General features: G+C 41.4%; 3 protein-coding genes across 3 annotated transcripts; 2 read left to right on the top strand and 1 right to left on the bottom strand.

Annotated features, from left to right (window-relative positions):
- The first annotated feature begins 31,634 nt into the window (after nucleotides 1–31,634).
- Nucleotides 31,635–33,963, top strand: Pate1 (prostate and testis expressed 1). The gene is made up of 4 exons (XM_051196901.1): nucleotides 31,635–31,686; nucleotides 32,643–32,675; nucleotides 32,996–33,118; nucleotides 33,829–33,963. The coding sequence occupies exons 1-4, from the start codon at nucleotides 31,635–31,637 to the stop codon at nucleotides 33,960–33,962; spliced, it is 342 nt and encodes a 113-aa protein (XP_051052858.1). The 3' UTR covers nucleotide 33,963.
- Nucleotides 33,964–46,262: 12,299 nt separating this feature from the next.
- LOC127231358 (prostate and testis expressed protein 2) lies at nucleotides 46,263–47,690 on the bottom strand. The gene is made up of 4 exons (XM_051196900.1): nucleotides 47,639–47,690; nucleotides 47,454–47,489; nucleotides 46,714–46,842; nucleotides 46,263–46,399 (listed from the first exon to the last, which is right to left on the bottom strand). The coding sequence occupies exons 1-4, from the start codon at nucleotides 47,688–47,690 to the stop codon at nucleotides 46,263–46,265; spliced, it is 354 nt and encodes a 117-aa protein (XP_051052857.1).
- A 19,580-nt stretch (nucleotides 47,691–67,270) lies between these two features.
- On the top strand, nucleotides 67,271–69,267 carry Pate3 (prostate and testis expressed 3). The gene is made up of 3 exons (XM_051196899.1): nucleotides 67,271–67,319; nucleotides 68,639–68,761; nucleotides 69,143–69,267. Exons 1-3 carry the CDS (start codon nucleotides 67,271–67,273, stop codon nucleotides 69,265–69,267), a joined length of 297 nt encoding a protein of 98 aa, XP_051052856.1.
- The last annotated feature ends 2,822 nt before the right edge of the window (nucleotides 69,268–72,089 follow it).

Here is a 72,089-nt window from a genome sequence, read left to right as displayed (position 1 = left end):
TATACTCCATACATCTTCTTGGGCAGCCCAAGGTTGAATATTTGTACAGATATTCTGAAGAAAGTAAAGCAGTGACATAGATATGCAGGTTAAACCAATGAGATTAAGTGTAGCCAAGTTGTCCCTCCCTCCCCTTCGAGCTTGAAACTAAAGATTCTTCCACAGAAAGGCATTCTCTTTCCAAGATGTCTTATCCCCTCCCCCAGTACCACCATGCACTTATCACAGAAGAGATGTAACTGACTGAGCTGTTAGGTTAAGTCACTGACGGTAAGAAATGGTTAGGAGTTTGGAGACCACCTATTAAACCAAATGATATAGATGAGAACCTTGAACTTAGGATGGAAGAAACATGCCCAAGATCACCATCTAAGTCAATGTCAATGTTAATGGGTCAAGCCGATATGATTTGAGATGTAGTGCTCTTGTCCTCTCTAAGTCAGTCTCCCACCCTCCCCTCCCTGTGCCTTCACCTCACCTCCAGTGTTAAGTTGAAAATATACTTCTTTGGTTTGGCAGGCAAAGTCAGGATATCTGGGTTGACAGACCCCAGAGTTCTTTTTGCAGGTCTTGTTAAAATATTCGTTGCAAGAAGTGCATAGAGTATATTCTCCTACAGGGCATAGATAGTGTATCAGAATGATGGGGAAGGAGTTGCTACTAGGGGGAAGGTTGAGAGAGAAGATTGGGGGTCTAGTGGGGACAAGGAAAGAGGACATCTTACTTTAGTTACTTGCCAAGATCTGAACGTCAGGTGGGAGAAATGTGTTCCCCTGATGGTTTTTGTCACCCTCTCCACCAAACTCCCTCCTTATCACTTCCCTAGAACTAGATTCTGGTGGAGTTACTGGACAGCAAGAGCCCCGAAAACACTTCCTAGGTGGATTGTGCCCACCAGAGAATTCAGAGACCTGGATCCAATGCTGTCCTTGTAATCCCTGCCCTTTCCAATCACGACGCTCAGGACACCACACCAGACCCCAGAGCCCTGTTCCCTTTGCTTCTGTACCATGACACTCACCCATTGCATGAGACTCACACAAAACAAGGAGGACCCGTGGTAGCAAGAGAATCAGGAGCCAGTCCATGTGTTTGGGGTGAGGGAGAAGATGGGCAGTCCCTGTCCAGCAAGTGCTCAGAAGCTGTATTCTGGGCAGAGTATGAGATGGTGCTGAAGCTGAGACTTTCCCTTGGCTTTCCACTTGAGTGATGACCTGGGCTGTGAACAATGTGGTCCATTCATTGGTGCTGGTAGGCTCTGCCTCTGCAGAGTGGGTGTTCTGTTTCCTCCCCCAATTCAGCCAGTCTGGGAGTGTTGGCCAGGAAAATAACATTAGCAAGAGACAAGCCCATTTTGAAAGTGGAGAACAGGATAGCTTTACCTTACAGGCTTGCAAGTGCATGGTACACATGTAGTATAGTGGGTTCCCCAGCCCATTTGCATCACATAATATTAAGCTGAAGAAAGGGTTCTCCAGAGTAAGGACCAAGCTTACTTCAGAGTTTCTGTATGTTGGCAGGAGATTATGAATTTAGATACAGAAAACGGACTCAAGGTGACCCCATATCAGACAGAGCCACTCACAGGATAGGGAAGTTAAAGGTGCAAAGTGGAGACAATTCAGTTTTATTGGCAAACAGAAACAACAACAAAGTTGTATTAAGGAAACCATGACACTTATTCAAGGCATGTTTTCCTTTCTTAATCTTTCCCTCTCCTTTTCCCTCCCACCTCTCATCCAAAAAAATCTACTGTAGAATGACATGAATTGAAAACACCCACATACTAACTGTGGCACTTTGAACATGAATGGCCCCCATGAACTCATATTTTGAATGCTTGGTTTTCAGTTGCTAGAAATGTTTGAAAATGATTGGGAAGTACAGCTTAGTAATTACCCAGTTCATAGATGATAAACTAAGCTAGCCCATGAGAAAGTAGAACTTGGGCCACAACCCATCTGATTATTCTGCATATGCACTTTATAGTTACAGAGACCTCCTGATAAATGTGGGCAATGGTAGTAGCCAGTGGACTGACTGTCTCAGAGAAGATGGGATGAATTTACTACAGACAAGATCATGTAGACTACAATGAAGTAGGCTGATCTAAGATGCTGGCTTTTGAGAAAACACCTTCCTTCTGGGCTATAGATATACCTCAGTGGTTAAGAGCACTGGCTATTCTTCATATGACCTGGGTTTGATTCCCAGAACCTACATGGCAGGTCATACTGTCAGTAACTGCAATACCAGAGGATCTGGTGTCCTTTTCTAGCTTCTGTGTGCACCATATGCAAAACACCCATACAATCTCTATTTCCCATAAAAGAGCTGAGAGCTCTGGAAGGAACACCTTGAATGGTCCAGTGATGGGATAAAACTCATCAGGCATAACCCCTGAGTTCTAAGGACTGGAACAAGGATAAGAGTGTACAATGCAAAGGCCACTTGATAACAAAGGCCAAAGGGTATCATAATATTTTACTCATGTCAGGTATTGTGGCTCAGAAAGCAGAGGCAGGTGGATCTCTATGAGTTTGAGGCTGGTCTGGTCTACATAGTGAGTTCCACAAAATCCAGGGCTATGTAGAGAGACTGTTACCCCCCCCCCAAAAAAAAAAGACCAAGGGAGGTAATATGGTGGCCAAGTTAGGTATGAGGAAAGAGGCACCTGAGAAGGTATGACCCGAGGGTCATAAAGACTGTCAGAACCCCTGTTCTCATCTAACCAATTTTACAAGCTTCTAGGTTTTAAGTACCATTTGGGGGCTGGCACCACTTGGAGATGGACTGACCTTCAAAATAGTGTGTATTACCTGGTAGATCACAGACCTTCTAGCTGCCTTTCTTTATTTCCCAAAATATGGTCTCAACCCCTACAGTCTCTCCCTTTCCAAACAGCTTATAAGCAAGTCTGTTCTAACCAGGTAGCTCTCAGATTCTCTTCCTCCCTCTTGCAGCTTCAGCCTGCCCCCTACTGCCCAGACCCAAGACAACTTTGAATTACAACTACTTTTTTGAAAAATAATTAATTTTTTAAATTTTATTTTACATTCAAATCGGAATTCTCCTTCCCACCCCTCCTCCTGTTTCCCCTCACCACCACTCCCCAGGCCAACACCCCATCCACTCCTCCTTATAGGTAAGGGCTCTCATGAAGAGTCAGCAAAGTCTGGCACATTAAGTTGGAGCAGGACCAAACCCCTCTCGCATGGATTAAGGATGAATATAGTGTTCCACTGTCAGGAATGGGCTCCAACAAGATAGCTTATGTACCAGGGTTAGATCTAGTCATACTGCTAGGGACCCCTCAGCTAGACCAAGCTTCACAACTGTCTCCCACATACAGAGGGCCTAGTTTGGTCCCATGGAGTCTCCACAACTGTCAGTCTAGAGTTCATAGGTTTCCAGAAACTTGGTTCAACTGTTTCTGTAGATTTCTCCATCATAATCTTGACCTTCCTTGATCATATACTCCCTCCCTCCTCTCTTCAACTAGATTCTCAGACAAAGAAGACCCAAAGAGGGACATGGATGACCCTAAGAAGGGAAATTAGATGAGATCACCTGGGTAAACTTGGGGCATAGGAGTGGTAAATGAGAAAAGAAGGGGGATGAGAACATGAGGGAATGAGATGGTCAAGGGGGAGGGGCAGAGTAGAGGAGCAATGAAAGAGATAACTATTAAGAGAGCCACTATGGGGTTAGGGAGAAACCTGGTGCTAGGGTAATTCCCAAGAACCCACAAGGATGACCCCTAATAATAGTGAAAAGGGTGCCCTAACTGGCCTTTCCCTATAATCAGATTGGTAAATACCCCAACTATCATCGTAGAACCTTCATTCAATAATTAATGGAGCCAGATGCAGAGATCACCAAACACCAGGCCAAATTATAACTACTTTTGTCACTGCCTTGAGATTTGCAGCACTAAACTAGGTCTTCCTCAGTGTGTGCACACTCAGACAATACACACACACACACACACACACACACACACACACACACACAAGCCCTCGAACACCACATCCAATCTCCCTTCCAGGGCAGAATCTTCACATTATTCTCCAAAATCTAACCCAGAGAGTCTGCTTGGCCCTTCCTTCTACACACCTTCCCAAACACCAGATAAAGCTTGGGTCCCACATCTACTATACAGGCCTAGTATGGACAATCCTGTCTGCACCACAACCAACCTCTAGAATTCTGCTAGGATCTTCACCACTGGTCCCAACCCACAAGCCTCTCCTATGACAAATCTAACTTCTCCACACTTAGCTAGATCTATTCCTACACTCCAGACATGGACCAGGACACACATGTTGCACCAGCCCAATCTCCTCTGTTCAATAGACTTTATTCCACTAAGCTATTTCCAACTCCTACTTTCAACTGTCCTGAACATCTCTTCTTCTCTAGATTATTTTGTACATATCCGACAAAGAACAAACAAAAGAAGTCCAACTATCCAAATCTTATCACAAAAACACAAAAGAAATATGAAGGATCAAGCTATTTTCTCTCCTTAAAACCTAACAATCATATAGTAATTTTTGTCAATGAGAATTACCTGGAGAACCTTAGGACATGGAATGTAAAGGAAAAATCATAAAATTCATCAAAGAATTCAAGTACCTTAAAGAAGACATGAAGAAAAAGCTCGAGTAAATTAAGTAAAGGGGGCTTAAGGACAGTAAATGCCTGAGCAATACCCAAGAAAAGGCACACTAGGCTGAAGGAAATGATGATGACAACCCAGGACCAGAAAAGTAAATTAAGAGAAAGGAAAGTTGAAGATTATTCAAGCTGAAGTGAAGATGAAACTGAGAAACCCAGCAACCCAACCAGAAAACTCAAAGGAAAGCCTTTCAAATAGAATGACTGCAGCAGAAGACAAAATGTCAGGGAGGCGGGCAGAAATCGGCCACAAGGTGCCCAGCACCATGAGCCCTGGACACAAGGAGGGTAACCACAGCTCAGCCCCTGGGCACTCGCCCTGGACAGGAAGAAACCAACCACAAGCCTGTCCAGTGCCACAGGCACCAGTATGGTAATTGATAATATGATAAGAAAATAGGATAAAAGAGAGGGAGGGAGACAGAGAGAGAGAGAGAGAGAGATGGGGATACCCTCCTGTATGCTGTGAATACATAGTTCTCTTATTGGTTGATGAATAAAGCTGTTTCAACCAATGGAGTGGCAGGATGTAGCCAGGCAGGAAGTATAGGTGGGGCTCCCAGACTAGGAGAATTCTGGGAAAAGGAACACAGAAAGTGAGTCACCAGAGAGATGCCATGTAGTTACTGGGAAGGTAAGATGCCAAGACATTTTCCAATAAAATAAGGCCATATAGAGATACATAGATTAATAGTTATGGGTTAATAATTATGAGAGAGCTTATCAGGAAGAAGTCTAAGCCATCAGCCAAACATTTTATAATTAATATAAGCCTCAGTGTGTTTTTATTGGGTACTGAACATCTGTGGGACAAGGCAGGACAGAAACGTCCATCTTCCATCTACAGGAAGAATAGTTCATGTGCTAGGGAGACAGGCAGATCTGAACAGACAGTGAGCAACTGACTGACATGGATAGAATGCTTGCTGGGACCATGGTGATGTCCAGGCCTGAGCTGATGTCAACGGCCATGTCTGCATTGGTGTCTGTGTCTCCTATTAACACACTGAGGCCCCTAAAGATGCCTGGAGGTTAGGCCACCACCTGGGGCTATGTTGGTGTTCAAGAGTCACGAAGCTCCTGGATCCATGCCAGTCTGAGTGACCTGAACTGCCATTCAGAGCTGTGATGACATCCAGGCCTACTCTGCTGACAAGGACCACATCTGGGTCTGTGCTCCAACCACAATCAAGGTCTGTGTTGATATCCATGGCCTGTGTTGCTAACAAGAGCCACACAGACATGAGGGGTCTAGGTTGCCACTTAGGACCCTGCTAGTGTCTGTGGGCCATGCTGCTGCAGGGCCTACAGCTCTGAGCTGTCTGTACCATGTTGTCATCTGGGCCTGGTCCGCTACCAAGAGACATGCCAGAGTCCATGGCCCTGGGACAGCCTCCTGTTCCACTGGAGGTAGTGAGGATATGGCTGCAGAGTTGGCCCTCCCTCTTACTGACTGTAGCACTAGGGAGAACAGGCCTTCCCCCTCACCAAGTGCAGCACTTGGTAGAATGGACTCTGTGCCTCCCCTGGACAGCACAGTAGAGCTGACTCCATTGGTGGGGATGCAGGTGAGCCAGCCCTAAAGGTGTGAGAGTGGGAGAGGTAACCCCAGTATTTGTCTGCTATGTGGTGGTGTAGATGAGGAAAAGATGCCTCCTTGCCCCTTGCCCCTTGCCACCTACCTATATGTGGGAAAGCTGATTCCGGGATCACAAGAGTGGGAGAGCTGGCCTTGCCTCTAACCGGCTGTAGCACTCAGGAGAGTGGGCCTTGCACCTTGCCTGGGAAGTACCACAGACCTGACACTGTTGACAGGGATGCAGGTGATCCAGCCCCTCAAATGTTCATGGGAGATCTGGCCACACACCTTATCTACCATACAGTGGAGTGGACAAGGAAGAGAAGCCTCCCCTGTCTCCTGCCCATCTCTACCTGTGTGGGAGAGCTGGCCCTGAGGTCATGAGTGGGAAAGCTGGTCCTGCAGCACCCAGGAGAGCAGACCCTGCCCCTCACCTAGGCAGCACAATAGAGCTGACCCTGCTGGTAGGGGGCACATCTGGCCCTGGGGGTGTGAGAGCAGGAGCCCTAACCCCCTCCCCCATCTGCATGTGGTGGCATAGGTAAGGGGAAAATGCCCCCCATTGCCCCTTGCCACCTGTGGGAGTGCTGGCCTTGGGGGCATGAAAGTGGGAGAACCAGGCCCACTCCTTGCTGCCTGCTGCATTAAGTGAGCTATCCATGGCAGTGCTGGAGACCTTGCCTTGGTGGTGATGAGGCAAAGCTGGCAGGCTGACCAACATAGCTACTACTAAGACCCAGAATCAAGGGGTGCAAATTTGCCCACCCCAACATCCACTGATGGGAGACGTCATTCTGTAAATATATTTCTCTTATTGGTTAATGAATAAAGCACTGTTGGCCATAGGAAAGCAAGATAGGCAGGACCAGGAGACGAGGAGGAAAGAGGAAGTAGTAGGGAGGAGATCCAAGATGGAGGATAGAGGTAAGATAAGAACACGTGGAAGTATTTAGATTAATAGAAATGGGTTAACAATTGAGACAGAGCTAGCCAATAAGAAACTAGTAACTGGCCAACAGCTTCATATCAAATACTGCGTCTCTGTGTGTTATTTGGGACTGGCATGGTGGTGGGACCAGACCGGCCAGCAGGAAAAACCTTACTTGTAACAATCCACCTTATCTATGAACTGCTGAAGCATGTGAAACGTCCAGACCTGCAGATACAAAGCTGCAGCATTTCCATAACACAAGGCAACAGCAAGATATTCAAGAAGAGTCCCAGGGAGGGCCCAGTATTGATGGTGTAGCAGAAGCTGGAGACCTCGAGCCAGACTAATGACTTATGGTGATGAACACTTACAAGATGTATGGACTAAAGTGTATACTGTGTGACTCACTGTCACACTACAGCTTCCATGCTGAGACTTTTTGTGTCTTTGCTTTGTGTTTTTCTTTGTGTTTTGGGAGAGGGGGTTGCAGAGGCAGGGGATGGGTACAAAAGGACAGGGAGGTGAATGGTATCAGGATGCATGATGTGAAGTCCACAAAGAATCAATAAAAAGTTTTTTTAATATATACAAAACAATGAAAGGGCAAGAGAAAAAACACACAAGTCACATGTAAAGGAAAGCCCATCAGAATAACTGCTGACTTCTCAATGGAAACTGTGAAAGTTAAAAGAATCAGGCTTATTCATTCCAAGTCTTAAAAGAGCATGATAGCCAAGCTAAACTAATATACCCAGCAAAACTACCCACCATACTTGAAGGAGAAAGAAGAACTTTCTGTTGTAAAAATAGCCTAAAGACATGTATACCCCAGCCAGCTGCTTCACATCCCTCTCCTGGATCTAGTCCCATAAGTGTAATACTCACCGGTCATCAAGGAAATTTCTCTTTACAACATATGGAGACCTTTACAGAAAGCTATAACAAATCAACATGCAGAGTTGTGGAGCCGGGTCCCAACAGACACATCTACAAAATGACTCCTGAACCTATTGGGAACATTGCAGAAGAGGGGAAGGAAAGACTGTAAAAAGCCACAGGAACATAAGTTTACTGTAAGACCATGTCTCTTACAACATCAGAAACTCCATCTATAAAATATTACCAATGTGACTGCCTAAACATAAACTGAACAGGACAACAATAGACATGGCTAAACTAGACAGGGAAAACTCATGAGGCCTCAACCCTACAAAAAGAACTACAGGTAAGCAAGGAATGTTGAAGCTGGAGAATAGTCTTCCCCAGGAAAAGCATACCAGTCAGTTATCCAACACCAAATGGCTAGCTCTAAAAGCATAAATACAAGTAACAGTACACAGACTGAGTGGGTTGTATGCATAGATAATCACAACAATGAAAAAAGAAGATGTGAATGTGAAACAGAACAAGGAAGGGTGTGTGAGAGGGTTCGGAGGGAGGAAACTGAAGGGGGAAATGATGTAATTATATGATAATCTTAAAAAAGAATTTAAAAGTAATTTTTTAAAATTATATCCAATGAACCAAATCTAAATAAAATACAGGAAGCAATATCTCAGGCCAACGAGAGGAATGAACATAGAAGAAAGAGAATAAAGGGGGGGATACAAAGGCATAATTACTAAAACACAAAGTACCATTGAGAGCACAAACAACACCAACAATCAACAACATGAAGACAAAATTAACACACACATTTCAAAAACTAAATATTAATGGCCTCAATTTTATTATCAAAATACAGAAGCTGAATAAATGGATCGAGAAACATAACCTCTGTCTCTCTCATCCAAAAGGAACACATTATAACTCTAAAGATAGGCACTGCATTAGAATAAGAGAATGGACAAAAGTATTCCAATCAAATGGAACCAGGAAGCTAGCAGGTATCACTATCTGAATGTCTGATAAATAGACTTCAAACTAAAACTAATCAGAAGAGATAAAGAGGGACACTTCAGTCTCCTCATAGAACAGTTAAACAAGAAACCACTACTAACTTAAGCATATATAATTCAAAGTCTGGTGGACCCAATTAAATAAAGAAATGTACTTCTGGATTTAAAGACAGAGATTAACATCATCCCTTAATAGATGATTCCAATATTCTGTTTCTCCAGTGGACAGGTCATCTGATCAACAACTTGTCAGAGAAGCTCATACATAAAATTAATTAATAGTTATCTATGGAATATTCCACACAAACACCAGTAGATACACATTTTCCTCAATCACACATGAGCTTCTCTCTAAAATATACACAAAACAAATCTTTACACATTCAAAAGATTAAATGACTCTGTGTATCCTGACTGCCATGAAATAAAACTTAAAATTGGCAACAAACAAATCCACAGTAAATATACAAACTCATGGAGATTAAATAGCTCATTATTTTTCATCTATTTATTTTACATCATGGCCACACACACCCACATCCTCCCCTCCCAGTCTCTGTCACCCATTCTCCCTCCTCCCTCCACAATATCCACCTATTATATCTCCATCCAGAAAAAGGCAGGTTTCCTATGAATATCAATAAAACATGGCATATCAAGTTGCAGGAAGACTAAGCACCTCCCCATGTGTTAAGGCTGGGCAAAGTCACCCAGTATGAGGAATAGGAGCCTAGAAGTCACTAAAAGAGTCAGAGACATTCCCTGTTCTTCACTATTAGAACTCCAATAAGAACACAATTGTAACATATATTCAGAGTTCCCAGGCCAGTCTGATGCAGGCTCTCTAGTTGTTGGTTCAATTTCTGTGAGCCCCTATGAGTCCAGGTTAATTGTGTGAACCTTCCCATGGTGTTCTTGACCCTTCTGGATCCTATACGCCTTTCTCCTCCTCCACAGGATTCCCAAATTCCACTTAATTAAACAGCTCATTATTGAATGACAAATGGGTCAGACAAAAAATGAAAAATTTTCTGAAAGTAAGTGAAAATGAAAAAAAAAAATACAATACAACAAAGTTCTGAGATACATTGAAAACAGTCCTATGACAGAAGTTTAAAGCTTGTAAGTCCCTACATTAGAAAAATTAAAAGAAAATAGTAAACAAATGAATTAATGAAAATTTGGAAGAACAAACTAAGCCTGAACCCATTTTACACCAAGAAATTATAAAAAAAAATCAGAGTAAAATTGATGAAATAAAAACAAAGACAACAATACAAAGAATCATTGATCTTAAGATCCTGTTTCTTTGAGAGGCTAAACAATAACAACAGACCCTTGGCCCAAATAATCAAAAGAAAAAAGAAAGGACACAAATTAACAGACTCAGAAATGTACTAATAATCATCAAGACACCAAAGAAATTCAGAATATTATAAGAGAACATTTTTGGAAACCTGTTCTAGAATAAGCTAGAAAACCTAAAAGCAATGGATGAATTTCTGCATTCAGTCAAAGTAGCAAAACTAAATCAAGAGGAAATCAACAACCTAGACATATCCAACAGGAAACTCAAATAATAAAAAGGCCTCTGGCTTTAAAAAGAATAAAAAATGAAAGTTCAGGGTCAGACAGATTCACAATAGAATTCTACCAGACTTTCATGGAACTGGAGCCAATAAAAAAATAGGAAAAAATAGAAACAGGAGTACTCCCAAACTCCTTCTACAAAGCCAGTATCACTCTATTTCAAAAACTAAGTAAATACAACAACAACAAGAGGAGACTACAGGTCACAACTCTAATAAACATAGGTTTAAAAATTCCTCAGTAAAACACAAACAGAATATAGACATATGTTGAAAAGATTATCCACTATCTGAATCTTCTTCGAATCCCCCAAGACAGCGCCCCTTACCAGCAGGAAGTAGTTTGGAAAGAACGACGCCCAAATTCCCAAATATTGTGTATAAATGTTTGTTTTCATTTAATTGGACTTTGTTATATAAAATTAAATAAAAAATACTCTATATGCATAAAAAAAAGATTATCCACTATGATCAAGTTGATTTAACCTCTGAAATTAGGGGGTCAACATATGCAAATGAATAAATGTAATAGACCATATAAATGTACTGAAAGAAAAAAATTACACAACTATCTCAATAAATGCAGAAAAAGCCTCTGACAAAATCCAACACATCTTCATGATAAAAGTCCTAGAGAATATAAGGCTAGAGGAACATATCTCAATATAATAAAAGCTACTCACAGCTGACATTATCCTAAATGAGGAAAAACTTGAAGCAACCACACTGGAACAAGGCAAGGATATCCACTATACCCACTCCTTTTCAATATTGTGCTTAAAACACTAGGTGGAGCAATAAGGCAAGAGAAGAAAATTGAGACACTACAAATAGGGGAAAAAATAAATAAAACTATCCCCATTTGCAGATGACATATTAAAAACTAGAAATTCCAAATATTCTACCAGAAAACTTCTGTAAATGATAAATTTAACAATATGGCAGGACTTTCACAAACCAATAGCTTTTTTACACACTGCCAACAAACATAGAAAGAGATCATGGGCACACTCCTATTCAGAATAGCCTCAAGAAATATAAACTATTTAGGAATAAATTCAACCAAGGAAGTGAAGGACCTCTACAATGAATAATTTAAACATCTGAAAAAGAGACAGAGAAAGACAATGAAAATGCATCCCATACTCATGGATTTGCAGAAATAATAATGTGGACATGACACTTACCAGAAGTTATCTACAGAGTCAATGCAAATCCAATCAAAATCTCCATCTCATTCTTCACAGAAATAAAAAAAAAATCTATCCTTAAATCCATATGGAACCAAAAAAGACCCTGGATGGCTAAAACAATCCTGAACAAAAAGAACAATACTGGAGAAATTAGCATTCCAGATCTCATACCATATGTTATAGAGCCACAGTAACAAAAACAATATGTTACTGGTACAAAAACAGACATGTAGACAAATAGAACAAAACTGAAGACCAAAATATAAATACTTACAAATTCTGCTATTTGATATTTAACAAGTATACCAAAAGCTGGAAAAACAAAACATTTCTAACAAATGGTACTAAGAAAATAGAATGTTCACATGCAGAAGAATGAAATTAGACCTGCATCTATCACCTTGAGAAAAATCTAACTCCAAATGGATCAAACACTTAATGTGAAAGCTGAAACCAGAAACTCTAAAACTGATAGAAGAAAACATAGGCAGCATCCTACACAATACAAATATAGGAAAGGACTTTCTGAATAGGACTCAATTTGTCCAAGAATTAAGGCCATCAATAAACAATGGAATTCATAAAATTAAAAAGCTCCTGTACAACTAAGGGGGAAACATCAACTAGGTGAAGAGGAGGCCAAAAAATGGAAAAGTTGTGCATCTGACAAATATCTAGAATATATGAAGAATACACACACAATTAAAATAAAAACAGCCTATTCCAAAAATGGACATGGAACTTGAACCGAGTTCTCAAAGGAAGAAAAACCTGGCTATGAAATAGCTCAGAAAATGTTCGTCGTTCCTAAAAATTAAAATAATTTTGTGATTTCATCTTGCCTGTCAGAATGGCAAAGATCAACGAAAGAACCAACAAGTGTTAGTGTGGATTTGGGGGAAGAACAACAACCCTCATTCCCTGCTGGTGGGATTTCATAGTGGTGTAGCCACTCTGTAAATCTGTGTGGAGAAGTCACTAAAAGCTAAAAATAAATCTACCTTGAGACCCAACTATTCCACTCCTTGGCATATGCCCAAACCCTACTTCACAGATACTTGTTCAGCCATTTTCATTGCCACTCTATTCACAATAACTATATTAAAACAACCTAAATACCCATCAACTGATGAATAGGTAATTAAAATGTATTAAATATACACTGTAGAATGCTATCCAGCTGTAAAGAAAAAAACTGAAAACATGAAATGTGCAGGTAAATAGATGGAGCTCCAAAAGATTATATCATTAGGTAACCCATACACAGAAAGACAAATGTTGCATGTGCTCTGTCGTCTGAGGCTCCTAACTCCATATCTTCAGATGTGAGTACATATACTGAAGTAACCACAGAAACCAGGAAAGTAAAAGAGGACCACGTTGCTAGAGGGATGGGGGGGAGCTTGAAGAGCAATAGGGAAATAGCAAAGCACAAGTGATCTGATTGAAGAAATATAAAAGGGGACATTCTAATTAGGGGAAGGGAGGGAGAAAATGCAAAAATGAGACAGAGTGATGGGGTTTGTCCTCTGTATGTTGTAACTATATGTTTCTCTTATTGGTTGATTAATAAAGCTGTTTCAGCTAATGGTTAGGCAGAATTTATATAGATAGGAAAGAATTCTTAATAAAGAGCCAAGGAGAAGGAAGACAGAGTGAGAGGGATGCCATGTAGCCTCCAGGGAGTCAAGAGACCTGGGCATCACTGGAAAGCCAAGGACACATGATGATACACAGATTAATAGAAATGGGTCAATAATTAAGAGAGAGATAGCCAGTAAGAAGCCTGAGTCATTGGCCAAACAATTATAAATATATATTAAGTCTCTAAGTGGTTATTTCTTAGCAGCTGTGTAGACCCAGTAGATGGGACCTAGTAGACGATCCAATGGGTGGATAAAAACTGGTCCAGTGGAACAAACAGGACAGAGAAAGTCACAGTCTACAGGAGAGGAGTAAATAACTATAAGGATGTCTGAAAAAGTAATAAGGAATCATATTGTTACCTACCTAAAAGCACCTATAATATTCATCAGTGCATGTATAAATATTCATATATAGTTTAAATAAAATTTTCCCATCTTGGCTGGCAATGCTCCCTTCAAAAGCCAAAGTACATGTAACAACACACACCAAAAACCCTCTTTAGAATTGCTTATCAAGATTGTACAAGAAACTCCAGCAACACTACAAGCTATTGCTATTGTCTTTGGTTGCCCCCAGAGGTAGAAGTCCCTATTGCTGAAAACAACATGTACTTCAGACACAGGAGCCAGTGCCGCTTGAACTGGAACTGACCTAAAAGGCTCCTCCAGGAGGACTAGCTCTCATGGTACCAAACAGCTACACAGAGGCTTCAAGGGAGAAAATCATGACTGGTCCTGGAAGCCTCACCAACTTCCCAGCTACTGAAGTAATAGATCAAGGAAGAGAATCTATGTCATAGATCAAGGAAGAGAATCTAAACCCACCATTTTACTAAACCAGCATAACCCCTAGCTACATTCTAAGTATTTGTCCTTACACCCACAGATGAGTGTAATACTCACCCCTTATCAAGGAACTTCTCTTTGCAACAGACAGACCATTACAGAAAACCCCAACTAATTAAATGCAGAGCTGAAGAGGCCAGCTCCAATTGATACATCTATCTAAACACAACTCCTGCATATGATGCTCAGGGATCATTGTGGAAGAGGCAACTGGAAGACTATAAAAGACTGACAATGAAGAGTGTTCTGTGAAATTGTGTCTCCTGGGAATTTCTGAAGCATCACCCATAAATTCTCACCAATATGACTGCCTCAATATGAGCTGAACAAGAACAATAGCAACAGGTATGCTAACATGGATAGGAAAATCTCATGAGGCCTCAGTCCTACACAAAGAACTACAGACATCCAAGGAATGTTGAAAGTAAGTGGGACACACACACACTCCTAAATATATAAGTGAAACCTGCTTGATCTGTATAATGTTACTTGTATATATGTTTTCAGAGCTGACTATTTGGTGTCGGAAAATCAACTGACGTGCTTCTCCTTAGAAGACTATTTCTCCCACTCACTCTCAGAGATCCAAACTATATATAAACCAAATCACATATTTTAAAGCCAGAGTAGTGGCACTAAGTGACAAGAGGTGGGATAGGAAACAGAATAGCAAACAGATGGAAAACAGAGTGGTCAAAACTAAATTCACAACAATGAAAAATAAAATTGGTGTTTCCATTAGACTTAGAATGTTACTATCTTGACTATTGCATTAATTTTAGCACTATAGAGACCTGAGTGCTTGATGGCAGGCAACCCAATTGTAACAGAAATAAGCCAAACAGGAAGAACAACTTTGGAACTGCATTAGACCATTCTATGGGACGGAGAGAAAGAGAGATGTATGTTACAAGAAGCTCACTGTCTAGGGCTGGGAGCATAGCATAGTGATGAGGAATCCATCTAACACAGACCTTGAGTTTGAACCCAGCTCTGAGCAAACTAGTTTTACTTTTAGGTAGTGTGTCTGAACATATTTGCTCAGGTAGTTTTTTAGCCTAAGAGTAAAGGCTTTCCTTTACTTGCATTCCTTGGGTGTTCATCCTTTGGATGCATGTTTTCAGTCTAGAGAAACAAGACATGTTTCGCTTTTCTTTGGTTTGACTGTATGTCCTGAATGTTCTCACAGCTTCTTTCTCCATCTCCACCGGCCTCTGAATGCTGCCAAGACTTGCAGTGCTTGCTTGTTTGAGTGACCTGGTCCCTATTCTTGCCTGATTAAGCATTTTACCTCTGATCTAGTGCCCATCTGGATTTTATCATCAAAGTATCCTCAGTTCAAGGATATTCTGATCCTAATAGTATGTGCTGCATCCCAGGCTGTTTCTGGAACAATGTCCCAAAGATCTACAAAGAAATATAATACAAGCTGGACAAGTTCTCTGAGGGTAAGTAACAGGAATAGGGTCAACAAGATAAACAGAGAAATAGATCATGATTGTTAACCACAAACTCAATCATATAAATGCATCATTTTTTAAAGTTGATTTTTAAATATCTTAAGAATTGCAAAAGTTACCAGGTGGTGGTGACACATGCTTTAAATCACAGCATTCAGAAGGCAGAGTCAGGAGGATCTCTTTGAGTTCAGGGCCAGCCTGATTTATACAGTGAGTTCCAGGACAGCCAAGGTTACATAAAGAAAGCTTGTTTCCAGAAGAAAAAAAAAAAAAGGAAGGAAGGAAGGAAGGAAGTGTCTGTGTTCCTTTCATGTAACTTTCCCAACAATGCCATCTTCAATCACCATGATACATTTTCTAAACCAAGAAACAGATATACAGTAGTGCTAAATGTAAACTAATTTATGTTTCATCAGTTGGACATATACTCATTCCGCATATATCATTGTGGAATTTGTGTAAAATTCTCCCAAAGCCAAATACATGCTGTCCATCTTCACAAGAACTCTGTGGTGTTATAGTCAGTCTTTCCACCCAGATCCAGAGCACTGGTGTGTTTGCCATTCACATAATTTTGTCATTCTGAGACTATTCCACAGGTAGAATTACACAATACATAATCAGTTTGGATCAAACTTTTCATTCAGTATGATACTCTTGGGGAATTTATTAATTGTTCATTCTCTTTTGTTGTTGAATAATCTGCCATTATACTACCCCTCATTTATTCATTCACCAGTGTTCTTCCCAGTTTAGAGGTGATACAGATGAAGTTCCTGCACACATTCTTTTGTAGAACTTTGCATGTAATACGTTTATGGGTTTTTTTCCTTCCTCTAGGGTGGGAATATTATATTACATGGAGTTAAAGAGGAGGGATCAAGAAGATTGAGTCCAGGGATGAATAGAGGAGAGCAAGAAAAGAGACACATCAATAGAGGGAGCCATTATAGGTTTAAGGAGAAATCTGGCACTAGGGAATTGTACAGAGATCCACAAGGATGACTCCAACTAGGAATCTAATGAATAGTGGAGAAGCTACCTTAAATGCCCTTCCCCTATAATGAGATTGATGACTTTCTTAAATGCCATCCTAGAGCCTTCATCCAGTAGCTGATGGGAGCAGAAGCAGAGACCCACAGCTAAGCACTGAGCTAAACTCACTGTAATCCAGTTGTAGAGAGGGAGGAGTGATGAGCAAAGGGGTCAAGACCATGCTGGGGAAACCCATAGAGATAGCTGTCCTGGGCAAGTGGAAACTCATTGACACCAGTCTAATATCTGGGAAACCAACATAGAACCAAACCAGGCCCCCTGAAAGTGGGTGTCAGCTGGGAGACCTGGGCAGTCTATGCAGCCTCTGATAGTGAAACCAGTGTTTATCACTAGTGCATGAAAGGACTTCAGGAGCCCATTCCCCATGGAGAGATACTCTCTTAGCCTAGATACATAGAGGAGGGCCTAGGCCCTGCCCCAAATGACTTGAAAGATTTTGATGATCCCTCATGGAAGGCCTCACCCTCCCTAGAGAGTGGATGAGGTATGTAATGGAGGGGTGTGGGCGTGGGAGGATGGAAAGAAGAGGGAACTTGGATTGATATGTAAAATGGGAGTATTTCTAATGTAAACAAAATTTACTTATTTATTTTAAAAAGGTAGACACAAAAAGAATTTGATTTTCTTCATACAAAATATTATACCTTGTCATTTAAACATCTCCAGTGACAAACAGATCAATGGTTACATGGAATAGAAGTACTAATCTGGACTATAGGTCCATAGGGGCTGGCCTATGGCCAAAGGACCCCCTGGTGCTGGGCCAGTCCTGAAGTCTGAGGCCAGCTTTGACCTAGGGTTCATGGACACTGATCCCAGCACTGAGAGTTTTGTTCTGGTACTGGAGATGGAATTCTCAGACCTGGGTTTGAGTCATAAGAGCTGGTTTCATTCAGTGTTTTGTTGGAGCATGTTTTCAGTGCACTTCTCTGTCTCCAGGAGATTCATCTCCCTCCCTTCCCCTCTACTCTCTGTCCTCTCTCTTCTTCCCTGCCCTCTCTATCTCTGCTATGTTGCCTCTGTGTGAGGGAGGTGAGGGTAGTAATGTGAAGTTGAACTCCAAGCCCTTTTCAATGTACTTGTTGTTATTTACTTCTGTGCTGCACCTACTGCTGTAATGTCCTACCTCAAATCTTTCCCTCTTTGGAAAACATCTTTGTGTGGCTACTCATGGCAGTTTGTGTGAAGGATGAGCACCCGTAACACCTGTCCTGACATTCTAGTGATATCTTTGACATTCATAATTATTAAAACTTTTTCTAATGTTTTTATTTCTTTGAGAATTTCATCCAATATATTTAAATCATATTCCTTGACCCTCCCCAAATTTCTTATTGATCTTCCATGACCTCCCTACATATCCAACTTCACATTCTTTCTCTTGTGTGAAAACAAAAATATGGAGTCCACTTTGTACTGGCCAACTATTCCTAACTATGGGACCTGCCCAAGAGTACTAATAACATACACAGTGTTATTTTAATGAAGAAAACTGAGTTTCCTTCTCCCAGCAGCTATCAATGGCAAACAGCTTGGATGGGGTGGGCCTCTTGCCCACTTCCCCTCTTCCATACTGGCTTGAGTTTGTGCAGGTCTTGTGTATTCTTGTTACAGTCTCCATGAGTTCATGTGTGGATCATACAGCATCACTAATTTTGTCGAAATTTATTTTCTTTTCCTATATTTTTTCCATAGTTTAAGAATGGGAACATACTACATAATTAATTGAGAAGACTTCTCTGCCTGTTTGTACTTCTGAGTTTTTGAAGCCTTGAGGCTTATTTTTCATTAAGGATCTGGAGGAATGCTCCAGTGGAACTGTCTAAACCTGTACTTTTCTTTGTAGACACTCTTTTGATTGCTAATTTGGTATAATTACTTATTGAAAAATCTATTCAAACTTGTGCTTATTCTTGAGTAAATTTGGCAATTTCATCTTTCAAGGAACATGTTTTTTCACCCAGATATCTAACTTGTTTGTGTATGACTATTGACCATATTCTTTTATTGTCCTTTCTGCTTCTGCAAGGTCAGAAATAATATGCCAGTTTTCATTCTCAAGGTTAGTAATTTTACATTTCTCTCCCTCTTTCTTTATCTTCATGAGCTGTGCTAGAAGTCTTTCAACACTGATTTATTCCAAGAACCAATATTTACTTCCATTGATTTCTCAGTGAAAATTTGTTCATTTTTAATTATGGGTACATATATGGGAGTGTGTGAAAATGTTGTGCCTTTGGAGGCCAGAAGAGTACATTGGGTCCCCTGAAGCTGTAGTTATAGAAGAGTGTGAGCCACCCAACCTGGGTTCTGTGAGAACAGTGTGTGCACTTAATCAGCAAGCCATCACGTCTCCACCCTAATGTTTTCCTATTTAATGTTTTGTTTATTTCAGTTCAGATCTCTACTCTTATCTTCTTATCTTTGGTTGGCCTGGGTTTCAGTTGTTTTTTGTTTTCTCTCTTCTTAAGGTAAAGCATAAGGTTATTTATCTGATGCATTTCCTCCTTGAACAAAAACATAAAGTTAAAGACTAAAAGAATCTAGAGCAATTCTAGTAAAGAATCTAATAAAGACACTGAAATTATGAAAATGAGACAAATAGAAATTTGCAACACAACTGCTAGCTGTTTGTGCTGAGATGTCTGGCTGTGGCCTCCCCTTTCTATTGAATTTACCGTGGAAAACAGTGGAAGAGCCCCTCATTTCTCCTTAGTTAAGACCACCTTTAGAAATTGTTCTCAGGTAACAGACAGGTTTGTTGATATATTCTATTGAAAAAATCAGATAGTTACACTTAATCCTTATGTTGTCATAGGAACAATAAATAGATTATTGGGGTTTTTATTCACCTTTGGGATCCAGACCTACCTCCCTAGTCACTTCACTGTCATTAATACCTTCCCCAGGTCTCAGCACAAGAGGAAGGAACTCTATGGAAGTGTAGAGATAATGGGCAATTCTGGGATTCCTGACAATCTGAGCACTGGCTAGTCTCATGACAGAAGAGAGTGCATGTGAATGCTCTCCAAAGACACGTGTGTGTGTGTGTGTGTGTGTGTGTGTGTGTGTGTGTGTGTGTGTTTTCTTGGAGTAATACATATTATATGCATATTTTCTACCCCCCATATCATCCATGAAGGTAGAAACAGTTTTGTTGGATGTTTTTTAGTTTGTGTGTTTGTTTTTGTTCTTTGTTTTTCTTTCCTTGTCACACAAAGTTATGCTCCTTGCTTACCTGAGGCAAAGAGATAGGCTGCTCCTATCTGACCACTACTTCAAACCCTGATGAAGAAGAAGTTGTTCTTTCCCCACTGGGTCACTGATAGATATCCTGTGGGTATTGGACAGATTCCAGCAAACTGAGGCATTACATTGGGACAATAATGGAGGTCTTTCTCTTCGTTCCATGATCTCTCAGGCAATCTCTCCACACTGAGAAAGCATTCCTCCAACTCTACCATTCACCACCAGCCTCACTGGCCTATCAACAAGGTCACTATGCGGAAATACTTCCACCACCAAAGAAAGAATGGGTTTGATTGCTTGTTTTGTATGCCTTATGAAGAATAAATTTATTTTTGTTGAGTATCTGTGTATGTACATGGTTTGTTTGTGTGTGTACACTCACACATGCTACAGCATGTAGTAGTCAGAGGACAACTTTGTGGGATCAGTTCTCTCCCCTCCTTCTGCTTCCACCTTTATATGTCCCAGGAATTGAACCCATGCCACAAGGCTCATAGGACAAGTCGCTTTACACACTAAGCCATCTCACCATCCTTAGATCTATTTAATAACAAATGAACAAACAACAAGAGCAATAAAAAAACAAACAAAAAAAGCAAACAACCATTCATCAATGAAAAATATAGTAAGTAAACACAATGAAATTTTATTCAACTGTAAGGAAAAACAGAATTATGAAATTTGCAGGTAAATAGTTGGAACTGGAAAAATTATCCTGAGCAAGGCAACTCAAGCCTGAAACTACATGCACTCTTTCATATGCAGAGCCTAGCTTCCAGTCTTCAGATGTGTGAGTTTAACTTAGAAAGCCTGGAGAAGGCAGGAAATGGGCCTGCACTTAGAAGCACATACTGCTTTTGAAGAGGACCTGAATTTGTTTCTCAGTACCCACATCCACTCAACACCCTCTGCTAACCTCCACAGACACCTACACACACACACACACACACACACACACACACACACACACACACACACACTCAAATACAAACATTTTTAAAGCAATCCAAGAAACTAGTAAAGGATCATTAGAGTGAAAGATGTTTCAAGGGAGGCAGAACCCCAGAACACAGGTGATACGAGGTCCAAGAGCAAGGAGCTCAGGCAAGAGGGGAATGTTAACCAGGTGTGAGATGAGAGAAATGAAGAAGGGGCACAAACAGGAAAGGATAGTTCATCAGAATGATGAGTGCATTGAGAAGCCATATGGAAACCTGATACTTTGCAAGAGAACTAAAACTTATGAGTTGAGAATATGATAATCCAGTGTGCACCCCTAGTCACTTAATATAGCCAATGGAATCATGATCTTATAGCAGCAGTAGATAGCTGTGATAGGCCTGCATAAGACTGCATCTGTCAACAACCAATCAAAGATGAGGGAATGGCCCATGTAGTCCTAGCCTTCAAAACTGAACTGTGGGTTTCTAATGGATTCTCCAATAGCCATTGTCTTCAAGTTCTGAGACCACCATGCTCCAGTGAATAGTTCCAAACCACTGAAAACACAAATGGCCCTGGCAGAATTGACTGCATCACAAATCAAAGCAAAAAGACATGAATATAGAAAAAGGGTTTGCAGAAAGGAGGATATGAGTAATAGGGGTTACAGGGGAGCAAGAGTGTAGTAAGGATGACAGTCATAAGAACACATTACAGCCTGGTGGTGGTGGCATGTTTCTTTATTTAATTCCAGTACTCAGGATGCAGAGGCAGGCAGATCTCTGTGAGTTCGAGGCTAGACTGGTCAACAAAGCAAGTTCCAGGACAGCCAGAACTGTTACACAGAGAAACACTGTCTCAAAAAACAGAAGAAGAAAGAAAAGAATACACTACATATATATGTATGAAAATACATACATATGCTTACCCCCACCCTTTGTCCTGCTATGCTGCTGTTCCAGGTGAGCATTGGGCCAGAGTCTGTGGAACTTACTGGGTCTGCTCTGATCACACCAGACCTACCTATCCACGTGGGACCACCTTGAGGCCCCACGTGCCTCATCTCTGCATCTCATCGCCTCAGGCACTCTACCAGAGGTTAGTTTGATACCAGTTCAGGCCAAAACAGAAGCCAGTGGTTTCCTACTTTACTCCATGCCTGCCCCCTTTTCTTTTGGGCTATCTGCTTACCTCTGTGCATACACACGTTAAACAGAAAATTGATCACTGTCTCAGCTGATCAACTCCAGGAACTGCAGGGCAAAGCTGTATGACTCCCTGAATTAGAGCACTCGTCCATGAAGTTAAGTTCATCCCCTCAAGCAACAGGTTCTTCTTAGAACAACAGAGCGATGATCAAGCCTGTCTAGTGAAGCAGTTTAAATTCACTTCCTATTTAAAAATAAAGCATGTCAGGACCACAAACAAAATGTCACCAATTGCTTCTACCAACATGGCTACATCTATTAAATCTCTTCTCTGTATTCCTTGATTACATTAGTGAACTTTAAAATCATCCTAAAAGTGATCAGACACATGCGCACACACACACACACACACACACACACACACACACACACACACACACTTAACCTAGTGGGGCTGTCAGAGCCAGGAATTTTGCTCAGAAACTTCAATTATACAGTATTTACTAAAAGGAATTTGGACTAATTTAAAACTTTCAATTATGTACTACCATGCAACAATATAAGAACATACGCACATGTAGATAATGCATATATACACACATAGCTAGGCATAGGGACACTTTTTTTCTTCTTATTGAAAATAGATCCTTTTCTCATACACTGTATCCTGATATAAGTTTTGTAGTTTCCCTCCCTCTACTCCTTCCAATTCCTCCCCACCTCATCTCATCTCCATATCCACTTTCTGTCTCTCATTAGAAAAGAGCAGGTTTCTAAGAGACAACAACCAAACATGACAAAATAAAATACAGTAAGATAAAGCAAAAGCCATCAGATCAAAGTTGCAAGGCAATCCAAGGAAAGGAGTCCAGAGGGCAGGCACAAGAATCAAAGACCCATTTGTCTTCACACTCAGGAATCCCATAAAAATACTATGTAAAAAATATATATGCACAGAGGATCTGGTGCAGACTTTGTGAGTTCACATGAGCCTTGACAGTTAATTCAGAGTGGCTTGTCTTCCGGGTGTCCTCGATCCCCTCTGTCTCTTGCACTCATCTGTCTCCTATCCCATAGGGTTCCCTGAGCTCCATGGAAAGGGATTAGATGGAAACATCCAATGTAAACTTTCTTTCCATGTAATGTCTGGCTGTGGGTCTCTGCATCTGCTCCCATCTGCTGCCAGAGGAAGCCGCTCTGATGATGACTGTGCTAAAGCATTAATTTTACATAGTCATTTTATTTATTTACTTTAGTTTTTTGAAACAGGATTTCTCTGGTAGCTTTGTAGACCAGGCCAGGCTGGCCTCAAACTCACAGAGATCTGCCTGCTTCTGCCTCCTAAGTGCTGGAATTAAAGGTGCAGGAAACCACTGTCTGACTATGTGGGGATATTTTAAACACAAAGATTTTTGCAGTTTTTACTTATCTATCATTTGCCAGTCTTTAGACTATTGATCTGATTTTCTTCACATCATTAAATAATCCTTACTCCAGAATCTGCACTTCCAAGGACAGAACTCTTAATACAAAGCAGAAATTTCAAATCTCAAATACACCATACCTAAGGTAATCACAAGACTCTAAGCAGGTTGAGAATGCAGCATTAGTTTTGTTCTTAAATTAGCTTCTTTTCTTTAGTTTAAAATTGGCCAAAGCAAGAATCTTGACAAAATGGTGTCTTAGAAGAGAACAAAAATAACTTAATGTCACTCTTCTGCCAGCCCTTGGCTAGATGTGAGTCTGGGCCCAATTCGGGCTGCCTCTCCCCTATACCCTCCCTGGGTTGGCCCCCCGATCCCCCGTTCCTGTGTCTTGTCCCAATCGAGAGCGCTCTTGGAGCTCTGATACATGCAAGCCTGCCCTGCCCCTACCCTATGCCCTACCCTGCCCATTGTCCTGCCTCTCTGGTTGAGCACTGGAACAGGGGGTGGAGCCAACAGTCCACACAACTTCAGGGAATTTCTGGGAGCAGTTCTGAACACAGGAGACCTGCCTATCCACTCAGGACCACACGTAATTTGCATCTGCCTGGTCTCTGAGCCCCACTGCTGGTCCTCTACTGGAGTCCCAGGTCCCTCCCAGAGATCCGCCTATCTCTGCTGGACCACTCTGAGTTCCTGCTGGCAGGATCCTTGACCCCAATAGCAGGGCCTCTACTAAAGAAGCCTCAGCTGGAGGGTACCAGGCCCAGGCTAGATCTGCCTATAGGCACAAGGAACATCCTGAGTCCCAGCCTTTGGGATCTTTGACCCCCATCGCCAGCCTTCTACTGGAGCCTGATTGCTGACACCATCCCCGGGTCCCTGCCTGTGGAGAGACCACCTAGAGCACTTGGACCACCCAGAGCTACAGATATCTAACGTCTGACCCACATAAGTACCATAGAGAGAGGGAGAGACCCCACCAACACCTACTGGAAGAAGCTATGGGAATATGGCAATACAAGAAAACACCTAACAACAGAAAGACAAGCATGACACCAACAGAATCTAGGGAATCTACACCAACTAAACTGGAACACAACAACAAAGCAGATGAGAAGGGAATGACTTAAAAATTCCCATCATAAAAATGATAGAGGCCCTCAAAGAAGATGTGAGAAAATCACTTAAAGAAATGGAAGAAAAAAAAAACAAAAAAGTGGAAGAAATGAACAAATTTCTTAAGGAAAGTAAAGAAAGTACAGAAAGCCAAGAAAAAACAATTAAGCAGGTGAAGGAAACGGTTCAAGACTTGAAAGCTGAAATAGAGAAAATAAAGGCAACACAAACCGAAGGAATTCTGGAAATAGAAAAACTGGGCAAAAGATTGGGAACTACAGATGCAAGCATAACCAACAGAATTCAAGAGATGGAAGAGAGAATCTCAGGTGCTGAAGATAAACTAGAGGAAATAGATTCATTGACCAAAGAAAATCATAAATCCAAAAAATCCTTAACACAAAATAACAAGGAAATGTGGGACACCGTGAAAAGGCCAAACCTAAGAATAATAGGCATAGAGGAAGGTGAGGAAGCCCAGCTCAAAGGTGCCGAAAACACATTCAACAAAATCATCGAGTAAAACTTTCCAAATCTGAAGAAGGACATGCCCATGAAAGTACAAGAAGCATACCGAACCCCAAATAGGCTGGACCAAAGAAAAAAAGACCCCTCAACATATAATAATCAAAACACCTTGCATACAGAATAAAGAAAGAACATTAAGAGCAACGAAGGAAAAAGGACAGGTAATATATAAGGGCAGACTTATCAAAATTACACCTGACTTCTCCATGGAAACCCTCAAGGCCAGAAGGTCCTGGATAGATAGATGTTCTACAAGTATTAAGAGAACACGGATGTCAGCCCAGGCTACTATACCCAGCAAAACTTTCAATCACTATACATGGAGAAAACAAGATATTTAATGACAAAACCAGATTTTTCCCAATATGTATGTACAAATCCAGCCCTACAAAAAGTTCTGGAAGGAAAACTCCAACCCAAGGAAGGTAACTACACCCACAAAGATGTAGGTAAAAGATAATCTAACTACACCAGAAACCAAGGGTAAAGCAGGACAAATATATTCACAATACCACTGCCAACAACAAATCTAAATCAAACAAGCATCAACAATCAATGGTCCTTACTCACCCTCAACATTAATGGTCTTAACTCACCTATAAAAAGACACAAGTTAACAGAATGGATACAAAGACAGAATCCATCCTTCTTCTGCATACAAGAAACATATCTAAGCTTCAAAGATAGACATTACCTCAGGGTAAAGGGTTAGGAAAAGATCTTCTAATCAAATGGACCCAAGAAGCAAGCAAGTGTTGCTATCCTAATATCTAACAAGTTAAACTTCAAACAAAAATCAGTCAAAATGAAGAAGGTCATTTCCTATTCATCACAGGAGAAGTCCACCAAGATGAAGTCTCAATTCTGAACATCTATGCCCCAAATACAAAGGAACCAACATTAATAAAAGAAACGCTACTAAAACTCAAAGCTCGCATAAAACCTCACACATTCATAGTGAGACTTCAAAATGCCATTCTCACCACTAATCTGGACTAGTAGACAGAAATTTAACAAAGAAACAAAAGAACTAACAGAAGTTATGTCCAAATTGGATGTAGCAGACATCTATAGAATATTCCATCCAAATACAAAAGAATATACCTTCTCAGCTTCACATGAAACCCTCTCTAAAATCGATGACATACTAGGTGACATAACAAACCTCAACAGGTCCCAAAGGGAAAAAAAATGGAATAGTCCCCTGTATCTTATCAGACCACCATGCTTTAAAGTTGAAATTCAACAACAACACAAATTGCAGGAACCCTACAAACTTGTGGAAACTGAACAATGTGTAATTGCACCATTCCTGGGTCAAGGAAGAATTAAAGAAAGAAATTAAAGATTTCCTAGAATTCCTTGAGAGTGAAGACACAACATACCCAATCTTACAGGACACTTTGAAAGCAGTGCTATGAGGAAAGTTCATTGTAATAAGTAATGATATGAAGAAAACAGAGGATAATCACATTACAGAATTAACAGCACAACTGAAAGCCTTACAACAAAAAGAAGCAAACTCATCCCAGAGGAGTAAACACCAGGAAATAATCAATTTGAGAGCTAAAATCAATAAAGTAGAAACCAGAAAAACAATACAAAAAAAATCAATTCAACAAAGAGTTGGTTTTTCAAGAAAATCACGAAGATGGACAAAACTTTATCAAAGCTAAACAAAAAAGCAGAGAGAGAACATGCAAATTAACAAAATCAGAAACGAAAAACGAGGATGTAACAACAGACACTGAAGAAATCCAGACATACTTTGAAAATCTGTACTCCACAAAATTCAAAGGAAATGGACAAATTTCTGGATAGCTATCACTTAACAAAATTAAATCAATAACATAAAAGGAATTTAAATAGACCTATAACTGCTAATGAAATAGAAGCAGTCATCAAAAGCCTCCCAACCAATAAATAATAAAATAAAAAGCCTAGGACAAGATGGCTTCAGTGCAGAATTCTACCAAAAACAGAAGGTTCATTACCAAACTCTTTCTACAAGGGAACAATTACCTTGGTACCCAAGCCACACAAAGACATACCCAAGAAAGAGATCTACAGACCAATACTCCTCATAAAAATTGATGCAAAAACCAAACACTCAATAAAAAGCTGGGAAGTCAAATCCAACAGCACATCAGATAAATCATCCACCATAATAAGTAGGCTTTATTCCAGGGATGCAGGGATGATTCAACATATGAAAATCTATCAATGTGATCCACCATATAAACAATCTGAAAAAGAAAAGCCACATGATCATCTCACTAGATGCTGACAAAGCCTTTGACAAAATCCAACACACTTTCATGATAAAGTTCTTGGAGAAATCAGGGATTACAGGAACATACCTAAACATAATAAAAGCAATATACAGTAAGCCAACAGCCAACATCAAACTGAATGGATAGAAGCTTAAGGCCATTCCTCTAAAATCTGGGCAAGACAAGACTTTCCACTCTCTCCATGTCTCCTCAATATTGTACTTCCAGTTCTAGCTAAAGCAATAAGACAACAAAAGGAGATGAAGGGTATACAAATTGGAAATGAAGAAGTCAAACTCTCATTATTTGCTGATGATATTATAGTTTACATAAATGACCTGAAAAACACTACTAGGGAACTCCTACAGCTGACAAACACCTTCAGAAAATTAGGAGGATACAAGATTAACTAAAAACAATATCAGTATCCCTACTATATACAGATAATAAAGGAGCTGAGAAAGAAATCAGAGAAACAACATCCTTTACAATAGCCACAAACAGCATAAAGTATATTGGGGTCATGCTTACCAAACAAATGAAAGACCTATAGAGCAAGAACTTAGTATCTTTAAAGAAAGAGATTAAAGATCATAACAGAAAATGGAAAGATTCCCCCATGCTCTTGGATAGGTAGGATAAACATAGTAAAAATGGCAATCTTGCCCAAAGCAACCTACAAATTCAATGCAATCCCTGTCAAAATCCCAGCACAATTTTCCATAGGTCTTGAAAGAAGAATACTCAACTTTATATGAAAAAAAAAACAAAAACAAAAACAAAAGACTCAGGATAGCCAAAACAACCCTGCATAATAAAGGAACTTCAGAAGGCATCACCATCCCCAACTTCAAGCTCTACTATAGAGCTGTAGTCCTGAAAACAGACAGGTAGACCAATGGAATTGAATTGAAAATCCTGATATTAACCCACACACCTACAAACACCTGATTTTGGGGGAAACAGCTAAAAGTATACATCTTCAACAAATGGTGCCGGCACAACTGGATGATGGTGTGTAGAAGGCTGCAGATAGACCCATGTCTATTGCCATGTACAAAACTTAAGTCCAAATGGATTAAAGACCTCAAAATAAATCTAGCCACACTGAACCTCTTAGAAGAGAAAGTGGGAGGTACCCTTGAACAAATTGGTACAGGAGACTGCTTCTTGAAAATAACACCAGTAGCACAGACACTGAGATCAACAATTAATAAATGGGACCTCCTTAAACTGAGAAGCTTCTGTAAGGCAAAGGACACAGTTGACAAGACCAAACAGCATCCCACAGACTGGAAAAATATCTTCACCAACCCCAGATCTGACCGAAGGCTGATCTCCAAAATATACAAAGAACTCAAGAAATTAGTCACCAAATAACCCTATTAAAATGTGGGGTACAAAACTGAAGAGAGTATTCTCAGTGGAGGAATACAAAATGGCTGAAAGACATTTAAGAAAGTGCTCAACATCCTTAGCTATCAGGGAAATGCAAATCAAAACAACTTTGAGATACCATCTTACTCGTGTCAGAATGGCTAAAATTAGAAACACCAATGACAGCTTATGCTGGAGAGGATGTGGAGAAAGTGGAACACTCCTCCACTGCTGGTGGGAGTGCAAACTTGTTCAGCCATTTTGGAGATCAATATGGTGGTTTCTCAGGAAAATGGGAATCAGTCCACCAAAGGACCCAGCAATCCCACTCTTAGGCATATACCCAAATGATCCACATCGATGCAACAAAGACATCTGTTTAACTATGCTCATAGCAGCCTTATTTGTAGTAGCAAGAACCTGGAAGCAACCTAGATGTCCCTCTATTGAAGAATGGATAAAGACTATGTGGCACATTTACACAATGGAATACTACTCAGCAGAAAAAAACAATGGAATCTTTAAATTTGCAGGCAAATTAATGGAACTTGAAGAAACCATCCTGAGTGGGATAACCCAGTCACAAAAAGAGAAACATGCTATCTACTCAGTTGTATATGGATTTTAGACATAGAACAAAGGATCACCAATCTATAATTCACACTGCCAGAGAAACTAGGATACAAGGAGGAACCTAAGAGATTCATACAAGGTCCCTCACAGAAGGGGAAAGGGACAAGATATCCTGAGCATATGGGGAGTGGTGGGGAGGCAGTGAGTGGAAAGGGAGTTAGAAGAAAGAGAAGGGGAGGAGAGAACATGTGGGACTATGAAGATTGAGTCAGGGGATGAATAAATGAGAGGAAAAAAAAAAGATACCATAATAGAGGGAGTCGTTATGTTTGAAGAGAAAACTGACACTACAGAAATGTGCAGAGACCTACAAGGATGACCCCCAACTAACAATCTGAGCAACAGTGGAGAGCAACCAGTTGCAGAGAGCGAGGAGTGTTAAGAAAATGGGGTCGAGATCAGGCTACAGAAACCCACAGAGACAGCTGGCCTGAACCCCCAGACTGATAGCTGGGAATCCAGCATTGGACCGACTCAGACCCCCTGAACATGGGTCTCAGAAGGATTGAGCAGTCTAAGGGACCTCTGACAGTGAAACCAGGATGTATCCCTGGTGCACAAAAGGACTTTGAGAGCACATTCCCCATGGAGGGATACTCCCTTAGCCTAGAGACAGGAAGGAGGGTTTAGTCCCTACTCCAAATGACTTGACATTTTGATGATCCCTCCTGGAAGGCATCGCCCTCCCTGTGGAGTCTGTAGGGGGGGAATGGGAGGAGGTTCAGGGAGGAATGCAAGGGAGGGAGAAGAAACTGGGATTGATATGTAAAATAAGAAAAATAATAAATATATAAAGAAAATACAATCATACATGCATACATACATACATACATAAATACACACATACATGCATACACATGTGTGTTTGCCAAAGAACAAATTTAATAAAAGATTCTAATTTGGCAAATCTGTTATTTTACTTATTTACTTCCTTTTTACATTTATTTATTTGTTCATCTAGGGAGAGAAAAGCATGAGTGAACCACTGCACATTTGTACTGGGAGACAGCTTGCAGGAGTCAGTTTTCTGTGCCCTCTATGTGAATTCTGAGGCTTAATCTTAGGTGGTCAGGCTTGACCCACTTTGTAGACCCTTGGATCCTTCTTTTAAATATGTATGAGATATGCCCAAAAAAACATATGGACACATTTGTTTCTTTCCTCAGTGTTAGCATTTATTGAATAACAAGAAATTCAGAAACTACATCTGGCTTTAGTTCACCAAGTGCTCTTAATTTCACTAGGTGTTGACAGTAACGTTTTCTTTTATTCTAATTTTAATCACTGACATTAACTATCAGAGCATACATTATCTCTGCCTTCCTCTCTCCCTGTCTTACTCCCTCACTCTCTTTCTCTCCCCCCCTCTCTCTTGTGTATATATGTGTGTTACCACCCTACCTCCTCCCTGCACCTTTCTCTCCCTCTCTCTCTCTCTCTCTCTCTCTCTCTCTCTCTCTCTCTCTCTCTCTCTCTCTCATGTGTATGTGTGTTACCTCCCTCCTTTCCTCTTCTTCCCCCTTCGTGTGTGTGTGCGTGCGTGTGTGCGTGTGTGCATGTGCGTGTGTGTGTGTGTGTGTGTGTGTGTGTGTGTGTGTGTGTAGCTACAAAAGGGTTAGAAGCTCTTAAGGGATTAAACAGGATGCACTGAAGACAGAGGCAAAGAGCTGAGGCATGCCAAAGGAAACATCTCTGTATGAGATCAGATAAGGAATTATACTGGCCAGGCATGGTAATACATGCATGTGCACTGAAGTGTTTAACACATGAACCCTACTTTAAGTCTTTACTAGGATAGAGGTGCTCTCAGGAAAACAGTCACCTGGTGTGTATTCGATTCCTGAGAGGTGGAAAAAAAATCAAGTCCAGGAGTTTCCTAGCCAGTCTCTTTCCCCCAAGTTACAAAGAAAAGAAATTAGGGTCACTGATTTTTCTAGGACCAGGGTATGCTTTTCAATGACTTCCTCAATGTCCCACCCCTAACTCCTACTAAAGAAGCCCAGCCTCACCAGTGTATAAATAGTGACACGTCCTGCCCTAACTTGAAACTTTCTGCTTCCAAAATGGGCAAGTCTCACTTAATGGGATTTCTCATTTTACTCTGCTATTTGAAGGGTGAGTCCTGAGAGTCACCAGTTGGTGAGAGAGGTCCAGGATCCAGGAATGGGTGAGAACTCCCATGAGGGAGGCCAGCCATGGCAACCCAGCAGAAAGAACAGCCCCTGTGTGCTGTGCCTTCTGCTCACCCTGAATCAGGTCACTGGGACCTTAACCAAAGCCCTTTTGCTCATAGGAGGAGGTAGATGATTTACTAACAGATTGGGAGATTCCTAGAAGCCGTGCAATGGGGGTTGGAAACGTATACTCTGCAGAGACTATGATTTTTATCTTTTTGTTTTTTCAACAGTTTCCTCTGCATCATTTACACATGAGCTTGACAAACGTGAGTAGAAATGGATGAGAAAATAAATAATAAGATGAAGTGAGAATACAGAATGAGTGGAGTGGGATGGGCTCTGGGGGCTCAAAGTAACCCTCAAATAGTCATTATTCCCACATTCAGCAGCCTCTTCTGGCAGGATACAGGCAGGATGGGAGCTGTCTTTAGGGCTAACAAAGAGCTGGAGTAGAAATTGACAAAGCTAGGAACAAAAACAAGGGACCCGAGAAGTGGAATGTGGGGTTTGCAGAAGCCAGGTGGTCCAATCTGGGTATCAGCCTCCTGAATTTCGGAAGCCTGTTCTGATTGTCCGATCCTAAGTAAAACTATCATGGAGCTTCAACTGAAGGAAGAAAATGAAATAAAATCATATGTATTTATCCCCTTCCTTCTGGTCTATGCTGCATCCCTTAGAGGTGGGAAGAAGATTCTGAAGGGACCTAAAATGACAAAGAGGATAAAAGAGAAAAGTGGTACACCATGGCAAAAGCACCTTCAGAATAATAGACAAGAACCACTCAAAACTGCAAGCTAGAAGGCAAAATGAGTTCAGGAGGGGGGTGGAGAGTGCAAGGGGAGGGCAAATCTCAGACAGAAGTACAGGCTGGTTCTCTTTATCTCACCTGAACAGCTGATAAAGTGCTCGTTCATGAAAATAACAATGGTGGTAAGTACAAAGGAACCCCAGCCTGACCATCTTGGCACTATGTTTCTTTTCCTCCTTCCTTTCCTGATTTGCCCCTGCCATCCTCCAAGGTGGAACTTTGGAGACCGTGAACTCCTGTCACCCTTTTGGTTTCACCGATTCTAATAGAGGCACATGCCCATGCTTTGATGGGGTTTGGGGTAGGGAACGTGCGGGCAAAGCCTTCCAGCTCTAAGCATGCTTCAAACTCGAACACTGGGAGGATGGGCTCGTTCCTGGTAGTGTCATCGCTCATTCGTTCCTGGTAGTGTCATCGCTCATGTCTGTCTCTCTTCAAGTTGTGGAAATTGTGCAGTGTAGGATGTGCCATCTCCAGTTCCCTGGGGAGAAGTGCTCTAGAGGAAGAGGGATATGTACTGCAACGGCAGAAGAAGCCTGTATGGTGGGAAAGATCTTCAAAAGTAAGTGGTGTGGGAAGGAAGGGAAGATGGGGATAAGCATTTCCGGTTACTATAGACAGCCTCTCTCCTGAGATAGATAGCAATGTGACGCCCATAATTCCCTGTGATAAAAGAGAAATGAAGGCAGCTGCTAAAGCAAAGGTTATACTCAAGGCGACAGTGGAGTGGGGGGGGTCGGGGGAAGGTGGTTGGGAAGCATGAAAGGGAGGGAGGGAGGGAAGGAGGGAGAGGGAACTGGGTTCGATGTAAAATAAAAAAATTAAAATTAAAAAAAGAAGAAGCCTGAAGACAACAGAGTGGGCAGGATGCAGGTGACGGGGTGGAAGCAATACTATCCGGAGAGCAGCTAGTTGGTAGTGAAAACAGCTCTGTTTACCTGCCCAAGGCTTCTTCAAAAATGGCACCAACTCTCCCACATGGTTTCCTGCTCTTAGTGATGCCCAAGCCTTGAGATTCTCAGTAGAAACCCCCAGGGTGGTCAACCCCTGGTGCACTTCTCCCATGACCTTCCTACCTCCAATAAAGTCTTAAAACTGTGCCACTATATCTTTTGTGTGGCCACCAGCTTCCAATGCCTTCCAACCCTTCATATCTGAATAATGGAGCATGACTACCACACGGTGATTTTGAGATGCCAGCGCAGGTTGGAGAGCAGCTGACTTACAGAAGCCTCTGCTGGGCTTGCTGATCTGTTCTTCCCTCTTCTGCAGGGGATGGTACCATGTGGTTAAACTTCATGGGCTGCCTAAAGAACTGTGCTAATGTGAAAAGCATAAAGTGGGGCTCCTATCTGGTGAACTTCAGGTGCTGCCGGGGCTATGACATGTGCAACGAAAGGTTTTAGAAGTCTCTGGTCCTTCTGTGCTCCAACGTCTGGGTGATGTGTCGACTTCTTCGTGAGGACTTCCCGAGGATAGCACTACACAGAAGGGTGGCAAACGTGTGACTCTGCCTGCTAATGTGTCAGGGGGGATGCACCCTTTTTCTAAAGTCCCTTCCTGTTTCAAAATCAATTAAAGGTGAATAAACAGAACTTTCTTACCAAGATCAGCATGTGCATGGTTTGTTAGCAAACCTCCTGGATAGCCAAGTACTAAGGACAAAAACAAAATTAAACTCAAAATATGGATCCTTCTTTCTTCTATTCTGTGGTAAAATTTTAAAATTTTTATTACCATGTAATGATTATATACAATAATTGGCTTTGTTGTGACATCCCCATGCATGTATATAATGTATTCTGATCATACTCACCCCAGTACTCTCTCTAGTCCTCCATTCCACTCATCACCTTCTCAACTAACCCCCCTTTTCACTTTCACGCCTTGTGTTTGTGCAGCTCAGTGAGGTTAATCAGTGTCTTAGTTAGGGTTTATTATTGCTGTGAAGAGACACCGTGACCATGACAACTCTAATAAAGAAAACATTTAATTGAGGGTGACTCGCTTACAGTTTCAGCCATTATCATCATGAAGAAGAGGATGGCAGCATACAGGCAGACATGGTGCTGTGAGTAAGAGTGCTGCATCCTTCAGGCAACAGAAGTTGACTGAATGTCACATTGAGGGAAGCTTGAGAAAAAAAAGACCTCAAAGCTCTTCCTCACAGCAACACACTTCCTCCATCAAGGCCATACCCACTCCAACAAAGTCACACCTCCTAATAGTGCCACTCCCTATTAGATTATGAGGGCCAATTACATTCAAACTACCACAACCAGGGTTGCTAAGAGGAGCATCATTGAAAGGTTATTTACAGGCATGAAGAAAAAAAATCTCTTCTTTTCCCAGCATCCACTAAGCTTATGAATCCTTGAGAAAGACTGGTCCTCATGTGCTTCTCCCCAGGTAAGCACAACTTCCATGAATTCAAAGTGCAATAATCATGTCATCCCCAGAAAACAGAATTCACAGTACTCCATTCCAACCTTGAGTGCTCCTATTCTTTCCAAATTCTCTGCGATGCTGGAGCCTTGGAAGTAGTGACATGGGCATCCCATTTGTGGTTCTATGGCAAGTTATGGACCTCAGCAGGTACCACTCCCACTGCAAAAAGCATGCAGCAGCACTGATCTATGAAGATACACAGTTAGGAAAGCTGACAGGTTTGCTAACCATGTCCTTTCATGTCCGTTTACCAGGTCAACCATTGTAGCTTCCTCATTAAGGCCTATAACTTTTCCCTTTGTGGCTGGATATTTTATTAGTTCTTTCTCTTGTTTTCTTCCCTGCCTCTTATCCCATTATTAAAGCATGGACCACTGGCTTCCTGAAACAGAATGTGCATGGTAAAAAAAAAAAAAATCAGTGATTGAACTTTCGCTGGATTTTGTTCATCGATGCTTCTTGCAGGCTGAGGGAAAGGTAAGGGCATAGAAAGGAACCTGTGCTTGAGATACAAAGAGGGGAAGCTCTTCTGCCTCTGTATTTCCAGCTATGGACCGAAGACACGGGATGGGACTGTGGGAGGAGTCTATGGGATTCTGCAGGTTCCTGGCACCAGCTTCCCTGGAGGACTCTTTACAGAAGGATCACAGGCAGGGAAGAGCTGCAGGGTGCCTCTAAGAAGCTCGAACCAGCAAGCATGAAGCCCAGTGCTGTAGACACTGAGAGCTATGAGGGCAAGGAAACTCTCTGGATCTGGCTTCATGAAGGGTCCAACCACTGCCATCTCTCATTACACTCAGGCTTTTCATGATAACATAATTCTAGCATACTGTGGGAAATGGGGTAAAACGAGTGTGTCATGGGATTGAAAGTGTTGTAGAATGGAACCTGAAAAGGGATTAAGCCCTACCATGAGAAAAAAAGAAAGTTACATTTCTTGGCATCATCTCTTTCTCTTCCCTTCCAAACTCTTCTTCAATCTGTTTGACATTTACTCAAATCATACCACATCCCAGGTATTGCTAGGCCCAGCCATGATCTCTGTCCTCATGAGGCTTTATCTAATAGAAGATTGGGACATGAATGAATAATAGTGATATAAGCAATCCCTGTGTGAGAGCCATTGGCATAAATACTTCATACTCGTCTCTTATTCCCTCTTCACAGAACCTGAGGAGCACACCACTGGTGACCTCCTTCAGTTCAGGCAGGAAAATGAAAGTGTCAATCATTCCCACAAAAATAAAAAAATAATAATAATTTAAACAACTTTGAAATAAAGAGCTGTTAGCCAGGCATTGAAGGAATAAATAAATAAATAAGCACAATGAGATGTTGATTTAACATATAGAAACTGTGTGAAGCCTCTAACACCCATGAACCTCTGAGAACACAGTGAGAAATTTGTCACCAGACTTTAGCAAATTAGAAGAGGGACCCTGATCCTCTGAAACTCAGACACCTGAAACTGGGTTACTCAGCTGTAGACACCTCAAAATCTCCAATGAAGCCAGATATGACATCTCAAGTCTTTAGTCTCAGCACTGTGGGGACTGAGGGGGAATTACCACAAGCTTGAGAGCAGTATGAGCTACATCTTGAGTTCCAGGACAGTTTGAGCTACACATAGAGTCAGATCCTGTTTAAAACAACAATAAAATAAATTCCAAGGAAGGTACCTATGAGAACAAAATGCATACTTCAAAGGAAGAAATGCAGTTAATTGGTGGTTTCTGGAAATGGGGTGGTAGTATGGCATAAAACAGAACCCTAGCAAGTTAGCATCATATAGCAGAATATAGAACAGTGTGCCTAAAGGTGAGAAATAACCATCTTTCCATTTTATTAAAAATAGATTCTTTTCTCATACAATATATCACAATAACAATTTTCCCTCCCTCTATTTCCCCCAGTCTCTCCCCACCTCCTCTCCCATCTGGATCCACTCCCTTTCTGTCTCTCATTTAAAAAGAACTTCTAAGGGCTCCTAAGAGATAATAACCAAACGTGACCAAATAAAATATGATAAAACAAAAATCACATCCAAGTTGGACAAGGCAAAGCAACAGAAGGAAAAGACTCCCAAGAGAAGGCACAAGAACCAGAGACCTACTTGTTCACACATTCAGAAGTCCCATACAAGTACTAAACAGAAAACTATAAATCATACACAGAGGACCCGGTGCAGACCGGTACAGGCTCCAATGTTGCTGCTTCAGTCTCCGTGAATTCATATGAGCTTTGCTCAGTGATTTTGAAGACCTTGTTCTCCTGATGTCCTCCATCCCTGTCTCCCCCACTCCTGCCTTCCTTCTCTTCCACAGGATTCCCTGACATCCCATTTAGAGCTGGGTGTTCTGAGGTGTCTCTATGCATAATGTCTGTCTGTGGGTCTCTGTATTTGTTCCCTGTGCTGCAGGAGGAATCAAAAGATGATAATTTAATAACAGTGCAGCCACCTTGCTGGCTATTCAGTATCTATACACTCCTGTCTATATGTATTTGGACTCTGTTAACAAGAAAGATAAATTTATGGCTTTGCCTAATAATGCTCATTTATCCTCCACATAAAAATGTTCTTACCCCTTGCCTAAATAAGAGGAGAGAGTCCCAAATTTGTCTTCATCTTGGAGTAATAGCCCAGATATTCATTTCTGCGCAATAGTAAATATTCCTCATCCCATTCAATTCCATCTGTCAACCAACAACAGTTCTTACATGGATCAATAAAGAGATGGAGAGAAGAGAGAGATTAAGAAACAAGAGAGGGGTGCACAGCTGCCCAGGGTTCGTTTGAACTGATGTGATATCTGTAATATTCAAGTCTTTGTTTTGTGTCCCCTCAAATAAAGCTTTCTGGATATTTTACCTGCTAAATGGATGGTATGGGTCTTCCTTCTTGACACATTCAAGTCTTCAGTCACTTTTCTATATTCAGTTCCAACATCATGACTTTTTTAAATAGTGCTTCTATAAGCCAGGCAACGCCATCCCCACCCCATGTGCTGCTACCACAATCCACTCTCCTATGGCATCTGCATTAATCTTTCTAGTCTGGAAGAAGACTTCCATTCTAATTGTTTTGATGGCATAAGGATCCCCAATTCTTCAGACCATGCACTTCAAATCCTCAGGAACATTTCTTCACTTGCCAAGAACAAGAGAATTTATTCTCATTTCTAAATCTTCATTCCTGGGCCTGTGTTTCCTGTCCAGGGAAAAGCAGAGCCATAGATTAACTAATCTTAGAACGTATGTTATATCCCATTAGATAGGAAATCACTGTGATGCTTGATTCCAAATCATAGCTTTTAGATTTTATTGGCACATGCCCCATCTCATCAGGCTAGCAGCTGGTAGTAATGAGCTACATGGGGAGATCAGTACTCTTCATGGCCATAAGACCACTCCTATCTCATCTTTGTAGTGAAATGGGTTCTTTGCTTGGAAAAAGTGCTGCGTGAGTTGTCTTGACGGAGAATGGGGCTTCTTGTTAGCCTACAATAATGACATTGGAAGTATCACTTTTACCAGGAACAGTTGTATCCAAAATGTGTGCTATTCCAGTACAAATAACTTTTGCCCAGGGTGGTCAGGTTTTACCTCCAGCCAGACTGCTAGTAAATGACCCTGAATTATCCTAAAGCTACAAATAAAACAAATAACCATTTGTTCCGTTAGTAATTTTTTTCTTCATTGTTGCCTTGCAGGGACATTTTTTTTTTATCAGAGTTTAATTCTTCAGTCATTGACAGAATATTTGTAAATTCCAATTCTCTCCTTATCAAATCAGTTAGCCATAAAAATCAACAAACTGAGGGACTGTGGACATGTACTGCAAGAGAGGAAGTAAAGAATGGAAGCTATATGAGTGTTCACGTCATGGACTGTGCATTGGCGACCCACTTGAGTCTGATAACCTATCAGTATTATCCGGTAAGAATTGTAACTTCACACACCCAGTAATATGGCTCAATGACTGGGAAAAGCCAGCTCATGATGGGCAGCTTTGGTATCATGCCTACCTAATAACCCACAGTTAGAGGAACTGAATCAGTAAGAGATTAAATTTTAGTTGCCAAAGCCGTAAATGTAGGAAACACCAGGTGCTTGATTCACATATGGGCAGTTCTAGAAAATTCTGTAGAAAATGGGAAAATGGTCATGCCCCAAAAAGCTAGAAAGAAATGCATTTGTAAACAGTATAGAAAATATAGGGAATAAAACAAAGGCAATGCAGAGTGGGTTATAGGAAAGCTCTTCATAAAGAAGTTACATTTGAACTTGGAACTGTGGGCTGGCCTGCTAAGTCAGGTTAAGGGGGAAGGGTGAGATGGAGTCATATATGGAACATGCTCCTCTCCTGGTGAGTGTGTGTGGAGGAGATGAACAGACTCCCTTTTAGGACATTCTAGAGTTCTGTCACTTGTTTCTGAATTCAGTGATTTTTTTTGTCCTAGCACTTAGGAAATTATTGTAGCCCTTGGGGTTTTAGGCAGTTCTGCCCTAGCTTGAAGGTTTAGCTTCCTGTTTGGGGGTGAAGTAAGCTTTTCTTCTCTGCAAAGGAGAACACTGGCAGATACCAGAGAGGGAATATACTTTCTGTCCCTCCCTCTCCAAGTCAGTCCTGGAGAAAGTCTGAAATTGAGTTACTCTGAATCAACCTACTCTTGACTACAGAGACTACTGCTGCACCCTTGAAATCACACATCTGAGCAAGCATGTTCTTCTAGCACAACTCTGAGACCCTTTCACTTTCTCATGCATTATTGCCCATTTCTTTGTTAAGGGTTTTGTTGGCGTGAAATTCTTCTACCCTGATCATAGTGTCCTGAGGAAGTGTTCTTTCTCCCTGGACCTGGATAAAAGCTTTTGGTTGTCCTTGGTGTTAACAAGATATGCTTTCTTTGCCCTTTCTTACACCCCTTCTCCTTGAGGCAGGGTCTCTCTATGTAGCCTACCTTGGCCTTGGACTTTTGGTCATACTGCCTCAGCCTCCAGAGTGCTAAAATTATGGGTGTGAGTCACCAGTCCAAGGTGTATGTTTTATCTTATTTATCTAATATGCAGAAACCTTCTGTTCTAAGGTCATGGCATGTGTTGCTTGAATAAGTGAGGCAGGCATGGCCTGGGGACATTAGAGAAAAGTCATTTAAATTCTGCTCTCGCCTTTCTCCCACACTTCACTGAGACTTTATTAGTTTGATACCTTTGATGAGAAACTTGGCATCATCCATACTAGATTTTTAATGCCAGGCTACAGAGGAATATTACAAGTCAAGATGTCCCTCATCAGCCACCCCTCACCCCCAGTAGTTGTAGATTATCTTTTAGGAAAAGTGAATTGCCACAGTGTGACTTCTCTTCAAGGGGTCAACATTATGACTATAATAAAGTCATTAGCTCTGTGTGTGGGGGGGTGTACATGTGTATGGGAGATGAATGCTTTGAGGAATAGATGTCCTGCTCTGTTATTCGCTGCTTTATTCATTCATACAGGGTCTATCACTGAACTTGGAGGTAGGCTGGTGGCCAGCAAACCCCAATGAGCATTCTATCTCTGTCCTTCTCTGGTAGAAATATAGTTGTATGAACAACCATAATTGGATTTTTACATAGGTTCTGAAGATTTTTAACTCTGTTCCTCATGCTTGCATAAATGCTCTTACATGAAGAATCATCTGTCCAGCTCTCATTAGTTGTTTCTTAAAGCCCTGAAATAACCTCCTTAAAGCTGACTACATTCCACTTTTTTAATTCACCAAGATTACTGGACTTGTTTAGCTGTGGTTGTCTGTTTCTGCTTCCATCAGCTACTAGATGAAGGCTCTAGGATGGCATATAAGGTAGTCGTCAATCTCATCACCATGGAAGAGCATTTAAGGTAGCCTCTCCACTATTGCTTAGATTGTTAGTTGGGTTCATTCCTGTAGATCTATGGGCATTTCCATAGTCCTTAAATCTATAATGGCTACCGCTATTATGGTATCTCTTTTCTTGTTCTCCTCTATTATTTCCCTGTCTCAATCTTCCTTTTCCTTCATGCCTGCCTCTCCCCACCTCTTCCCCCCTTCTCTTTCTTCTAACTCCCTCTCCCCTCCCTCCATGCTCCCAATTTGCTCAGATCTTGTTCCTTTCCCCTTCTCTGGGAGACCTTGTATGTCTCTCTTAGGGTCCTCCTTGTTACCTAGCTTTTCTGACAGTGTGAATTGTGGACTGGTAATCCTTTGCTCTATTACTAAAATCCATATATGAGTGAGTACATACCATGTTTGTCTTTTTGTGACTGGGTTACCTCACTCAGGATAGTTTCTTCTAGTTCTATCCATTTCCCTGCGAATTTCAGGATTCCATTGTGTGCTTTCACTGAGTAGTACTCCATTGTGTAAATGTACCACATTTTCTCCATCCATTCTTCAGTTGAGGGGCATCTAGATTGCTTCCAGGATTTGAACTCCTCAAATCCAGTTACAGAAAGGGAGGAGTGATGAGCAAAGGAATCAAGACCAGGCTGGAGAAACCCACAAAAACAGCTGACCTGAACACGGGGGAGCTCATGGACGCCAGTCTGATAGCTGGGCAACCAGCATAGGACCAACCCAGACCCCCTGAATGTGGGTGTTAATTAGGAGGACTGGGCTGTCTATGGAGCCTCTGGTAATGGATCAGTATTTATCTCTAGTATATGAATTGACTTTATGAGCCCATCCCACATAGAGGAATACTTTCTCAGCCTAGACACATGGTAGAGGGCTATGTAAAAGCTCCTTAATTTTATGCAGTCCCATTTAACAATTCTTAGGATCACTTCCTGTTCCATTACAGCTCTCTTCAGAAATTTCTTGTCTAAGCTTAAATCTTCAAGTGTTTTACCTGTGTTTTCTTGTAGCATTTTCAATGTTTCTGGCCTTAAAGTCAGTGTTTGATCCATTTTACACTGATTTATTTGCAGAGTGAGAAGTGTAGATATATTTTCATTTTCCTACATGTTAAAATCCAATTTTCACTGCACCATTGCAAAAGGAAGTTTCCTCATTGAGGAGTGAGGCCTACACTTACCTTTCCATATAAGGATATACATTTAGAATGTAGTTAGGAGTTGTGCTAGCTTAGTGAAGTGGTAGTATAGGTTCCCTCTCCAAGATCTATGACTTTACTAGCCCTGAGTAGTTGGCTAGATTTACCATACAAGGCATGATTTCATCCTTATTGAGCAAGTCTTAAGTCCAATTAGAGAGCTGTTGGTTACTGCTAAGGTATGTGTACCACTACTGAGCTCTTACACCTGGGTAAGACTATTGGTTGCTTCTCTCCTATTGAAGGTGAAGTGCATAGTGTCTTTGGCCACAGAGTCTTCCCTTCCACCTCCAGGGCAACTAAAGGCAATAGCAGTAGTTTATAGTGTTCCCAGATGCCTTGAGACTGTCATACCTCTTAGGACATCCTTTGTTTTCCATGACCTTTGACAGTGTTGAGGAATGTATTACTCATGATTCACTAAAGGAACAGAACTGATAGAATGAATATATACATATACTCAAATACACACACACACGGATGCACAAATCTAGTTTTTTAAAAGATTTATTTATTTCTTACGTGTACAATACTTGCCTGCATTTATGGCTGCATACCAGAAGAAGACACTAACTCTCATTATAGATGGTTGTGAGATACCATGAGGTTGCTGGGAATTGAACTCAGGAACTCTGGAAGAGCAGAGCCATCTCTCCAGCCCCAACTCTGGTTTCTTTATGCCTATTTTATATTACTAATACAGCTATAAAACTTGTTGTCTTTGCCTTTATTTTTTCCTATTTTTTTCCACATATTAAGCTTCTGAATGAGAGATTTGGAAGCATGTAAATTTTAATTTTGTTTTATATATATAGTAAATATACATGCATATTTAGATCAAATCCAACCCATTCCCTTGCCTCTATTATGCTTATCCCTTATCACTTTCTCCCCCAAACCTCATCCATCTTTCTTTTAGTTAATGCCCTCTGAATCTATTTAGTGCTACCTGAATACATGTGGATATGAAGTCATCTACTAGAATATTGATCACCTTTTGGGATTTGCATGCCTGAAGAAAACTCACTAACCCTCCCCTAGAAGCTATCAATTGACAATAGCCCCTCAGATTCAGCTGGGACATTGTGAGCCTCTGACACATCCATGCTGGACTTTGGCTGATTTGATCTTGTAACAGGTCTTGTGCATACATTCTCGATCTATGTGCATTTGTATACAACTCTGTTGTCATGTCCAGCAAATACTGTTTCCCTACAGAATCTACTCCCTCTGGCAATGACAATCTTTTGGGTCCCTCTTCTGTGATGGTCTCTCAGCCTTGGGGGAAGAGAGTGTGATAGAGATGTCCTAGACAGAGTTGGACAACCCAGTCTCTTATTCTCTGTGCATTGACAGATCATGGGTCTCAATATTAATTGACATCAACAAACAAAAAGAAACTTCTTTGACAAAAGTTGAGAATTACACAACCTATGGGTATAAAGGTAATAACTTAGGAGCAATTTTTTACTAGGTGCTTTTAGCAAAGTTAGTTGTATTATCCCTAGCAGCACAAAACAGTACTTGTTGGTAGTGTATTAATCAAGAGTTCCAAGGTCTTTGTTTTCTTTATTTGCAATTCTGGGATTATAAATGACAGTGGAATTATTTTATGTGCAGTGATAATTTATATTCCTCATTCCTCATTCGTGTAATTTTTTTAATTGTTCATTGTTTACTATTTAATTGTACAGTTAACCTTATAATAATTTATGTGAAAAAACTTTGGTATATTTAGAAGACAAACTATCAGGTAATATTTTCCCATTACATTCCTATGTTTTTTTTCCGGGGGGGGGATGGTTTTAATTTATCACATGTGGTCAAATCTATCGATCTTTTTTAACTGATATCTTAGTTAGAAAATCTTCCTCAGCTATTAGATTATGTAGACACTTAAAAATATTGATATCTAATAATGAGGACAGATAAGAATGAATTTTGGGATTATACAGGTCTTGGATTAAACTCTAGTTCTGCCATTAACTATTTGTAACAGATTGTATTTTCCAAAGATTAGTGTAACCATTATCTCCCATATCACAAGCTTTTCTAGAACGTTCTACCCTCTAATGGAGGCAGGGAAGCAGTGTAGTTCAGCAGACATGACTCCCAAGGCTGGGGGGGAGGTGATATAATCTCCAGCTTCTGGTTTTCTTCTGTCTTTGGTATTCCTCTGAGTCCTTGGTCATCAAGGAGAAGAGACAAGCCCCAGTGTTGACTTACAAAGTTTTGACACACCATTCAGGTGATCACGATGTTTACACTGTACCATGTGTTATACTGGACCTATAGGTTACACTGTACCATGGTTTCAATGTGAAATGGCCCTCAGAGGCTCAGATGTTTGAATATTTGGTCCCAGGCTGGTGACTAGGTTTTTGAGAGGCTGTGGAAACTGGGCCTAGCCTGGCACTCACTCCTGTTCCAATACAATCTGTGTTCCCTGAAGTCAGTTCAGGCTGAAGTCTCCTGTTACCAAGAACCCTATCATGCCTTCTGCGCTGTGAAACCTGAAACTGTGAACCAAAATAAATCTTTAGTGTCTTATGTTGCTTCAGTCAAGGATTTACTTGGTTACAGTAATGACAGCAGTCATGATTGAAAAATGTAATTTTGTGATACTTGTCTATTTCACCAGCCTGGTATCAAATTTCATATATATCAACTTGTTTACAGTATAGAAACTGTGAAAAGCATGTAAGGTTATATAGCTACACACATAAATGTAAGGTATTCAGAATTTGTCTAGATATATTAAAAACAAATAATGATAGACACAACAAATATTTTAAAATTCCAGGACACAAACTCAAACTCCCATTTACAGTGACTTTTCCAACTTATTTTGAAAAATTGTCTCCATGGTTTTAGGTTTGGTTTGGTTTAGTTTGGTGGTTCTCATTTGGTTTTGGTGGGGTTGTTTGTTTTGTTTGGAGTTTTTTGTTTTGTGGTTTTTTTCATATTTTTTATTTAATTTATTATTTTACATGTCGATCCCAGTTCCCTCTCCTTCCCTCCCTCCCTTCCTTTTACCCTCTCTGCCCCCTCACATACACCCTGATCACCCTCCCCCCATCCTCCCACCCCAATTCCACATGTAGGGCAATGCCATCAAGGTGGAGTCATGTAGATCTGACAGGTCATTTGAAGTAGGGACTAGGACGTCTCTCCTGTCTCTAAGTTAAGGCTGTATCCCTCCATGGGGGATGTGTTCGCAAGGTCCTTTTGTGCATCAGGGATACATCCTGGTTCCACTGTCTGAGGTCGCTTAGACTGCTCAGTCCTTCTGGTTTTATCCGTCCTGGCTATTATATGAGAAAGCTAACCAAGCATAAGCCTGCAGATAAGCTATCAAGCATTGTACCTCTATGGTTCCTATCTCCAGACTCCTGCCTTGCATTCCTGCCCTGACTTCCCTCCATGTTGGATTAAGATTTGGAAGTATAAGCCAGATAAACCCTTTACTGTGCTCATGGTTGGTTTGAGCCAGAATGTCTTATCCCAGCAACAGAAAAGGAACTAGAACATGGTACTTCAGGCTATTGCTACATATCCTGTTACCTTTAACTATAATAGAAACTCTTTCTCACTTTTTTCTTCCCATCAGAAGAAATCAAGTAGTCAATTTTGAGCAAGGCCCAATCCAATCACCTGGTTCAACCCAGAGCCTTGATAATACAAACCAGATCCACACACACTAAATTATTTCTACATCAATGATAATTTCCACAGGCTCCTAAAGTTTTGTGGTTCAACCTCTTTGTTTAACCTCCCAAATCCTTGAGTGAAAGTACTATGCCAGGAAGTCTCAGAGCTAGTCCAAAGAGAATCCCAATTCAGAAGACTTAGTACAGATCAGGACAGAGTATACACACAGATTTCTCTATGCAAAGTTGGGATATAGTTTTGCCCCAAGACTTTATTTTTTCATGTAGGAGATACCTAATTCTGAGACTACTCACAACAGGCAGAGTGCCCTGCCAGATGTGGGAAAAAGAATTTACAAAGGTTAGCTTGGCAACTCCCAGCCCAATTTCTCTTATGACTACTTTTCTTATCACTGCCAGATGACTTTCTTGTTTACCATTAGTTAGGAGAAGAAAGCAAATACAGATTTTGGGGGAAAGGGAGAATGTAGTAAGTTGAAGAATGATGTCAAATCCATAGGAAATTCAGAACTAGAGTCCCATTGGGAGGTTGCAATAGTTACTATGTTTGCAACAGATGAGCTCTGTTCTCTTTTCAAAACTCAGGAAGTTGATGTCCTCACAGTTGGTCATACATGACAGTCTCGAATAATGATACATGCTCTGCCCTGAAGAAGTGAAAGGGGGAAAGAATTTTAAAGACTATTTTCTCCTTCCATGTTTCTTGTAATAATTCCTCTTCAACCCATCATAGCCTTCCTCTATTCATTTTGCTAACCCAGAGAAGGCATTTTATTCCAGAACTGACCAGAGACATCAGTCCCTCCATCAGCCAGTGTTATCTTAGGGTAAGGTCCACCTTTCCAGCCCTGCACAAGACCACTCATCAACTCCACCACCCCACTCATCCTAAGCTCAAAGAACACCACTATTTAGAAGGGAAGGTGTGGTTAGCTGCCCAGCACTCTATTCCCCATATTACCTTTCCTTGTGAGTATGTAAAAGTTCTCAGCAGCACAGGATTGGCTATGTTTCAGTGTGCAGGAACTCATGACATCATAGCATAGCCCAAGATGGTATTTCTTACATTTATAACACATTGTTCCAAGATCTTTGAGATACAGAAAGAAGTACTTAGTGAATGTGGTCTCAAGAAAATTTCTGCAATTATTCTGCAATTAGAGCCTTCTCTGTGGGAAGTTAACTATTAATCCATTGGTTCTAACCTTCCCCAAATAAGACTCCTATAATAATCTTGTGAGAGAGAAATGTTATGTTTTACTTTGTTTGTTTGTTTTTCTTTTTAATTTTGCTTTGTTTGAGACAGGATCTCTCTATGGAACCCTGGCTGTCTTAAAACTCTTCATGTAGTCCAGACTGGCTTTGAACGTGGAGAACCACCTGCCTTTGTCTTGCAAGTACTGGGAATATGGGAGAAAAGCTTAAAGACACAAAACAAATGTATACCATTTAAGAAGGTCAAGGTTCCTGTAGAATTTACTCATAGAGTTCAAGTAATAAACATCTTGTATAGACTGAATATTTTGTCAGTAACAGATTTTGTAAAAAGGCTATTTTCATCTCCTTACTAATAGAAATCAATTAACTATGCCAGGAAGAGCCTGGACTCCGATGATTCCATAGTAAATTGAAGGGAGACTTACTCCTAAACATGTCACAAATGACTGTTTACCAAAGACTTTTCAGCAGCCATGGTCGTACCTTCATCATTTTCATGGTCATGTTCATGAAGGTCACCTATGAAGAAAAGGAAAGGCAGTCTCCCTTGTCACAATCTCACAGACCTCCACAGCCCCACAGCCAGTTTTCGAAACCCCTCCTTTTCTGGCATCTAGAAACTTCTTAAGTAACCATGAACTGTCTGTCTCCCCATCACCAGGACTTACCCCAATATGGGCAGAACAGAAAAACCATCTCCAGAAGAAGCAGAGCAAACATCTTGCAACTTTTGTCTTCAGCAGCTTACTGTGGAAGGTACGGGCTCTTTTCTCAATTGAGAGGAGAGGTTGACCTATCCTTAGGCTGTTAGTCTCAATTACATCTTAATTAATTTTCCAGGACAGACAGTACCTCTCAGTTTCTAGGATCAAGGCATCATGCCTGACTCCCTCAAGACACACTTCTAGATCCTAAAAGTGAAGTTGTGAACTCCATGAATCACCAAACCAGCTCCTGTTTCTGGGCTGCGGGTCTGGCAAATCTTGCAGTTATCTTTAGAGCTCCCTTTGTCCCATCCTTAAAGGACAGTGACAGCAAACCTCCTCCATTCTACCTGCTGACTTCCTGCAGCTGCATACATTTTTCTCTGTTTCCACTGACCTGGCCATGATCTAAGCCATCGTTATCTTGACCAGTTAACAGCTTTATTAGCACTAATGTAATATGTTTTAGGATAAAATAAGCTACTAACATATAAAATAACACATATTGAATTATTATACTTTTGATTATTTAATTGTATGACATGTTAATAAAGAACATTTTATCCCTCAAAAAATGAACTATGTATGTATATTTATACACTGATGTATGTATATTATAGGTAGTTTATAGTATGGTTCCTTATGACTTTTTAAACATCCTTGCTGTTATTTCACCCTCCTTCTTCTACAATATCTTCCCCCTTCAATATAGAGCCCTCCCCATTTTTTGTCCATTTCCCCAATCAGTGCCACCACATGGTAAGTTACCCCATCCTCCACAATCATCTCAATCCAACCATAACAGATGACACATTGGGCCCTCATGTGAAATTTCTTACAAACAACCCAAGGCTTGTATACTATCCACTGTATCTATGGATGAGATAGGCTATCACAGAAACAGAGTATCTGCCCATCTACTATATCTGTAAGTGGAAGACAATCAAAATGGATCTGTAAAATACATCCACACATTGGCACTTTAATAATTTTGTAGATATTCACAGGGAAAGTCATGTATTTGAGTGACTTCGGTTTTTTTTGGGGGGGAGGAAAGGGATAGTTTTCTAGACAATACTATAATACATTCTGAAAATGACACTTTTAATGCTACAAGGGTAGTCACAGGCTCCAGGGAATAGTTACCTTTGTTTGCATGTCATCTATGAATTGATACTTTGCTTCTGTGATTTTCCTACCAATTCTAAAGAGTCCCATAAGGTCACAGAATTGGCCATATCTTCACAGATGCTATAAGATTAATAACTTTCCTGTACAGTTTGGTTGTTTAATTTCCCTTTGCTTTTGTACACAGCATCCACATTCCAACCTTAACCCATTGGTTCAGCGTCTTAGTGAATGTCCTATTGCCTGTGGACATCCACTCTGATTCCTTGATGGCTCCTTCTTGATTTTCTCAATGCCCCCACCACTGGTTCTTTGTCTCCTGGCCAGTGTGTGTTCCTGGCAGAACACCAAAAAGCCCCACCTTTTCTAACAGGGAACCTAGAGAGTCAGAAAGAGGAAGGGGGAGGTAAGCAGAGAAGCTGTTGAGCACAGCTCTTGCCAACTGCTGCCACATGCCAGCCTTTCCTGGTTCTTGCTCATTCTCTCCAACATTTCTCTCTTAATAAAATAACTCCATCCCAGCAAAACACAGAAACTGGTATCTGAAATGCTGAGAAGCCTCAATAGTCTTCAAAAACTCTATTTTCTCATCAACTAAAAGCAAAACAGAAGCCAGTGGTTTCCTACTTTACTCCATGCCTGCCCCCTTTTCTTTTGGGCTATCTGCTTACCTCTGCACACACAAGTTAAAGAGAAAATTGATCACTGTCTCAGCTGATCAACTCCAGGAACTGCAGGGCAAAGCTGTATGACTCCCTGAATTAGAGCACTCGTCCATGAAGTTAAGTTCATCCCCTCAAGCAACAGGTTCTTCTTAGAACAACAGAGCGATGATCAAGCCTGTCTAGTGAAGCAGTTTAAATTCACTTCCTATTTAAAAATAAAGCATGTCAGGACCACAAACAAAATGTCATCATTTTTGCTTCTACCAACATGGCTACATCTATTAAATTTCTTCTCTGTATTCCTTGATTACATTAGTGAACTTTAAAATCATCCTAAAAGTGATCACACACATGCACACACACACACACACACACACACACACACACACACTTAACCTAGTGGGGCTGTCAGAGCCAGGATTTTGCTCAGAAACTTCAATTGTACAGTATTTACTAAAAGGAATTTGGACTAATTTAAAACTTTCAATTATGTACTACCATGCAACAATATAAGAACATACGCACATGTAGATAATGCATATATACACACATAGGTAAGCATAGGGACACTTTTTTTCTTTTTATTGAAATAGATCCTTTTCGAGTTTCCAGTGAGATCCCACTACCCTGCAAAACCTTCTCAAGTTCCAGCCCAGCCCTCGTCCTCTTCCACCGTCCTCTTCCACCGGCTATTGGCCAGAGGTGAATCTGGGCCCAACTAGGGCTGCCTGTCTCCTACAACCTCTTTTCCTCCCTCCCCCGCCTGAACTCCCTGGATTGGCCCCTGATCCTGCTGCTCCTGTCTCCGGTCCCCATCGAGAGCACCCTTGGAGCTCTGATATACCCCCACCAATCCCCACCTCCAGCCTACCCCCCCCCCCCGCCACCCTGTGCCCTACCCCACCTACGGTCCTGCCGCTCTGGTTGAGCACTGGGACAGAGGGTGGAGCCAACAGTCCATCCTACTTCAGAAATTTCTTGGAGCAACTCCGAACAAAGGAGACCTGACTATCCACGTGGGACCACCTGTAATTTCCACCCGCTTGGTCTCTGACCCCACCTCCAGCCCTCTGCTGGAGTCCCGGGCCCCTCCCAGAGATCCGCCTATCTCTGCGGGTCCACTCTGAGTTCCTGCAGGCAAGATCCTTGACCCCCAAATCCGGGCCCCTGCCACAGAACGAGGTCTCAGCTGGAGAACGCCAGTTTCCAATGAGATCCCACTAACCTGCAAAACCTTCTCAAGTTCAAGCTCAGCCCTTGTCCTCTTCTGCCGGCTATTGGCCAGAGATATTGGCCAGAGCTATTGGCCAGAGGACCACTGTGAGTACCTGCTGGCATCTTCTTCTGGATCCTCATCCTTGACCCCATCCCTGGATCCCTGTCTGCAGAGAAACCTCCTAGAGAGCTTGGACCACACAGAGCTACAGATATTGAATCTCAGATCCACATAAGCCCATCGGGGAAGTACCATAGAGAGAGGGAAGAGACACCACCAACACCTACTGGAAGAAACTATGGGAAGAAGGCAATACCAGAGGTCACCTAACAACAGAAAGACAAACATGACACCACCAGAATCTAGGGAATCTACACCAACTAGAATGGAACACAACAGCAAAGCAGAGGAAGCAGAAGGGTACGACTTAAAAATCACCATCATAAAAATGATAGAGGCCCTCAAAGAAGATGTGAGAAAATCCCTTAAAGAAATGGAGGAAAAACAAACAAAAAAGTGGAAGAAATGAACAAATTCCTTAAGGAAAGTACAGAAAGCCAAGAAAAAACAATTAACCAGGTGAAGGAAACGGTTCAAGACTTGAAAACTGAAATTGAGAAAATAAAGGCAACACAAACGGAAGGAAGGCTGGAAATTGAAAAGCTGGGCAAAAAATCGGAAACCACGGACACAAGCATAACCAATAGAATTCAAGAGATGGAAGAGAGAATCTCAGGCGCAGAAGATAAACTAGAAGAAATAGATTCATCGACCAAAGAAAATCATAAATCCAACAAATCCTTAACACAAAACATCCAGGAAATGTGGGACACCATGAAAAGGCCAAACCTAAGAATAATAGGCATAGACGAAGGTGAGGAAGCCCAGCTCAAAGGTGCTGAAAACATAATGAACAATTTCATTGAGGAAAACTTTCCAAATCTGAAGAAGGACATGCCCATGAAAGTACAAGAAGCATACCGAACCCCAAATAGGCTGGACCAAAGAAAAAAGACCCCTCGACATATAATAATCAAAACACCTAGCATACAGAACAAAGAAAGAATATTAAGAGCAGCGAAGGAAAAAGGACAGGTAACATATAAAGGCAGACCTATCAAAATTACACCTGACTTCTCCATGGAAACCCTCAAGGCCAGAAGGTCCTGGATAGATGTTCTAAAGGTATTAAGAGAACACGGATGCCAGCCTAGGCTACTATATCCAGCAAAACTCTCAGTCAATATAGATGGAGAGAACAAGATAATGACAAAACCAGATTTTCCCAATATGTATCTACAAATCCAGCCCTACAGAAAGTATTGGAAGGAAAACTCCAACCCAAGGAAGGTAACTACGCTCACAAAAATGTAGGCAACAGATAATCCAACTACACCAGAAACCTGGGGTGAAGCAGAACAAATATATTCACAATACCACTGCCAACAACAAACCTAAATCAAACAAGCATCAACAATCAATGGACCTTACTCACCCTCAACATTAATGGTCTTAACTCACCTATAAAAAGACACAGGCTAACAGAATGGATACGAAGACAGAATCCATCCTTCTGCTGCATACAAGAAACACATCTTAGCTCCAAAGATAGACATTACCTCAGGGTAAAGGGTTGGGAAAAGATTTTCCAATCAAATGGAAATAAGAAGCAAGCAGGCATAGCTATCCTAATATCTAACAAGTTAGACTTCAAACCAAAATTAGTCAAAAGAGATGAAGATGGTCATTTCATATTCATCTCAGGAGAAATCCATCAACACAAAGTCTCAATTCTGAACATCTATGCCCCTAATACAAAGTCACCCACATTCGTAAAAGAAACACTACTAAAACTCAAAGCTCATATAAAACCTCAAACACTTATAGTGGGAGACTTCAATACACCACTCTCAACACTAGACAGGACCACAAATCAGAAACTCAACAAAGAAACAAAAGAATTAACAGAAGTTATGTCTCAACTGGGGTTAACAGACATCTATAGAACATTCCATCCAAAGACAAAAGAATATACCTTCTTCTCTGCTCCACATGGAACCTTGTCTAAAATCAACCACATACTAGGAGACATAACAAACCTCAACAGATACAAGAGAATAGGAATAGTCCCCTGTATCTTATCAGACCACCATGCTTTAAAATTGGAATCCAACAACAACACAAATAGCAGAAAACCTGCAAACTCATGGAAACTTAACAATGTGCAATTGCACCACTCCTGGGTCAAAGAAGAAATAAAGAAAGAAATTAAAGACTTTCTAATATTCAACGAGAATGAGGATACAACATACCCGAACTTATGGGACACCTTGAAAGCAGTGCTACGAGGGAAGTTCATTGCACTAAGTGCCCATATGAAGAAAACAGAGGATAGTCACATAAAAGAATTAACAGCCCAACTGAAAACCTTAGAACAGAGAGAAGCGAATTCACCCCGCAGGAGCAGACGCCAGGAAATAATCAACTTGAGGGCTGAAATCAACAAAATAGAAACCAGGAAAACAATACAAAAAAATCAATGCAACGAAGAGATGGTTTTTTGAGAAAATCAACAAGATAGACAAACCTTTATCCAAATTAACGAAAAAGCAGAGACAGAACATGCAAATTAACAAAATCAGAAACGAAATGGGGAACATAACAACAGACACAGAGGAAATCCAGACAATTTTCAGGTCATACTTTGAAAATCTGTATTCCACAAAAATTGAAAATTCAAAGGAAATGGACAAGTTTCTGGATAACTATCACTTACCAAAATTAAATCAAGAACAGACAAACAACTTAAATAGACCTATAACCCGCAATGAAATAGAAGCAGTCATCGAAAGCCTTCCAACGAAAAAAAAGTCCAGGGCCAGATGGATTCAGTGTAGAATTCTTCCAGACATTCAAGGAAGAACTAATACCACTATTCCTCAAACTTTTCCACAAGATAGAAACAGAAGGTTTATTGCCAAACTCTTTTTATGAGGCCACAATAACTTTGGTACCCAAACCTCACAAAGACACAACTAAGAAAGAAAACTACAGACCAATATCCCTGATGAACATCAATGCAAAAATACTCAATAAAATACTGGCAAACCGAATTCAAGAATACATCAGAAAAATCATCCACCATGATCAAGTAGGTTTCATCCCTGGATTGCAGCAATGGTTTAACATACGAAAATCTATCAACGCGATCCACCATATAAACAAACTGAAAAAGAAAAACCATATGATTATCTCCCTAGATGCTGAAAAAGCCTTCGACAAAATTCAACACCCTTTCATGATAAAGGTATTAGAGAGGTCAGGGATAACAGGAACATACCTAAACATAATAAGAGCAATATACAGCAAACCAACTGCCAACATCAAACTGAATGGAGAGAAACTTAAGCCAATTCCTCTAAAATCAGGAACAAGACAAGGCTGTCCTCTCTCTCCATATCTCTTCAATATTGTACTAGAAGTTCTAGCTAATGCTATAAGACAACAAAAGGAGATCAAGGGCATCCAAATTGGAAAGGAAGAAGTCAAACTGTCTCTATTTGCAGATGATATGATAGTTTACATAAGCGACCCAATAAACTCTACCAGGGAACTCCTACAGCTGATAAACACCTTCAGCAAACTAGCAGGATACAAGATAAACTCAAAAAAATCAGTAGCCCTATTTTTTCAGACGACAAAGAGGCAGAGAAAGAAATCAGAGAAACATCACCCTTTACAATAGCCACAAGCAACATAAAGTATCTTGGTGTAACGCTTACCAAACAAGTAAAAGACCTGTATAATAAGAACTTTGTGACTCTAAAGAAAGAAATTAAAGAAGATACCAGAAAATGGAAAGATCTCCCATGCTCTTGGTTAGGTAGGATAAACATAGTAAAAATGGCAATCTTACCAAAAGCAATCTACAGATTCAATGCAATCCCCATTAAAATCCCACCACAATTCTTCACCGACCTTGAAAGGATAATAATCAACTTTATATGGAAAAACAAAAGACCCAGGATACCCAAAACAACCTATACAACAAAAGAACTTTAGGAGGCTGAATCACCATTCCTGACTTTAAGCTCTACTACAGAGCTATAGTTCTGAAAACAGCCTGGTATTGGCATAAAAATAGACAGGTAGACCAATGGAATCGAATTGAAAATCCTGATATTAATCCACGCACCTATGAACACCTGATTTTTGACAAAACAGCTAAAATTATACAATGGGGCAAAGACAGCATCTTCAACAAATGGTGCTGGCACAATTGGATGAGGGTGTGTAGAAGACTGCAGATAGACCCATGTCTGTCGCCATGCACAAAACTCAAGTCCAAATGGATCAAAGACCTCAACATCAATCCAGCCACATTGAACCTCTTAGAAGAGAAAGTAGGAGGTACCCTTGAACAAATTGGTATAGGAGACCGCTTCTTGAACATAACTCCAGGGGCACAGACACTGAAAGAAACAATTAATAAATGGGACCTCTTCAAACTTAGAAGCTTCTGTAAGGCAAAGGACACAGTTGACAAGACCAAACGGCAGCCCACTGACTGGGAAAAGATTTTCACTAATCCTATATCCGACAAAGGGCTGATCTCCAAAATACACAAAGAACTCAAGAAACTAGTCAACAAAACACCAAATAACCCTATTAAAAATGGGGTACAGAACTGAAGAAAGAATTCTCAATGGAGGAAACCAAAAAGGCTGAAAGACACTTAAGAAAATGCTCCACATCCTTAGCTATCAGGGAAATGCAAATCAAAACAACTTTGAGATACCATCTTACCCCTGCCAGAATGGCTAAAATTAGAAACACCAGTGATGACTTATGTTGGAGAGGATGTGGAGAAAGTGGAACACTCCTCCACTGCTGGTGGGAGTGCAAACTCATACAGCCATTTTGGAGATCAGTATGGCAGTTCCTCAGGAAAATGGGAATTAGTTTACCACAGGACCCGGCAATCCCCCTCCTAGGCATATACCCAAAGGATTCACATCCATGCAACAAAGACATCTGTTCAACTATGTTCATAGCAGCAATATTTGCAATAGCAAGAACCTGGAAGCAACCTAGATGCCCCTCAATTGAAGAATGGTTAATGAAGATGTGGCACATCTACACAATGAAAAACTACTCTGCAGAAAAAAATAATGATATCCTGAAATTCGCAGGCAAGTGGATGGCACTTGAAGAAACCATCCTGAATGAGGTAACCCAGTCACAAGAAGAAGAACACAGTATGTACTCACTCATATATGGATTTTAGAACTAGATCAAATGATCACCAGCCTATAATTCATATCACCAGAGAAACTAGGATACAAGGTGTATTCTAAGAGATTCATATAAAGTCCCTCACAGAACTGGGAAGGGACAAGTCCCCCAGAGCTCAGGTGAAGTGGGGGAGGACAGCGAATGGAAAGAGAAGTAGGAGAAAATGAGGGGGAGGAGAGGAAGGCATGTGTGACCAGGAGGATTGAGCCTGGTTAGGAATGGAAGATAGGAAAGAGAGAGACAGAGAGAACATAAAAGAAGGAGCCAATATTGGTTTGAAGATAAAGTTGAACACAAAGAAAGGTCGAGAGAACTACAAGACTGCTCCCAACTAACAATCTCAGCTTCCGTGGAAAGGCTATCATAAATGTCCTTCCCGGAGAGTGAGATCAACAACTAACTTCTCCATGGAGCCCTCAACTAATGCCTGTTGAAAATAGGAGCAAACACCCATACACAAACACTGAGTCGAACTAGAACCCAGAAACAGATGGAGAGGACAAGTCCATGCGGTAGAGGCACATAGAGACAGCTTACCTGAACAAGGAGGAGCTAAGGGCCACTAGACTGATAGCTGGGAAGCCAGCAGGGGACTGACTCGGGCCCCCCTGAATATGGGTCTCAGCCAGAAGGTCTGAGCAGTCTGAGAGACCTCAGACAGTGGAGCCAGGATGTATCCCTGGTGCACAAAAGGACTTTGCAAATATATCCCCCATGGAGGGATAACTGCCTTATTCTAGAGACAGGAGAGAAGCCCTAGTCCCTACTTCACAGGACCTGTCAGATCTACATGACCCCAACTGGATGGCATTCCTCTACATATGGAATTGTGGTGGGGGGATGGGAGGGGAGGGTGTTTAGAGTGCATGTGAGAGGGCAGAGAGGGTAAAAGGGAGGGAAGGAGGGAGGGAGGGAGGGAGAGGGAACTGGGATCGACATGTAAAATAATAAATTAAAAAAAAATGCTTTGACTCCAAAAATTAACTTGAAGGACAAGTTACTGGGGAAAAGGATTTCTATTTTTGTTTCCACAGAAAATGAAAAGATGTGGATTCCTTCCAGACTAATGTGATTTGATCACGCCAGCCCACCTGAAACAGAGTACAAGCTGATCCTACATTCCAAACAGCTGGACAAAACAACCCTACAGACTACAGCCAGGATATCTGAATCTTCTTCGAATCCCCCAAGACAGCGCCCCTTACCAGCAGGAAGTAGTTTGGAAAGAACGACGCCCAAATTCCCAAATATTGTGTATAAATGTTTGTTTTCATTTAATTGGACTTTGTTATATAAAATTAAATAAAAAAAATTAAAAAAAATAAAATAATAAAAAAAAGAAAATAGATCCTTTTCTCATACACTGTATCCTGATATAAGTTTTGTAGTTTCCCTCCCTCTACTCCTTCCAATTCCTCCCCACCTCATCTCATCTCCATATCCACTTTCTGTCTCTCATTAGAAAAGAGCAGGTTTCTAAGAGACAACAACCAAACATGACAAAATAAAATACAGTAAGAGAAAGCAAAAGTCATCAGATCAAAGTTGCAAGGCAATCCAACGAAAGGAGTCCTGAGGGCAGGCACAAGAATCAAAGACCCATTTGTCTTCACACTCAGGAATCCCATAAAAATACTATGTAAAAGCACACACACACACATATATATATACATATATGTATATATATACGTATATATACATATATATATATGCAGAGGATCTGGTGCAGACTTTGTGAGTTCACATGAGCCTTGACAGTTAATTCAGAGTGGCTTGTCTTCCGGGTGTCCTCGATCCCCTCTGTCTCTTGCACTCATCTGCCTCCTATCCCATAGGGTTCCCTGAGCTCCATGGAAAGGGATTAGATGGAAACATCCAATGTAAACTTTCTCTCCATGTAATGTCTGGCTGTGGGTCTCTGCATCTGCTCCCATCTGCTGACAGAGGAAGCCGCTCTGATGATGACTGTGCTAAAGCACTAATTTTACATAGTCATTTTATTTATTTACTTTAGTTTTTTGAAACAGGATTTCTCTGGTAGCTTTGTAGACCAGGCCAGGCTGGCCTCAAACTCACAGAGATCTGCCTGCTTCTGCCTCCTAAGTGCTGGAATTAAAGGTGCAGGAAACCACTGTCTGACTATGTGGGGATATTTTAAACACAAAGATTTTTGCAGTTTTTACTTATCTATCATTTGCCAGTCTTTAGACTATTGATCTGATTTTCTTCATATCATTAAATAATCCTTACTCCAGAATCTGCACTTCCAAGGACAGAACTCTTAATACAAAGCAGAAATTTCAAATCTCAATGACACCATGCCTAAGGCAATCACAAGACTCTAAGCAGGTTGAGAATGCAGCAATAGTTTTGTTCTTAAATTAGCTTCTTTTCTTTAGTTTAAAATTGGCCAAGGCAAGAACCTTGACAAAATGATGTCTTAGAAGAGAACAAAAATAACTTAATGGCACAAGTGAAATTTAAAATTATCCAAAAGTGATTATACTACCACACATATGCACACATGTGGACACCACACCTCTGTGTGTGCTCTCACATACCTGTAATCAGTTATTCCCCAAATAGTAATCTTACTACACAATAAGTTAAAAATATAAAAATGAGATTTGGCTACAAATTTTCTTACTCAGTTATTTTCAAGAATTCTAGAACAAGACTGAGTTTTCCTCCATGCTGTTAAAGACAGAAAATGACACATAAATGATTGCATAAAACAATTACCTTAAACACATATGATGCCATTACTAAACAAGAATGTACTTTTAGTAGAAAAGACATAGATAGTTCAAATATCTGTATATTTGAGGTGTGAGAAAGGCCTACTGACTGCCAAAGGGTCAAGAGATGAAACTTGTACAGATTCAGGTTAATTTCTTTCCCATTTTAACAGCTAAATACTGAAGTGGGGATATTCTTCCACCCTTTGGCCAAATTTCCATCATCCATATTATAACGAGGCCAGACAAAGTTACAATAAAATATTAGACCCTTTTCTCCTTTAGGATAAAATTTATTCCAATTTTTAAAGACACATTGGAGTGGAAAGTCTGAGGGAATTGAATTTCCTAGGGGGAGTTACAAGGAAAAGAAAGATTCTGGAATCAGGATAGCATTCCTCTTGTCTACATGCATATTTCTCCAGAAGTCTGACAGGTTGAGGTGTCTCCCAGTTCTGTCACCCTACCGGATGTCATCAATGAATCAATCATATCCTGGCAGAGTATTACAAACACCGGTTTGCACCCCCGACTCTCTAGGGCCTATTCATCCTCCAGGTGGTTTTCCATCTCTCTGTACCGTATCCTAAGAGAGTGGGATACAATTGATTCTATGGGTTTCTTTGTCATTTATCTTACCTCTGTGGAATAAGGTCTCCCTGCCAAAAAGCTGTAAAGAGGCCTAGCTACTAGGTTCGGATAAAAGGCTTGCCTGAAGAAATGAGTCTGCTTTTGTGTACTGTTTTTCAGATTGCCATCCAGGTTAAAATTGCAAATGGATATTAGTTTTCTGTACTTAATGTTTAAAGGAGCATCTTACTGCCTGGGAGTCTAAATCATATTCTTAAGCAACATGTGGATTGCGACCCTTTGGAGTCAAATAATCTTTTCACAGGGGTCACATATCAAATGGTCTGCATATGAGATATTTACATTATGATTCATAACAGTAGCAAAATTACAGTTAAAAAGTAGCAACAAAATAATTTTGTGGTTGGGGGTCACCACAGCACAAGGGACTATATTAGAGGATCACAGCATTACGAAGGTTGAGAACCACTGCCCAAAGCATTGGAGCCATCTCCAATAAATGAACAAGAAGGACATACAAGCAGAAGGGACATGGTGGACTCACACACTGGATGACAGTAGGGATGTGCAGTGCAAAGTCAGGAGGAAAGGATGAGAAGAAGGGGGCGGGTGATCAAGGCTCCAGCAATACAGGAGAATGGAGGAAAAAACATCAGTGTTTGGAGGAGTCAGAGGTCTCAGACTTGGGACACTGGCAACTAGCTCATGGTCACAACAGTATGGTTGCCACTGCCAGCCCCACCTGAGTGTGGGTGGACAGACTTCAGAATGTCTCACAACCAGGCAGGCAATGTCAGGGAAAGAGTGCATGACCCCACCACAAATGCCTCATAACCACAGTATAAGTCCAGAAACAGTCATGAAAGGACAGTGGCAAAAGTCCAAGCACACCCCTGATCCCTATGACTTCATGGCACTTTGGACCATGGACAGGAGAGGAAAAGTAAGACATATACCAGACCTGAAACAATGGAGCCATTGCCACCACTGTTACTGCCATCACTACTCAGAGCCAACCAATAGGATGGCCACCCACATGCATGGGTTTCCTGATGCCGAATCCCCTCGGGCAGAGCACACGTGACCTGGTCTCTTGGCATGTGACCAACATTAAGGACCCAGATAGTCCCCTTTCTTACCTTGTGTCTAAGCCCACCATCCTTGTGGGCAAAAGCAGAAATCAAAGGAAGAAAAGACTGGCAGTTGAGTAAGTAATGCCATTGGAGAAGGAAAGGAAAGGAAAGGAAAGGAAAGGAAAGGAAAGGAAAGGAAAGGAAAGGAAAGGAAAGGAAAGGAAAGGAAAAGACCCCTGAATGGGAACCTTAAGATATTAGAGATGTAAATCTTACCTCCTGAGTGGCTGGCTTGCCATCTGATACTGGAGTTCAGTGGTCACCTGTTGAGATTTCTAGGTCTTTGTATCCCGGAATGAGCAACTGGGCAGAGATGCAGACAGTGGCAGAAATAGGGACACTTTATTAAGAAAGAATCCACCCTCAAAGGAAGGAGGTAGCTGGAGCTAGGATGAAGGATAGATGCTCAATGCCCAGAGGTTTGGGACTTTTAAATGTCATTTGCATAATGCAGGCTTTTTTGCCCACATGTTCTTACATGCTAACTTTGTTGGGGGCAGCCACTGCCTCTGCCAACTGGTTTATTCCCTGCGTTAATTTGTAACCTTTGTGTAAAGTTAGTTGAACCTCACCCCTCACCTTAGTCTCCTGCTTCGCCACAACCCTCAGGAAAATGCTTCTCATTATATCACTTACCCTCCATACACAGGTTTTGATGTCTGGGCTCTGCTGCTTCATGGTGACTTAAGAAACAAATTATTCTTTTCAGGAGGACATGGGATGGATCAGAGCCTATGGGAAAATAAAGACCACTATTTGGATGGAATGGCAAACTTTCACCACCAGTCTAAAAATGAGCTGGTAGACCAGAGGTTCAAGTATCACTGGTTATCTCACAGAAGAGCCTGCCGAGGAGGGCCCTGCAGGAAAAGCAGACCCTGTGCAAGCCCACTCCAGGGGACCCTGAATGTGCGCTTCTGTTGGCATGAATCTCTGTTCACTCTGCCTTCCAACAGAGAGTGAAGCACGGAAAACAAGGGACAAACTAAGTGCTTGGAAAGCCTTGAAAAGTCGTAGATGTGGAACTCAAGGATGACACCAAGGTGGGTGACTAGGGGTAAGTTTATTAGAAAAGTTATTCATGACATAGATGAACAACAGCATGGGTCCCCGGGGGGGGGGGGGAGTTCAGGCCACAGCACCAGAGACAGCATGGTAGGGGCCCTGAAGCTGATCAGATCCACAAAGCAAGGCTGGGGGTCCCTTCTTATAGGCATCTGAAAAAGGGGGGTTGCAGTATGAGCCTGCGATCAGGATCTCTGATTCCCAAGCAGGAATTGAGAAGGGAGAGGAGAGTACTGGATACAGCTGCCATTATTCCCCTTTAATATAAACTCACTCCCCGAGGCAAGAAGCCAAGGCACCCAGCAGTCTATTAACTAGAGTCAGCTGTGCTTTTGGTCAGGCACTGGGCAGCATCTGCAGGCAGGGAGGCTATGTGAGGCCTGGGGCCTGAGTAGCAGTTTGGTCCAGATCCTATTGGTACAAAAGCTCTAGGATTTGCTTTTTTTATTCTTCAAGATTTATTTATTTTATTTTATGAGAAGGACTGTTTTGCCTGCACGTATTTACTATATCATGTGGATTCCTGGTGCATGTGGAGGCCATAAGAGGACATCAGATCCCTTGGAACTGGTTTAAGGATCATTGTGAGCCACCTCATGAATGCTGGGAACTGAACTTTTAAACCTGAACCATTTCCCAGACTCGGCTTCTTGATTAAACTATGAATATCCTGGAAACCCCCATCCAGTTTCTATCATTTCTCACTTATACCTGGCAGAATAGAAAACTAGATTCAAAAGATTCAAAGTCTCTCTCTTTGTTATAGAAGCTGTGGACCTGTTTTCTCTTGCCTAAGTCTAAGACTTCAAATCTACATGGAAAATAAAGACTCACACACTGATGAGTCATAGAAAAGAAATGCTCTAGGGCCACCAAACTGCCCATTGGTAAAGGCTCACCCTCCAAGCCTGATGACCTGAGTTTGAGCCCCATAATCCACATAATAGAAGAAAAGAACTGACTTTTGCAAGTTCTCTGACTTCCATACATGTGCTATGTTGCACACATGTACACACACACACACACACACACACACACACACACACACACTTAGCTAAAAATGTAATAAAACCATTTTAAAAGAAAATTTGCACTCTCTGGGATTTCACCTAAAACCTTACCACACACACACACACACACACACACACACACACACACACACACACATTGATTATCTTTCCTTCCTTCTTTTTTCCTTCCTTTCTTCCCTCCTTTATTCCTTCCTTTCTGTGATAAGGATCAATTTAGGGCCTTTTCTCATCTAGGAAAACACTGTTCCCTTGAGCTACATCCCTAGACCTGGATTTTCTAGAAATGATGGGTGATGATGGAACTTACCATTCTCCTGTCTCTGCCTCCACACTCCTGGAACTATCATGTGTACACCACTATGCCCATAAGACTGGTCTCTTTTAATGAGTGAACTTCTCAGACAAATAAGAGTATTTGTGAAACTCGATTCAGTATAAAATGCATGTAGCATTTCTAGCCAAGACACCATCAGCTGATTGATTTAGGATACAGGGTACTGATATTGGCCATATGGCAGCATTAGCTGAGTTATCTTTCACAGAGATAAACTTCAGCACAACAGGCCAGGATACAGTCAGATCAACGATAGGTAGAGTGATTCTTTGACCAAGACTATTTAATTATGCACACCTCTTACCTCTGCTTAAACCCAAACTCCATTTCAGGACCGAGAACCTTGGGAGGGGGATGAATCATTTTACTTGTCCTTTTTGACTCTTACATAGAAATGTTGAACCTGGCTTGTCAGAAGTATCAGGGGCCAGGCCAGTCTCTGACTCTAATATCTCTCTGTGCGATGACAAAAGTGCAAGGGCTCTGTGACAGCCCCACACAGTAAATGGTCTCTGTCCTCAAAGGACACATTTCTGATAGGGGATCCCAAGGCAAAAATCAGAAGTTCTAGATTGAAGGTGCAGCATGGTTACAGACCATGTATCTATCTCTTTCTCTAACCTCTCTCTTCCCCATGAGGAGATGGCCAGATGAGCTTGGCTGCCTTGTTCATTGTTCTCTCACACATGGAGCAGTGTCTGCATGCTGAATTATGAATAAGTCTCAAAGAGGGATTGAATCACAGTGATGACAAGTGTGAACTCTAGTTAGAGAGATTTACTGTAAGTACTAGTACTGTTAGTCACCAGGTATGTGACCGTGGGAGTGACACTGGACCTCGCCAAGCCTTAGTTTCCTCCTCTGTGAAGATAGGATAAGACTGGCAATACCACACATCCCCCATGGAGGGATACTGCCTTAACCTAGAGACAGGAGAGACGTCCTAGTCCCTACTTCAAATGACTTGACAGATTTGCATGACCCCACTTGAATGGCATTGCCCTACATGTGGAATTGGGGTGGGGGGATGGGTGGGGAGGGTGGTCAGGGTGCATGTGAGGGAGCAGAGAGGGTAAGAGGGAGGGAGGGAGGGAGAGGGAACTGGGATCGACATGTAAAATAAAAAATAAATAAATTGATCTAGGTCTAAAATCCATATATGAGTGAGTACATACTATGTTCCTCTTTTTGTGACTGGGTTATCTCATTCAGGATGGTTTCTTCAAGTGCCATCCACTTGCCTGCGAATTTCAAGATACCATTATTTTTTTCTGCAGAGTAGTATTCCATTGTGTAGATGTGCCACATCTTCATTAACCATTCTTCAATTGAGGGGCATCTCGGTTGCTTCCAGGTTCTTGCTATTACAAATAGTGCTGCTATGAACATAGTTGAACAGATGTCTTTGTTGCATGGATGTGAATCCTTTGGGTATATGCCTAGGAGGGGGATTGCCGGGTCCTGTGGTAAACTAATTCCCATTTTCCTGAGGAACCGCCATACTGATCTCCAAAATGGCTGTATGAGTTTGCACTCCCACCAGCAGTGGAGGAGTGTTCCACTTTCTCCACATCCTCTCCAACATAAGTCATCACTGGTGTTTCTAATTTTAGCCATTCTGGCAGGGGTAAGATGGTATCTCAAAGTTGTTTTGATTTGCATTTCCCTGATAGCTAAGGATGTGGAGCATTTTCTTAAGTGTCTTTCAGCCTTTTTGGTTTCCTCCATTGAGAATTCTTTCTTCAGTTCTGTACCCCATTTTTAATAGGGTTATTTGGTGTTTTGTTGACTAGTTTCTTGAGTTCTTTCTTGAGTATTTTGGAGATCAGCCCTTTGTCAGATATAGGATTAGTGAAAATCTTTTCCCAGTCAGTGGGCTGCCGTTTGGTCTTGTCAACTGTGTCCTTTGCCTTACAGAAGCTTCTAAGTTTGAAGAGGTCCCATTTATTAATTGTTTCTTTCAGTGTCTGTGCCCCTGGAGTTATGTTCAAGAAGCGGTCTCCTATACCAATTTGTTCAAGGGTACCTCCTACTTTCTCTTCTAAGAAGTTCAATGTGCTGCTATGAACATAGTTGAACAGATGTCTTTGTTGCATGGATGTGAATCCTTTGGGTATATGCCTAGGAGGGGGATTGCCGGGTCCTGTGGTAAACTAATTCCCATTTTCCTGAGGAACCGCCATACTGATCTCCAAAATGGCTGTATGAGTTTGCACTCCCACCAGCAGTGGAGGAGTGTTCCACTTTCTCCATATCCTCTCCAACACCAGCCTATAATTCACACCACCAGAGGAACTAGGATACAAGGTATATTCTAAGAGATTCATATAAAGTCCCTCACAGAACCAGGAAGGGACAAGTCCTCCAAAGCACAGGGGAAGTGGGGGAGGCAGTGAATGGAGAGAGAAGTAGGAGAAAACAAGAGGGAGGAATGGAAAATACTTGCGACCAGGAAGATTGAGCCCAGTTAGGAATAGAAGACAGGAAAGAGAGAGAGAGAGAGAGAGAGAGAGAGAGAGAGAGAGAGAGAGAGAGAGAGAGAGAGAGAGAACATAAAAGAGGGAGCCGATATTGGTTTGAAGATAAAATTGAACACAAAGAAAGGTCTAGAGAACTACAAGACTGCCGCCAACTACCAATTTGAGCTTCCGTGGAAAGGCTACCATAAATGCTCTTCCTGGATAGTGAGATCAACAACTAACTTATCCATGGAGCCCTCATCTAATGCCTGTTGGAAACAGGAGCAAACACAAATACATAAACACTGAGTCAAACTAGAACCCAGAAGCAGATGGAGAGGATAAGACCAGGCGGCAGAAACACATACAGACAGCTTACCTGAACAAGGAGGAGCTAACGGGCCACCAGACTGATAACTGGGAAGCCAGCATGAGACTGACTCAGGCCCCCCTGAATATGGGTCTCAGCCAGAAGGACTGAGCAGTCTAAGGGACCTCATTCAGCGGAGCCAGGACGTATCCCTGGTGCACAAAAGGACCTTGCTAACACATCCCCCATGGAGGGATAACTGCCTTAACCTAGAGACAGGAGAGAAGCCCTAGTCCCTACTTCACATGACCTGTCAGATCTACATGACCCCAAGTGGATGACATTCCCCTACATACGGAATTGTGGTGGGGGAATGGGAGGGGAGGGTGGTTAGGGTGCATCTGAGAGGGCCGAGAGGATAAAAGGGAGGGAAGGAGGAAGGGAGGGAGGGGGAACTGGGATCGACATGTAAAATAATAAATTAAATTTTAAAAAAAAAATGCTTTGACTCCAAAATTTAAGTTCAAGGACAAGTTACTGGGGAAAAGGATTTCTATTTTTGTTTCCACAGAAAATGAAAAGATGTGGATTCCTTCCAGACTAATGTGGTTTGATCACGCCAGACCGCCTGAAATAGAGTACCAGGTGATCCTACCTTCAAAACAGCTGGACAAAGCAGCCTTATAGACTACAGCCAGGATTTCTGCATCTTCTTCGAATCCCCCATGACAGTGCCCCTTACCAGCAGGAAGTAGTTTGGAAAGAACAACGCCCAAATTCCCAAATATTGTCTATAAATGTTTGTTTTCATTTAAATGGACTTGGTTATATAAAATAAATTAAAAAAAATAAATTAATTTAAAAAAAGAATGGCAATCCCAGAACAACAATAGTACAGCCATCATTTGGTAGCCACAGCTTCCGCATCCAGCCACACATTGACAGGTTTCAGGGGAAAACATCAGTTTTCCTTGTCATTATTCCCTAAGATATGCAGTATGCTGCAAGCAACCTGCAGACATTGTTGTCCCTCAATCTAACATATCAGACATATATATATATATATATATATATATATATATATATATATATATATATAATGAATCCCAAGAAACTGGGGGTTCCCTTTCCTTGAGACCTCACGCTGAGAGAATAGGGATTGGGGTAAGCTAGTCGTTACAATTTACCATTCAGGTGTCCAGGCATCTCTAAGTTTCAGTATGGTTTCCAGACCCTTTGCAGGGCAAGTGACAAGGAAAATCTAGACTTCCCCCTACCTGCCCACTTTCTGCCATCCCTGGCTTCTTTCTGTGACAGAATCACAGACATTTTGGCTTAAAGTCTTAGGGCACCCTGGATCTCCAGAAAGCACAAGGCTGCCTACAGGCTCAAAGACATTTCAGGGTCCTTTTACCTTAAAACTACCTGCTCAACTTTAGGCTCCAGGTCTTATGACCATGGACACCACAACTACTGAACTTGAGCTCTCAAAGTTAGCCTTGTGTGACTGGCTCCCCTTAGGCATGAATAATCACAACTGCTGCTGGAGAAGCAAGCCTCTCCCTGGAGCCCAGAAGACCTCTACTTGCAATCCTTCATAGCTTTGCTCCGCACAAGACATCTGGGTCCAAATGAACAGGCACTTCTTGCTGCTCTTCTCTCTCTTCTGCCTCATTGCAGGTGAGTTCCAGACTGGAGGGATGTACTTCAGTGGCAGGATCAAGAGGGCTACAGTGAATCTCCACATACACAACCATGTCCATGTGCACAGAGCTTTGACCTTATTTGGGAGGGAAGGAAGAAAGATGGCCTTCAGAATGCTCTCTCTGCCTTCTCTTCCATCTTCTATCTTTTCCAGCACTCTGCCACATCCCTGTGAGTGTGTAGTAATTTTGTTACTGCCACTGCTAGACCTCATAATCTAGATGCCTAGGAGATTTCCTTAAAGCATCAATTTTGTTCACAAATCTATGTTGCTGAGGGAGCTGGTCATTCAAAAATCTTGTGATGTGTCTTAGTCCTAGACATTGGCTTCTGATAACCATTTCAGGGACCATGTTACAAGCTGCTTAGGATAAGAAATTTTGTATACCCTGGAATCAGACAGATTTTTTCAAACTTGTCCAGTTACTGCCCTGTATTCTCCTATTTGGCACATGGAGACAAAACCTTCCTACAAGTATTTGTGAGATCAGAGATGCATTAAATCAGATATCATTTGAAACAACGTGGCACTAATAAGATGGTCAATAAATGCTACAACCTTTCTCATTTTAGCACCATGGGTGGGGAGATTTCTAAACACTTTTTAGTGTGTGTGTGTGTGTGTGTGTGTGTGTGTGTGCATGTTGCATGTCAGAAGACAGATTTTGGAAGTAATTTCTTTCCTCCCACCAAATGGGTCCTAGAATTCAAGTTCAGGTCAATGACACTTAAGAGCAAATTGATCTGCAAAGAATTTTTCAGTTGGACCCACATTTCAATTATTCACTCTTCCAGAAAATTCTGAAGGTATTACTCACTGGTCATTCTTAAGATAGAGAAATAAACTGTGTGGAGGTCGAATCTTCACACAAATTAAGGGCTCAAGAGATAGCTTGTGTTGCCCAAGAACAATCCCCAAGAACAATCACCTAAAACAAAGCCAGATCTGTGGTGTGTGTTTATAACCGCAATGCTAGGGAGGCAGAGAGGGGAAGATCCCTGAGGCTCACTGGCCAGCCAGTGGAGACAAATACATGAGCCCTGCACCATTTAATGAACATTATCCAGAATATGAAGGCTGAAATTGAGACCAGAATCCTTTTACATGTTCAGTGACCTTTCATTTCCATCACTAAAGGCAAAAGAGTTGATTAAAAGTTCGACTGTCACTTCCTAAACACTCACCTATCAGTTCATCTGCCCACCCAGCCTTGGAAGGCAACTCCACCCAGCTTTGCCATCTCCCACCCCTTCCCACATCCCTGCCCTCATGCCAAGCTCTGTGCTCTCTCCAGAAGCAACATCACTGAGGTGTGTGACGTGCCACCTTCGCACACTGTCAGACCACTGTAGAAGAGGCTTTGGCATTTGCCAGGCTGAGAAGTATGAAACCTGTATGAGCCTAAGGATCTACACCAGTAAGTTGCGGGGTTGCTTGGGAGTCTCTGACCCAGGCCAGTACAAAGTGCCCTGAGCATGGAGGGTATAGACATGGGAAGCAGGCAGAAGATGCAGGGTAGGATGAAAATAGTCCAACAGATACTTACTTTACAGACACCAAAGCCCTGCTTTACTCACTTTCTAGCAGAAGAAGGAAGGAAGCAGATGCATTGATCTGAGTTCTCAGTGACCATTGGCAAACAAGTCAACATTATGGCTTTCCAGCAATTTCTGCATTTGTGCTCTTGGGAAGGAGACACTGAGAAGCCATCCATAAGCATGTCTTGTTAAGGCCAAGTATGGTCTGCCTTGGATACTGAGGTCACAAACCTAACATCTTTGGTTCTTTCCTGTTGCAGATAACACTCTCCAGATATCATATATGGTGTGTCAGAGATTCTGCAACAACTTGACATACAGCTTCAACAATCGGACATATGTTCATAAATGTTGCAACTATGATTATTGTAATTTCAAAACCTAAGATATTCCCCCCCCCCCAGACCTCATTCTAGAAGGTCCAGGTGTTTTTCTTCTTTTACACTCTGTTTACCCTGCCTTTCTGATTCATATGTATGGAAGATACTCCTGCTCCCTCCTTAACTCCACAGCATCCTTCTTGGTCCCTTCGGCTTGGCTCACACTTTGGGCAGGGGATGACAGGGATGATGGTTTGCAACAATGCATTTATCCTATTACTAGAATTGGCATCATTATCCACTAAAGGACTTGTCCCAAGAAACTCTGTACAGTAAGATATGAAATGGGACCACCCAAGAACTCTTCCCTAGCTTAGATAACTAAGGTGGGCCAAAAAGGCTTCAATGGAAAAGTCACAATGTAAAATGACCACCACAATAGTTAAGCAGAAATTGAACAACGTGAAGATGGGCACTGAATATTTTGCTCTGTGAATGCAAAGATTTTTCCGTTTGTAGACAGGCCTATTTCAGACTTAGTCATTCTTATCTTCCTGACAACTAAAGTGAATTCTCATACATTTCCACAGGACATAATAAACATGAGACTTCTGGCCTCTGTGGCATTCCCAGCCAAATAATGCCATGACTATTCCTCTACAGGCATATGTCAATAGCACATTTAATCTCCTTCCTTTCCTAACCTTTGTTCATTCTTTTCCTCCTTTGCCAGCCATCCCTTCACCTTTTATTGCAACATGCACTCTCCAAATAAAAGTGGCTGTCCTTGAAATCTTCTTTCAGTATGTCCCATGGCCCCTAAGCAGGAAGCCTTTCAGGGTTCCTCTGTGGTGTGAATTGGTTTCACTCAAGAACAGCTTTATCCTCCCCACAGCATCTCCCATGAGCCTTAAGTCAACATGTAGAGCACAATGGACCTAGGACTTCAGTCATTCACCTGTCAATAAATAATAAAACCACTTCACATAATTGTGTACAAGTGTGCTCTTTCTCAGTGGACTTACATAGGCAAGGCTCTAATGGCAGCCCAGGATGCAATGGGTACAAACACTCAACTGCTTTTCTTACAATTGGCATAGTGGTGCTATGTATTCACAAGTGTGAGTCCTAGTTTGGAAACTTTTGAAGGTTGTGACCCCTTCCTCTGGCATCCAGAATGAATATGTCCTCTAAGAACCTTACAATTAGAGATATTTCTCTAGATTTTTTTGCTTTGAATTTACATGTGTCCGATGTCACTTAAGAATATTTGATTTGATTTTTCAGTGAAGAGAAGCATACTTGATCACTCGTGCTCTTTGAGAGCTAGAAAATGGGTCTGCTTCACCCAGGCTCCACCGGTGACAAGCACCAGATGCCTCAATCCCAAGTGGAGAAGTGAGTGACATAAGGAAAGAGATTTCATGTGGAATATATCCCTCAGCTCTGCTTAGACAGAAGCATGGAGTTTTAATGAATATATATATATATAAACATTACATACATACATACATACATCATACATACATACATGTATGTATGTAATGTTCATTGTCTTCGTGGTAGGGCTCCCTTTCAGAATGTAATAATAACCTTATGTGCTTGTGATTAACATTGGGAATCATGTGACTACTAAGACACCATAGAAATTGGGTACTTCTCATGGCTGCCTGTTTTCAGACTGTAATTATTGGAATGTCCTGGAAATTGTGTGAACTGATTGATATTCATTATTAAATTTACTATATAAACTTAAAAATAAAAATTCCTGTGAAGAACCAAATAAAAACTTCCCTAATTTTCAGAATGAACGACAATAAATTAGTCAGCTGTTACATGACCTTCCCTGCCTAAGAAACTGAGCTGTCCTGGAAGCTGCAAGTTGGGATGCAATCTTCCAGCCTTAAACTGCCAGACACCTTAGGGACAACAAATGGGAAAGAAGAAACTGACAAAGAAAGAAGAAAAGGGAAACAGTTCTTGCAGAAAGACACAGGCAGCATACTGGGTGTGCTCGTTCTCACATCTGCTGGGTCACACTTTACCTACGGCATGTCTCAAGTTAAGGAACAGGCTGTGTGTGCACTCACCCAGAGACAAAGCAGAATCCTGGCTGGAGCTAGCACTGAAGTGGGGCATGACAGAGACAGACGGGGATGGGGTTAGAACAGTTGCTAAGGAAGCAAGAATTTTGAAGTGGCAAGCCTCTCCCCATGCTTTTAACCAGCAGTTCTTTGCATTTCATGAATCGATTGAAATCGGGATTTTTGTATTTCCTTGCTTTGAGACAGGACTTCATTGTGTAGACCAAGCTGACCTCAAAACTCATTATCCTCTGGTCTCAACCTCCTGTGTGCACGTGCCACCAAAATAAATAAATAAGTAAAAATTTAAAACTTTTACGTATGAAATTCTCACACAATAAAAGTTGAAGAAAAAATGAATTTTAAAAGCACTGAAATAAATGTTCATTTGAGGACTTCTAGTTAGCTTTAGCTGTCCACTTGACATAGCCCATAGTTCTGTGAAGGAGTCTCAAACAATTGGGAGATTGTACTGATCATATTGGCCTATGGGCATGTCTGTAGAACATTTGCTTGATTTCTAATTGACAAAGGAGATCCAAGACCATTGTAGCCAGTGCCATCCCTGGGCAGATGGCCCTGCATTGTATAAGAAAGTTGTCTGGGCATGAGCCAGAGAGAGAAAGACAAAAAGCAATATTCCTCCACAGTTTCTGCTTCAATTCCTGTTTGAGTTCCTGCTCCAATTTCCCTCAATGACAGATTGTAACTTAGGAGTATAAAATAAAATGAACCCTTTCCCTGCCTGCCAAATTAGAGTATTTAATTTTTACTGGTTACCCATTTTCCTGTTATTACCATAT

Source organism: Phodopus roborovskii, unplaced genomic scaffold, assembly GCF_943737965.1.
Source record: "Phodopus roborovskii unplaced genomic scaffold, PHOROB, whole genome shotgun sequence".
In the NCBI taxonomy this organism is placed as follows: Eukaryota; Metazoa; Chordata; class Mammalia; order Rodentia; family Cricetidae; genus Phodopus; species Phodopus roborovskii.
The sequence above is the reverse complement of the archived record's forward strand: the minus strand, read 5'-3'. Positions and strand labels throughout refer to the sequence as shown.

Coding starts and splice junctions, on each gene's coding strand:
- Pate1 (XM_051196901.1), top strand. CDS start 31,635: ATGGGCAAGTCTCACTTAATGGGATTTCTCATTTTACTCTGCTATTTG. Junction 32,676..32,995: donor CGTTCATGAAAATAACAATG/GTGGTAAGTACA, acceptor TCTCTCTTCAAG/TTGTGGAAATTGTGCAGTGT. Junction 33,119..33,828: donor GGTGGGAAAGATCTTCAAAA/GTAAGTGGTGTG, acceptor CCTCTTCTGCAG/GGGATGGTACCATGTGGTTA.
- LOC127231358 (XM_051196900.1), bottom strand. CDS start 47,690: ATGTTTGCTCTGCTTCTTCTGGAGATGGTTTTTCTGTTCTGCCCATAT. Junction 47,490..47,638: donor TCTGTTCTGCCCATATTGGG/GTAAGTCCTGGT, acceptor TTTTCTTCATAG/GTGACCTTCATGAACATGAC. Junction 46,400..46,713: donor TTACATACTCACAAGGAAAG/GTAATATGGGGA, acceptor TCACTTCTTCAG/GGCAGAGCATGTATCATTAT.
- Pate3 (XM_051196899.1), top strand. CDS start 67,271: ATGAACAGGCACTTCTTGCTGCTCTTCTCTCTCTTCTGCCTCATTGCA. Junction 67,320..68,638: donor TCTCTTCTGCCTCATTGCAG/GTGAGTTCCAGA, acceptor TGCTCTCTCCAG/AAGCAACATCACTGAGGTGT. Junction 68,762..69,142: donor GAGCCTAAGGATCTACACCA/GTAAGTTGCGGG, acceptor TTCCTGTTGCAG/ATAACACTCTCCAGATATCA.